At 41.5% G+C, this 72,089-nt stretch overlaps 2 protein-coding genes across 2 annotated transcripts; one reads left to right on the top strand and one right to left on the bottom strand.

Annotated features, from left to right (window-relative positions):
- Positions 1–12,578: 12,578 nt before the first annotated feature.
- CEP162 (centrosomal protein 162) lies at positions 12,579–45,817 on the top strand. The gene is made up of 29 exons (XM_033143349.1): positions 12,579–12,664; positions 13,768–13,856; positions 14,925–15,024; positions 18,073–18,208; positions 19,020–19,133; positions 21,115–21,264; positions 21,863–22,049; positions 22,827–22,894; positions 24,008–24,090; positions 24,759–24,786; positions 25,309–25,431; positions 26,134–26,319; positions 27,672–27,741; positions 28,487–28,775; positions 30,245–30,503; positions 32,380–32,539; positions 33,675–33,873; positions 34,264–34,401; positions 34,861–34,973; positions 36,060–36,165; positions 36,616–36,742; positions 37,922–38,085; positions 38,802–38,906; positions 40,372–40,605; positions 41,388–42,046; positions 43,731–43,872; positions 44,180–44,278; positions 44,977–45,111; positions 45,433–45,817. Exons 3-29 carry the CDS (start codon positions 14,965–14,967, stop codon positions 45,655–45,657), a joined length of 4,359 nt encoding a protein of 1,452 aa, XP_032999240.1. The 5' UTR covers positions 12,579–12,664; positions 13,768–13,856; positions 14,925–14,964; the 3' UTR covers positions 45,658–45,817.
- A 3,534-nt stretch (positions 45,818–49,351) lies between these two features.
- MRAP2 (melanocortin 2 receptor accessory protein 2) lies at positions 49,352–53,154 on the bottom strand. The gene is made up of 3 exons (XM_033143348.1): positions 52,992–53,154; positions 51,293–51,392; positions 49,352–50,093 (listed from the first exon to the last, which is right to left on the bottom strand). The coding sequence occupies exons 1-3, from the start codon at positions 53,119–53,121 to the stop codon at positions 49,730–49,732; spliced, it is 594 nt and encodes a 197-aa protein (XP_032999239.1). The 5' UTR covers positions 53,122–53,154; the 3' UTR covers positions 49,352–49,729.
- Between the last annotated feature and the right edge of the window lie 18,935 nt (positions 53,155–72,089).

The following is a 72,089-nucleotide window of genomic DNA, read 5'->3' as shown; positions in this document are numbered from 1 at the left end:
CTCGGTATACAGGCAGCTTCCTGTGTTATTTTGTTCTACTTGATTCTGTGTTCCCTGAGAGACCCAGTAAAAACTGACTTGAAAAGGATTATTTCTGCATCAAAGTAGATACTTGTCTGCTCCATAACTGCATGGATGAGATACAAAATGCCCACACCCTCTGTGCCATTTTGGGGGGAAGCCTTTGCATGCACACACAAGCTGAAAGCTTGCCTGTTTGTTTTCAGCCCTTTAAAGTGGGTTTCTCTAACTTTTGTGTTTTTCATTTTATGCGTGTTTGTGTGTAGAGATGGACTGATCTGTTAATTTTGGTTTCTCTGTTTGTTGTATGAGTCTTTGTACAGTTTTTATTGAAATGTGGGGGGTTTTTTTCTTGTTTTGTGCCGTAGGTTTTTTGTTTTGGGGTGGGCTTTTTCCCTTCTTTGCTTTTATGTAATGCTTTTTATGTTTTAAAGATTCCTTAGTTGCTTAGAATCTGTTTATGAAATTATATATATATATATATATATATATATATATATATATATATATATATATATATATAATGGATCACCTCTGTAATGAAATAGGAGCTGCTGCCCCCCATATTCCAGTTGTCTTGCTGCACGTGTACTTTTAAATCACAGGTTGTACAAACATTTGATTTAAAAAAGAAAGGTGGAAAAATACCCAACCATTAATTCATCAGATGAGTAAGCATGAAACAGTCGGCATCTGTGGAGGCCAAAGTCCCCAAAAGAAGACAATGAAAGCTACCATAGGACATTTGTCACCAAGAAAGGGTTGCTGTAGACTCAGAAAACAGTCCTTCGTCACTGGTCAAAAGGAGCAAAAGGCAAACAGGTTCTGGTTTATATGCAGCCGTCCTTTGTTTGTTTTCATTAAACACCCTTACTGATCTTAACCATCTGTATTTGTTAAACTTGTTTCGTTCCTCCGTACTTTGGAGTACAAACAATACCATATGTGTGCTCCCTCACTGCTGGCATTTTGGCTCATCACACTGACATGTGTCTGAAAGTTTGCCGTTGTTGTCCCAGAAGTGGATGTGATCCACTGTGAAATTTGAAATATTCAAGGTATCTCTTTGTTTACTTTTTTGCATGAGAAAACATAAAAGGGTGCCTAAATGGGTAATATTAATCTCTACTAAAACTTGAATAGTGACACACATTTAAATATCCCACAACTGGAGATCTTCAAGAAGAATGTGTATTTGTGTAGCTCACCAATGGGATAAATGTATTCTGTTTTTTGTCCATTTTAGAAATACTATCCATTTTAGAAATACTGTGCAGACAATGTGGTGAACACTGCGGAGAGAACATGTATGTGCACTGAAATATGCACATGCAAAATATGAAAAGGCACATTCAATGCTATTTTAATAATGAGTTGTTGATAGACATCAACACACTTTTTTTCCTCAGCGTAGGCAAGGTGGGAGCTCATAAGGGGTCTCTGGTCAATCAGAAACTCACAGCCAAAAACTTTATATGAAACTCACAGCCAAAAAGCTGAGATGTCCCTTGGATGGAATAAGGGTGTGTTTACAATAAAGATGGCTAGGATTCTGGGCACTCAATCCATGTACAGATGCTACTGCACAAAAATGTCTTGCTTTCTCTATGCTTTCGCCAAAAGCCAAACCAAAACCATATTCAAAGACATGTGCAGAGTTCCACCTGAACCAAATTTCTCAGTAATAGAGGGACTGGCCAACATGCTCAGTGGTCCACTGAAAGTTCCTCACCGTGGCAAGGGTGAACTGACCACAGCAGTGCCACCTATAATATGGTTACCAAAAAAATTTCAATGAATGCGGGGACACTTTTTTTTTTATAAGCTGAGTAGCAACAGGGAGTCAGTAGTGGGGATGGTGAGGAAAAATACCCTGAGCCCAAGCACACATGCATATTGTACAAAGGTGCAAAGCCCTTCTTCCGCACCCTGTGAAACATAAATGCGTGTTTTTTAAAAACAAAACAAAACTGAGCAACGGCTGCCTGCCCATGACTCCTGAGCCTCCCCCAATCAGTCAAAACAAAGGGGGAAGGGGGCAGGAGATCTGTACCGCCGGACATCCCTGGTTCCCCTTTGGCAGTGGCGGTGGCAGCGGCAGTCAGCAGCCCGGAGCCAGCCTGGTAGTGCTGTTGGTGCTGGTTGGCTTCAGGAACTGCTCGCTGCCATGGCGCCTGCCATTTTTCCTTGCCAGAAGTCCTCATATGATATGTTGCGCACAAGACACATCATATGGGGACTTCCAGCAAGGAAAAATGGCAGGCGCCATGGCAGCGAGCAGCGAGCAGCTCCTGAAGCCAACCAGCGCCAACTGCACTACCAGGCTGGCTCCAGGCTGCTGAGGCTGCCGCTGCCATGTTTCCCGGGGACAGATTTGCAAATCTGGGGAATGTCCCTGGGAACTGGGGATGTCTGCTAACCCTAACCTACAATGATGATGTACTGCCATTTTCTTCCGCCGCAGTCACTGTTCTTGTGTGGCATGACCAAGGGGGGCTGTGTGCAATTTGGCTTCTTTGCATCCAATTCAATAGGGTCGGATTGTGGCCTTAAACAGATTTTAATCTGTTTTAATTGACATTCCTCCTTTCACTCAGGAAAATGTAGTTTGGGAAAGAGCTAACACTATGCCTAGTGATCCCTTTCACAGGAACACAGGAAATTGTGCCAGTTAAACTGTTTTACAGTCAAAGAATGAAAAGTATTCGAGAGTCTGTTGGAATTCTAAACTCAGGATTATAACGGACAACCCTTTTTCATTTTTGTTATATTTCCCTCCATTTTCTTTTTATTCCCCAGCTAACTTTGTAGGGCATAATAGAATATATTATACCTTTGTTAACTATTGACTATTCAGGTGTGTGTGCTTTATTTTTTTGACTTGTAAATTTAACATAATTTTAAAAACCCACTATTTTATATTTATAGTGCAAGCATGTCCTAAATGTACCAAAAAAATACCTGGTTCTAAGCTAGAGTAGCAGACTAGGCCTGGGTCAATTCCTTTCAGCCTAACCTACAGGGTTGTTCTGAGGATAAATATGAGGGAGAACACGCACACCATCTTGAGTTCCTTGGCAGGGAAGGGACATATAAAAGTAATTTTAAAAAATAAAATGAATGAATGTCGCTAACCCTCACATCTGAGGGCCTTTCTTAGCAGCGCAAAGAAAACTTTGTGTAAATAAGAATCAGGCCTGTAAGTGTTTTAAAACCACATCACACGTTGGGGGCAGAAGCAGAGTTGGCTTTTCATTGTAAATTATGCCTGCTATTGTAATCTATCTATCTGGATCAAACATTCTTTGGAATTGCTTTCCGAAGATCCGGTTGCAGCGACTTTGTCGGCATTAAGTGAAATCAAACATGGCTTGTGAACAGAGGTTTAGTGATGAATAAATCATCCCGGAGAGCTGGAGAGAGAAACAAATCCTCAAACATGCCAGTGTTACGGTCCTTGCCTTTATTTCTCCTGCAGCTTTCCCCGTTAAATTTCATTTGCAGCGTTGGGTTGACATGTGTTTTGCCTTATTCAGCCATTTGGAATACAGGTGTACTGCTGTGTTTTTTGATGGAGTGTTGCTATTCTGGAGTGCTCTGTCCAAAACACAATCCCACACATGCAATCCAAACCACCAAGGATGAGTCAGACATCATGTCATTGCCACGATAATTATTGTACACGTTTTCATGCAAAGCTGCAGAGCATTTTTCATTAGTCAACAGTCTCAGCGCCAAAAGCTACACCCCTAAAGCTTCGAGGCTGTGTTTTCCTTAACCTTGAGGAATTTGCGATTTACAAAGGCATATATTGTGCAACCTATACCTAAGCCAAATCAAATAGCAAAGTGCAGAAAAACCCCTCCAAACCTTATTTTTATTTTTTTTAAAACCCCATCCTGAATTATAATGCATGTTTTATAAAAGTACAAAAATGTGTATGTTTTTGTATATATCTCAATGAAAAACATTTGCTCAAAAAGTTTTAGAAGTCTGATAAATTGATCATCTGTTCCCGGAGGGGTGGGGGAGGGGAATGAGGGATTTATTCACTGTGTTTACATTAACAATTTTGCATTTTACTTGTTTGTTTGGACTTGCTCCTAAAAATTACAGGTGTGGTCCTTGTAAGAATGCAAAATGAGCACCCCTGCCCCTGTTTAAGAGGCAAAATGGATACTGAGCATAATAGTTCAAGAAAAATTCTTGTTTAAAAAAAAAGTTTGGATAAAAAAGAGAATTGGAATGAACTCTGTGTTCAGCATATTTCCATAACATTTGCTGTGTTATGACTGTTTTTTTAAAAAAATCTTTTTCGAAATGCCAGGCAACTAGAAAACCATTTGGTATCATTTATAACAGACATGAAATCAGGAAAACTAGAATCCCAACCATGTACTTTCCTGGGAAATAAATGACTATGTGCTTTCCATTATCTGGAGGGGACAGGGAGTGTTGGTGAGAATCAAGCATAGGAGTGGTGCAGATCCTGGCCTACCTGTCAGTCGGCTGACATTACTCATGAATTCAACAGTGTCACCTAAGTGGCCTACATGGTTGCAGAATATCAGTCTGAACAGGGATAGGCTGGCTTTGGTTGTCTATATTCTGGTTAGACTATTGCAATGTGCTGTGCATGTGGCTGACTTGCCCCCCACATTGAGGGGGTGCATCCATGTGATGTGTCACGTGACACTACCCGGTGTGTGCTGGGCGGGGGGAGAACGCACAGAGGGCAATCTTTGCGCTTACTCGTTGCAGCCCCTGCCTGGCTGCAAGGCTACTGGGCTGCCAGGCGGAGGCTGGGATGAGCAAAGGCGAAGATCGCCCGAGCTCCTGGGCTCTCAGGGCTGCCTGGTGTAGGCTGTGGCTAGTGTGCGTGAAGGGCGCCCGGCGTCGGTGGGGTGTGGCACAGCAACTGGTGGAGGAAGAGGAGTGGGGGGAGCGCACCGCCCCCAGCAGCACGATCCCAGTGGGGTGCCATTGCAGCTGCCCCCGCCCGTGCTGGGCACCACACCCCCAGGACACACACCACGCCCCTGCGGGCAGTGCGCCACACCCCACAGGCGGTGTGCCACACCCCTAGGATGCTAGGATGTACGCCACGCCACCGCAGACGGCGCGCCATGCCCCTGGGACACGCACCAGCCCTGCCCCCGGCTGCTCTCCACCACCACCCGGTGCCAGAGCATGAAGCTCCGCCACTGGGCGCAGTCCCTTGTGCCCCAGATACCTGGCATGCCTGCTACCTTTGAAGACAGTTCAGAAACTACAGCTAGTGAACACAATGGCAGGTAGCCTTGGACAAGAAAGTGTTGCACTGGCTGTCAGTTTGTTACAGGACCTGATTCAAAGTGCCGTTTTTAACCTTTTATGGCTCAGGACCTGTACACCATAAGAGACTGCCTTTTGCCATATGAATCTGCCCAGACCCTAAGATCATCACCTGAGGCTCTTCTCTGTGTGCCACCTCCAAAGAAGGTCTAGAGTGTGATGAAGAGAGAACAAGCCTTTTCTGTAGCACCTCCCTTCTATGGAATTCTATCCCCTGGGATGCCCACCTGGTGCCAACTTTGTCAGGCAAAGATATTTTTGTTTTCCCAGGGGATTTGGGCAGAATGTTTGCCTTGTGAGTATGTATTTAACATGCTTATTTATTTTTAATTGTTTTCTCTACATTGACCAGCTGCAGTTTCCAGGAGTTCCCTCCCAGTTTCACACACGGTTCTCTCCCAGCCCCCTCTGGAAATGCCAGGGGTTCAACCTGTGACTTTCTGCATTCAGATCAAATGTTCTGCCACTGAGCAACAACCCTATGGATATTCTGAGGTAAGAAATACCATTGCACATACTTTTGTAAATCAAGATATCTTTAATTAAAAAAAACAAACTTCAAAAAAAAAAAGAAATACCCAATATGTTCTATATAGATTGAACAATGATATTCTTTAGTAATGAAAATTCTCTTAAACAAAAGGTTAACTCTCAAAACATGAGAATACATGGCAATAATACTGCTCCAGCATAGATTTAATCTAAAATGAATAAATTTACAGTTTGCAATCTGAGGTGATTTACACATAATCTTGATTCTTAAGTTCTGATCCCATAACAAATGTGATTGCTATGGGGTTCTTTTGTTTTGAAGACTTCTTGCTGAAGCACTCTTTTTGGGGTGGGGGGGGGAGGCTGATGAAGATCCCCTCCCTAGGATTCTCAGAAGAAACACCCATTCATGTACTGTTTATTATACTTTAAAAGTAAAAAAGAAAAGAAAAAAAGTGAATGTGAATGTGAAGAATTCTTTTTTTAAAATTCAGGCTGAAGAGTGACCTCAAGATGTGGGAAAGTTGTCTATTGCTTATGTTATTTTTACACCCACTTTTGAGTGCTTTGAGGCTACATTTCCCCTGAGTTATGACAGATATTGCCACCCACCTCAGTTCTTCCTGCCTCTGCCCTAACAGAACCTCTTTGTTGTTTTATCTAATCAAATTCAGAGCTTCTGCTATAGTTGGCTCTCTAGGCTGTTCAAAGTGGTTATATTTCTGATTTCCCAGGCTTCAGAAGGACTAAAAATAACCAAAGAAGAATCCGAAATGGAAGGCTGAAATCTCTGCCAGCATTTTGAAGTGACCTACTTAGAATTCAGAAACAATTGCCTACAACAGACGAGGCCCAAAGCTTAGGTTCTGTATTGACATATTGGATAAGACCATGGTAGGGAGTTGCATTGGACCATAGGAAATGATCTTGTACTGAATCAGATAATTGGCCCATCCAGCTCAGTCTACCCTGACTGGCAGAGCTATCCAGCATTTCAAACAGGATACACTTCCAGCCTTACCTGGAGACAGGGAGAGGAATCAACTCACTTTGCATTTAAAGGCAAAACTAGTTAATTCACAGTTTATGAAACAATATGAGAACCGAAACAAACTTATCTGAATTTTGTATACAGTTCTTCAACCAGCCAATGTTTACCAAAATACATATATTAGGGAGAGATGTGCGTAAAATTAATATATTAGTGAAAATAACATTTAAGAAATGCATTATATTAGGGATAGTGGTTAGAAAAATATGTACTTCAGTCACAGCTGCATACAATTCACAAATTGCTGCAGAAATATGGAGAACTCAAGATTGTAAAAATTAGAAACTGAGAACAGAAATTGACAGATCTGTCCATGCCTACTTGGAGATGTAAAAAACAAAACAAAAACCCAAGCCTTTGATGTTCTGCAGTGTGTGTGAGAGAGAATATGAAGCTATATCATGCTTCTGTAGAGCAGTGCAATTAGCTGGAAACTGTCTTGAAACAGATGGATTGGGTTTTATGGACTGGGATCTGAAGTGTTCTGCACATGCCATAGGGCTTCAGCTCCCTTTGCATTCCTTAAGTTTCACAAAGTAGGTAGGGGTGCCCCATGAGGTATGGGGCAGCTACGGTCAGAAGGAAATCTCACCAGTTACGTTCTTTGGGCTTTAACATTTCAGCAGTGCCCCCTTGCCTTCTGTTGTTTGTCATTGTTGTGACGGCCCCTGCAATCCTCTCTCAGCTTGGTGCCCAGTGAAGGCGAACTGGTCATGCTCCCCTAACTCCACCTCTGATCTCACCCATCCCCATCATATGCCTATGGAAGCATTTTCCACTTGCACATGAGGGTGTCTGGACTCCAGCACATGAGACTATTGTATAATTTACTGCCCGTAGACTGAAACCTTTTTTGAAGCATATTTGGAAGGAATCATTAATAATAATAGTAAATATTGTTTAGCAGATACAACTAAGCTTTGCTCAAAAATAAATATAAACAGGTGGTCTTGCTCATAGCCTTACAATCTGAATATCAGATTTATTTAATTTTTGTCCCTTTTTTAAATGCAGTCACGATTTTCCAGGAATCAGAAATGGTCAAAGCCACACATCATTTGTAATTTTGGAATGATGAGCAAATGATGTTGAAATATTTTTTTTTTCTGAACTCAAGAACCTCACTCCACTCCAGCCATCTCATAGCCACATACTATTACATACGAGTGCTTGTGGCTATTCTCTGGCTGCTTTCCTTATAGTTTCAAAACTCAAGGTTGGAAATATAACCAGAAGCAACCATTACACCAGGCAGAGACTTATTCTGGGTGAAGCAGTCTACTACTTTTATTGCTTGCTTCATATATTGAAGAGGGGAGAATCAATTCACACAAACATGTCCTGGGGAGTGCCATGAGAGCCAGTGTTATGATGTGCAAATAACATCTACTGATTTTACAGGTTATCTTTCATTGTTACAAAAAGGAACGCCTCCCGGGAAGCTAATGGTAATTCTGAGTGCTATATGGCTTGTATGTGTGCGGTAAGCCCTTTTGTTATTTTTGGTTGCAGATGCTGTGTGTTATTTTTATTGCATAGTCATGTAAGGAAGTAGCAGCAGTGGCCACAAACAGAGAACACAGTTTAAGGAAAATTCTCCATTTACTGCTGTTTGTTTGCTTTTCATCTCGTATGAAACTTCTAACCTTTTATTTTTTTAAAAAAAACAACAACCCATGGCTTTGAAAATGGCCTAAGATTTATTATCATAATATCTGATTTCACATATTTTCAAGTTCAGTCCTGAAATACTATCTAATCAGATGCCTCAGCCAAGCTCAGCAGCTTCCCCAAATTTCTCTTTTTAAAAGCTTCATCACCACTTGGGGATATTTCTGTTTTGGAAATAAAACATACAGTGTGTGTGTTCACACACACACACACACTATACATTACTGCTGCAGTGTTATATCATAAAATATATTGTTTAACGAATTCTGAAGAAAATACCCAAGAGTGATCTCACTTTGGGGTACTTTTTTTCCTTTTTCCTTAAAAAAAAGAAAAGAAACTTTATTATTATGATGGTCATTTCTCATACAGAATGGTCATTGATTGACATAAGCACATACAAAATGCAGTAAGAATAATGAATGTAAAAAATTAGACAAATAAAATTAGAATACAGAGGAGAGGGGGAAACTGGGAGACAACTGAGACTTCAATGCCGCATACAATTATCACATGTACAATTATCACATATCACAAACTTAGTTGGTCTCTAAGGTGCTACTGGAAGGAATTTTTTTAATTTTTATTTTGTTTTGACTATGGCAGACCAACACGGCTACCTACCTGTAACCACATACAGTATAAGAAGAAAAGGGTGAGTCAAATCAGTTCTCGATAAAGCCTCTCCACATATTTATCTGGTTTTGTTGCAACATTAGCTACAGATATCTGAATCTATGGCATGTACAGCAAGGTTTGAGATAATTCTTTATTGGGATGAACAAATAGAAAGACCTCTCAGTTTTCTATACTTGGAAGTGCAGCCTGCTGTGAACTGAACAACAAAGCCCAAGTCTTGAATTTTCACTCCTGCTGCTCAATTGTAGCCTTAGGCTTCAAGTAACCTAGCCACAAATTTGTGAGAGGACCACCAGCCCAGTCTCTACTGAACAAAGCAGAGACAGATGGGACCATGTTGAGCAGTGACACTGAAAATCCTTTCCAAAACAACACATTGTTTTACAGTTCTGAAATGTTGCCAACTCTGCTTTTTTCATGCTGTTGCCAATGTAACACCCTTATTTAAGATTACTTGTTTTGGTAAACCACTCTAGCATCTTGGCTTCACCATAGATTATCTTAGACTAGCTGACCTGGCCATGCGTTGCTGTGGCTGCTTTAGTGTAATGGGAAAGGAAGATGCAGTATAAAAGAGAAATTGATGTCTTACCATAGGTCTTTGCGTTGAAGTTGAGGTTGTTTTGTTTTTCTTTTCTTCCTCGTTATTGTTTATGTGTATATAACTAATTATTAGTATTGTTGTATTTTCTGATTTTTTTTAATTGTTTGTATGCCTTGGTTTGATGTTGTTGATGTGGATTGGAAGGTAGTATATTTGTTTGTACAATATCAGGTTAGGCCGTCCGAACCCAGAAATGGTGGACGGAACATTTGCAGCTGGCCTGACTGTGCTGTTGCGTCGCTGTGTACCTGCTGCTTCTATCAGCAGGCTATCTCGGTGTTAGATGGCGGCTTAGCTTTCCTACCGATCTGTCCGCCCTGCCAAAAGGTGGACGGGACGTTTCCAGGCGGTGTGGCTATGGCGCGGCTTCTCTCTATAGCTGCTGCAGGCGGCATCTAAAAGCCACCACGGCCAAAATCCGTCTTTTCGTGCAGGCTGCCTTTTACGGGTGGCGTGCCTGTTAATTGGATGGTGGCAGTGACGTTGGGGGGGAGGAGAAGGGATCGGCAACAGGTGTTGTGTGCTGTGCTATTTAACGTTCACTGGAGGGTGCTTTTTTGCACAAATTCAGATTTACCTGGGAAAGGTGTGATATTTTTTACAATCTAGGTACCTAAGATCCTTCCCATACAGCCAAGGCATGTTGTGTCCAAATCTGACACCAATCGGTCAAGCGGTTACGGAGAAAGGCGAAAACAAACAAACATGCAGCTTGAAGGATTTTATATATATAGATTGTAAAGCAGAGAAGAAACAACCTATGGCCATCCTGCTGTTGTTGGACTCCAACTCCCATCAGCTCCAGTCAGTGCAGCCAATGATTAGGGAGGATGGGAGTGGAGTTCAATAATATCTGGAGGGCCACAGGTTGTTGTGAAGTGTGTGCAGCTGTACGCAAGAGGCCTGGGCTGTGATCCTGAACACTACTGGGGAACAAGTCCTATTGAATATAAGAGGACTTACTTCCATGTATGAATACATAGGATAGTGTGGTTTCTGGCTATCCCCACTTGCTGCTTTGCTGCTTGAGGAAAACATCTCTGTATCTTCCTCTGACTTTTACTTTCTTTCCATTAACAGTTTGCCTACAGTTTCAGAGTGTGATTGCTAGAAAGCAAATCTCTCTTCATTCAGAGCAGTGTAGAGGTGAGTGAACATGCAAACAGGGGGCAGGATCATGATGGCAGGCCCCCCTCTAATCTACACACATTCAGTTTGTTATCTACTGATGTACACGCAACCTCTCTCATGGACTTCAACACCGAAATGCTGCACACATATGCCATCTCACACTGAAGCACTCCACAGAAACTTCCCACGCACACACCTCACACCCCGTACCTTCCCCCCATTGAACACCCCACACCCTGCCCCACAAATAAATCTAATGAAAAGTGTGGGTGCATGAATGGCAAGTTATAAGCAAGCAGTTTGTGAATTGCAGAACATGCATGTTGATTACAAGACACATTTGTTAAGGCATTGTCCTTAGTTTCCCAGCTTTGTGAAAATTGAGCCAACACTAGATAGTATTAACTCTGTACTCTGATGTTAAACTGGCAGGTCTTTTTTATCACAATATTTTATCATAAGATTTACACCAAAGCCTATGCACACTTCCTTAAAAGGAAGCCCCACTTAGTTCAAAGGAAAATTTCTCCCAAATTTAATCCTGGATCTGGCATTTCACAAGCAGGCTGCCACCATATTGTCTATGTTACTATCACCACAACTATTTTTATTTAGCCTTCCAGTACTTCCTTTGCAGCGGTGTGATTTTCACTGAACCCCCTCTGGAAGCCTGAGGGGGATGCATTCCTGGTATGTGTTGTGGGGGGAGCCTTTCACCCTCCAGATGTTGCTAAGCTGCATCTCCCAACATCCTTGGCCACTGGCTATGTTTGCTAGGCACGGTCATCTTCAGTGCTAAACGCTTCGATGATAGCAAAACATAAACAGAATTATCAAGAAAATGTGACACAAGGAGATTCAAAGTCTGCAGAATGCTTTTGCGGTGCTGATGTTATCGACATGGCCAGTAGCAAGCTGTCTTGAGAAGTTGAAAGCGAGCCAAATTCTCAGTTTCCTTTTGCTCACCTATGTCCATCTCCAGCCGCCGCCCCACACCCAGTTATCCCCGTGCATTTTTCTCCATCCTTCCGTTAGGCGGCTCCTGGCTTTCCTAAGCGCTGCATTGGCGATGCTTCCATTCAGCCGCTAACCCGCAGCCCCCGTCCCTCCAAAGCGATGTGCTTCTTTCCTTTGACCTAAGACACAGGGCCGGTTCCTGGCTTCAGGCGACGACTTCCTTTTTCTCTCTCCCCAGAGCTGAAGAGCTGCCCATAGAAATCAATGCAGAAATTCCGAGATGTTACCATGATGGCTGCGACTGAGCATCAGCGCGCCCTGCCTCAAGCAAAAGGTGGCAGCAGAGATCAAGCCTTACTACCTGGGTGTGCAAAACGGTATTTATTTATTTAGGTTTTAAACATATGAAAGTGCAGCGTTTTGCTCTCCCCTCCTTCATCCCCTCCAGCAAGTGGGATCACGCGCTGAGATAAAACGGGTCCGGGTTTGTTTGTTTCTTAATTCGCGCGCGGGCTGCGAGAGGAGAGGAACCGCTTGTACCACGTGACGGCGAGAGGCCGGTCTCTTCCCTTTCCCCCCTCCTCATGTAGATTTCCCTCCCCAATCGGCGCTGCCTCACATGACCATCGCGTAGCCCGTAGCTCTACGGTGGCCCGGCGAGTTCCGCTCGTTTCCTAGGAAACCGCGGCTGACGCCTGGCCCGGATAGGGCCGAGTCTCTAGCCGCGGACCCTCGTCGTCCCATGGAGTGTTCCGCCTCGGCAGGTGAAGTCCCGTGAGGGGATTTAGAAGGGAGCCGTCGCCTTCTCGGGGTCGGGGGTGAGAAAGAAACGGGCCACCTATGACGAGGCCTTTCAGCCTTGCCGGAGCGGGGACGGGACTGGCCCCTGGTCGCTGCTGGGAGCCTGAAGAGGGAATAAGCAGATGCAAAAAGTCTAGAGCTGTCAACAGGTGTAGCAGATCAGGTGCCATGAGCCTTTTTCTCCCTGTGAATCAGGTGTAAAGCCCACCCCTCCCCACGTGCTGCATTTCCTACATTAAGCGCCCTCCCTCGCTTGCCAGCGTTGGAAACAGAATGCTGGGCACTTAAAATTGTCCTCGGCCTCATCAAGCAACGCAAATCCATATCGCTCATAGCTCAAGCGGCTCAGATCCATCTATATGTATATGCAAGTCTGCGTAAGGTTGGGCCATGCAGGTGAAACTGATCTCTCTGATTTTCAGTAGGGCTAATTACGTTTAGCAGGACAGGTGGGTGAGTTCAGGCTGGCAGCTCAGGATATCCATGAAGTGGGAGTCCCATGCATGTTTTCCTGGGAGTAAGCACCATTGCACTCAAAGGGCTGAGTTAAAACAGGTATAGGATTATAATGTAAGCTTCCCTTAGACACTTTGTTAAATTTCTTTGATGATAAATGCAGATAAATTTAGGCACTGCAGATGAAGGAATAGGATTTTTAGTTTTTACAAAAGGCCGTAATATTTTCTTTATTTCTTTCTTAGTTGTGCAATATTATTTCTTGTGCCTTTTCTTTTCTTTTCTTTTTAAAAAGCAGATTAGATTATGTGTCATGAGAGGTGGCATTTGTAATCTTCTTACCGTGTTTTCTGAGACTTTTTCCATGTGCTTACATAACAATGCCTTATTTAATTGAATTCTCTGCAGTCATCCGTGTTGTTTTATATTGTACTGCGATGTAGGTTTCAGAAGAACAATGAGCAAGATGTGGAAAATGTGCTTTGTGATAAACTTCCCAAATTGGGATTTGTTTTTGATATTTTGTGTAACCACTTGTCACATCTAGAGAACTTTAAAATGTCCTACTAGAGACCAATCAAGACACTTCTCATTTACTTTTAATATATAGTACATATTCCTGGATCATGAATTACTTGAAGAAGGTTTAAAGGCCTGTTGTTCACCTGTATTGGCTCAGGAAGGGATTTTCTTTTAGAGGTAAGTTTGCTTGTATTCATAATGACAATTGCTTTATATAAATTTTGAGAAGTGTTTATATTATTTAGTTATCTGAACAAAAATATTTGAGATCTATGACTAGAACATAGCTAAGGAGATATCCAAGTTGCACAACATGGTACATCTAACTATTTCAATCTCAGGATCATTTCTGTTGTGTAGGTTGAATGGAGTGAGTGGCTTATTGGAATTAATTGTTTTGTTTGCTTGTTGTTTATTTATATGGGGCCACCAGCATTCAATGTGTTTTATAGAGTAATGTAACAAAAGAGGGGTTTTGACTTACAAGATAAGATTCAGTTTAATGGAATTACATACCCTCCAACATTTCTCCAGTGAAAATAGTGATGTCCTATTCCATAATGATAATTTTACTATTTATACCACACACATCTTACTGGGTTGCCCCAGCCACTCTGGTCGGCTTCCAACATATATAAAAACATAATAAAACATTAAGCATTTTTTTTATATAAAAAAACCTTCCCCATACAGGACTGCCTTCAGATGGCTCGGGGAGTCAGATAATTCCATATCCTCCACCATTTCTCCAGTGAAAATAGAGACATCCTAAGAAAAAGCGAGACATTCCAGGATCAAATAAAAAACTGGGACGGCTTCTCTAAGTCAGGGACGTCCCTGGAAAATAGGGACACTTGGAGGATCTGTAATTAATTTATGGAAGACATGGCTTTCAGTCTCTCTTGTGAGAAATGACAAAATTCCGACAAGCTTACAATCTTCCACAGATAGAACCTTATGTAAGAAGAGCTTTCATTTTAAGGCTCTGGTATTTACATAAGAGTGTAGAAGTACATGGCTTTCAGAGCATGACTTTAAAGAGTATTAGAGTTTTGTTGGGTCAGACCAAGGACCTATCTACTCCAGCATGAATGGTTTGTTAAAGGTTGTCAAACAGGTATGCTAAGAGCAGACTGGAAGGTTGTACATTAAAAATTCAAATACTTGGCGGCAATAATTTAATTTGTGCTTTATTCTGTTTTGTTTTGTTTTTTGTTCATGCCTTTTCTTTTATTATCTACTTAGTAATTTCAGTGATTTGCAAGTTTAAATACAGTTGCTGATTATGGCTCACCGGTTTTCAAAAGAAGACTTAGATGAACAGTTTGAAGAGTTTTTGAAAGAGGTATTGTTACATTTTATTTTTCCTTTACTGTATTCTTTCAGAGACATACCTGCAGTTTGGCTAAACTTACCGTATTAGCATCTATGATTGACTTAGTAGAGATGAATTCAGATTTGTGGAATTAACTTTTGAAAGACAGAGCTTTCATTTTCTTTTGTGAGAAATGGCAAAATATACACCTCTCTTTAGCTCGTTCCTAATTTTTACAGAGCTTGGTGTAAACAAACAGATCATGTTCTTTATTTGTGCGTTTGACTGTTAAGTATTTCCTGTAAATGAAAGGTTCTTTAGCTAGTCTCTGTGAGATCTGTGACAGTGGGTGATCCATCAGTGAGACTCTTGGTTATCGTTCTTTATTGGATGCCGTATCAGGGATCCTGTTGCTTCCTTTCTAATGAGAGGAGAAGCAACTACAGTGTGCACATCATAACTATTGCAATATATATGTTAGGGTAATGTAAGTTCAGCAGTTAATGCACATAGCAGCCAGCCATTCTGCACATTCACCAGGCCTCATTGAGAATTTGCACATAATCTGTCCAGTGTTTTGCACTCTGGATTCAACAATGGAATGGATTCAACTAACTGGTCCTGCTAGTTCCAGTTACAGGCAGGTAGCCGTGTTGGTCTGCCATAGTAAAAATAAAAATAAAAATAAATCCTTCCAGTTCCTTCCTGCTAGTGAAAGCCTGATAAAGGACTTCCGCTAGTGTAATGGAACTTCCCCCCACCCTTCCCTGCCCAGCCCCCAAATCAGCCCTGCAGAGAACTCCAGAACAGTGCACAGCAGGAGGAGAGGAGAGATTGTTTCATCGGACAAGCAGAAATGCTTCCGCAGTTGGAATGTTTGTAACAGCATGATGTTGAATTCCTCCTTTTATACATAGAGCAGTAGTCAATGCTAGTCCTACTCAGAGTAGACCTATTGAAGTTGATGCATATGACTAACTTAAGTTTATTAATTTTTCGTGGGTCTGCTCTAAGTAGGACTTGGTTGACTACAACAGGCCTTGGACACTGTGCATATCTCAACTGCATTTTGTACATTCTCTGGAATCTTGAGGAATGTGTTTATCTGTATTTTAGTACTGCCTCCCATGCTGCTATTAAGCATAGTCCTATATGGCATGTCCACAAGCACATTGTGTGTGTGTGTGTGTGTGTGTGTGTGTGTAGCCACACACTTCTAACCCACACATTGTGTGGATAGTCAGAGTTGTATCCAACAAAGTGATACGATAGACCCACTGAAATAAACAAAGTTAAGTTAGTCATGTCCATTAATTTCACTGTGTCTACTCTAAGTATTACTTAGTTGGATGCAACTCTCATCTTTTGTAAAATGCTTAATGGTGCATGTCAGTAATGAGGCAACCTGATTTAATTACACTGTATGCTAGTTTTTCAATGCTACTATCATGCTACATTTGGCTTTCCAATAAGAACCATTGTTATTTAGATCTAAATCTCACTGCCGACTCTATGTAACTGCTTTGTATAGTCCATGATTTTGCACGGACATACAGAGGTTTTTTTGTCTGTCAAACCAGAGCTTGGAAGGTGCAGCTAAAAAGGCCTGGATAATTCCTTTCTTTTTCAGTCTTTCTCATTATGGTCATGTTCATGCAATTTATGTATCGAGGACCTGTAATGCCATTTTTTTCCGTAAGTGTTTTGTTTCCCAGCTGTTACTCTACTATTTTTGAAGTTGACAAGATGGCTAGACATAGAAGGTTTCCAGATCTCTGTTGAAACATCTGGGGAGATTTCAGTTTCTTCAGTTACAATGCTCTGAGGAGTATCGGCATCATCCTAGTTCCACTTGCTGAGCAGAGGATGCAGTTAGTCGCAAAAGAAATAGCAAGTGATAACAGAACTTGCATCAAGCACCTGTCAGTAGCTCCCAATGCAGTTGTTTTGTGGCTTCAGTGTTGCATTTGAACTTGTGCTCTGCCTTAAAAAACAGAACTTAACTTTGACTTTGTTATTTATATGCTATGCATTAAAATTATATTAAAAACATAAATCTGTTTTCTCTGGATAGCTCAATAGCTTGGAAAAGTAGAAATAAATGCTGTTATTTTGTCTTTACCACTTACTCAAGGGCTGCTTCGTATGCTATGTTTCAAGACGTGAAATGTCTAGAAAAAGTCTATAACTACTATGTACATTTCTGTGGGTTGGTTCAGATGTAAGACCAAACAATGGTTTGTGTTTAGACTTAAAAAAAAAACACCTTTAAAATGTATCTAATTAAAACCATTTCTAAACTACTTGATACTTGAAAAAATTCTAAGCAGCTCACACACAGTACAGATCAACATAAAAGCAGTGAAACAATCTCATAATAAATAAAAGATAAAACAGAATACCTATAGTTCAGTGTTCAATCTTATGGATCAGGGAAAGCCTGCACAAACAGATACATCTTTACAAGAATTCTGAAGCAAATAATTAATGTTGTGTCACATACAGCAGAAGAAAAGACATTCCAAAGTGTAGGGAAAACCTTGGAAAATGATGATTTTTTGGTCACCACCCTATGATAGTCTGTAGTGTGCAGTGCCACAAGTAAAAATTTCTCCAGATCATCTAAGTGATCTTAGAAGTGTATGCAAGCAATCCTTTGGGTAATTGTTGTGTTCTGCGCATTGTTGTACAGAAAGTACTTGGCATATGTCTGCAGGTTCTGCTACAAGTACATAAGCGTCTTTCTTTCCCTTCCCAGGAATGACAGTGATGGGAAATACTGGGGAGTAGTCAGAGATTAATTTGTCAGCTAAAACAGAAGAAGAGAGGCTAGAAACTGCACAAATATCACACTTTGCCATAGAATATCAATACTCTAGTCCTCCAGTAAACTATCATGGAATTGATCATCAAAATTAGTTAAGACCCATTGAATTGCTGCCATATGCTTAACTCTCCTTGAGATCAGTGGGTCTTTAAAAAGCTTAACATTGAACAGGTCTCAATCTCATGTCCTATTTTATGGAGACCCAAGAAAATAAACCGTAACAGCACAAGTGATTCTTGCTTCTGATTCAGTCTCTTTCAGATGATTCACTTGGAAATGAGCCAAAGAAAAAATCCAGCATTCATGACACTATTGGGCAGGCCACAGATAAAGAACTGAAGAAGAATCCTGTGCCGTGGTGGATATCTGAGGGTGATTCCGATAATGGTAGTGAATTCTGTTTGGATTTTGTGTAATGTTTTTACTATTTGTGACCACAAGATGGCAATCAAGGCCTTTTGTGTGCATAGTTTTTATGGTTAATTTTTTACAAATAGAATTGTTGCAGTTCCTGTGTTAGATAAAGTAATTTTCAGTTTTAAAGATGTTCTTAAAATACAGACTACTCAAGCATGCCATTGTGGAACCTGTGTGTCAAAGTACGTGAGTGATGCAGCGTCAGTATGCAAAACATTTTCTCTGAATCCTGTTTGATTTTACTTATGCAAAGTTCTTATACAAACATCTTGTTTTAAGAAAATGGCTGTTCTGCATATTGGGCGCTTCTTTCCAGGTCACATATTGGTTCCAGAAGCACAAATTAGGTAGGCTCATGTTTAATTGTGAATCAGTTTCTCCCTTATCCCTAGTCAAGTGCAGTAGTGCCTGGGGAGTGAATTCACATTCTTTTGGGCCTCATATTTGGGGAAGGATTTGCAAGGTTACCCGAGGACAAAAGTGTTGCATGGAGAGTGCAGTCAGGAATGTATGCCAGCTGATTGAGATAGTGTACTTTGATTCCTTTGGTCTTCAGCCAAGGTTGCATTGGCCAGTGGTGGCTGTTTCCAGTCATGGACTTCTATACTTGGCATGCTAAGACATTGATGCTGTCTCAAAGGTGCTTGCCCCTGCCATTTATTAAATCCTTTTTTGGACTTAACTTGCTTGTTTGCTTTTTGGTAACCTCTCCAGAAAACAAAATTTGACATGATGTCCTTCTTGGCTTTCTACATATGTTGTTTTTCTCTCATTTCCCAAGTTTCTAAGACAAACAGATTTATCAAACAAGAAAATGAGAAGAAACTCATTGGGGCAAAAGATGAAATGATTGAAGATAGTGAAAACAAATCACCACTTTCAAATAACGAGTCTGGTACTAGATTTAGTTACCTCTTTTGAGAGATCAGCTTTGCAATAGTTGTGCTATATTGCAAGCCAAAATCAATTATTTCCCAGAAATAATGGTTTTCCTTTGTTTGATACCAGTTCTGATCAAACAAATATTGGCTTTAATTATGTGTGCTATCGCCAACAGTATTTGGTAAACGCAACTTTGACTTGGGTAAAAAACCTCATGCTTATTTAGGCAACCTACAAAAGTACGTAAATATGGTATGAATTAATTATGTAATCATGAGCTATGTGTAGAGATGATGCATGGTGCAGTGCTCAGCCAGGGATTAGGATTGTCCACATTCAATCTGAATATTAGACCAGTTATTATAATCACATCCTTTATTCATTTTTACAGTTAAGTTTCATTGTAAAGTGCTTGAGCAAACCAGTTTTGTGCAATATTTCTTGTAAAGCATTAAATAGATAGTTTGGTGTATACTTCAAGGAAGCGTAATTTAGCCAAAGAACTGTGTGGTGTTGTTTTAGAGGAGTTGTCTAATTGTGGTGCAGTTCTAGCTGCAGTGTGAAAATAGCTACATATTGAGTCATTTTTTTCAGCTTGGTAACAAAATTTACCCTTCTTCTTTGGTCCCTAACCCATTACCTGTACACTTGTGACTGTTTGTGTGTAGTTAAAGTAGTTGCTCCTAAACCTTTTTCAAGTGCATCCCGCAGCAAGGCACTGGCTAAGTACAAAACACTGGAAAAATCCCTTAAGGCAAAGAAAAGTGTGTGTTCTAACAAAGAAGAAATCTCTGCTAACAACAACCATGACCATACTAAGGGTAACAAGCCTAAACTGGTTTTTCAGTGTGATTTTAAAAATTATTTAAAAGAACTATTCACACATATAGCCTTTTCATTAAGAAGTGCCACTGAATGTAGTCTGTTCTTTTTTACAGCTATAAATTGTTGTGTTTTTAACTTTTTATTACTTTTATTGCATGTTTTATTTATTATTGATGCAAACTGCTTTGATGTTTTTCTTTTTATAGTACAGCAGAATATAAATATTTTTAATAGATAAATCAATATGCCACTGAATGGGCTTCATTAAGTAAGCAGGGCTCTGTTTCCTGGCCTACGTTTGAATCTAGTTATTCATTTTGCAACTTATGAAATATCCTAGGTTTTTTTTAAAAAAAAAAATCAATGATTTATTAATAGAACTTCCAACCTTGTTATCAGATATAACGTAGGAGCAGTGGTGTAGGAGTTAACGTGAGTGAACGTCTGTTATTTTTATCAACAATCTAGAAAATGAAGTTGCCAGGATATTGCACTTTGTGAAATAGAGTTGTGAAAACAAAGAACCATGGTTGGAATCTAGAGAGTCCTGTGCACTGGCAGAATGTGCTTCCATGTGGGCCTTGGGGACATATTGATTATCTTTTCCAGTTGCAGCCCTCAAGAAGCTTTTAGACAATATGTAAACTGTACGGACCAATGAAGGGATCTTTGACACCTTAGTAATGCAGTGCACATTTATTTCTCCTCCAAAATAAAGATTGCTTTCTCCCACGTGCACCTCCCCAAATCTTGAGATCCTCTTCAGAGACACTGCTACTAGGGAGGGGACTTTTCAGTAGTTGAGCTGCAGCTATGTAACCACCTCCCTGGTGAGACTTGCCTGGCATTTTGTTTTTGCTTATTTCGGTGCCTGATAACACCTTTTTGATTTTTTTTTCAGGCCTGAAAAATGTGTGATTTTTTATAATTGTAAACCACTGTTTACATGTTGTGCATTGTTCAGCCTTACAGTGAAACCGGTTTATCTCTTATCCCTGCTGACGTGTTGTTTTTAAAGCTACAATTTTTTTTATGGTATCTATTTTATGTTTGCAAGGCATCCAAAGATCCGTGTTGTGGGGCAACCTATATAAATTCCAAAAATAAAACTGTGTTCCAGCATGGATTTTTATGTCAGCCTTTTCTTCCCCCTCCTCCTTTTTTTTAAGGAATACGCAGCGCAAGTAGTAGTTTTCTGAAGTCACGAAGACTTTCTCATGCTATCATGGAAGTAGACGAAGATCATGCAGGAAGCATTCAGCTCCAGCAACCTAGTGCGGTTTCGGTTTCTTTAAGCAAAGATAGCCTGGAAACTAACGGTAAAACTGCTTCAGACCTCAAACGTCCGTCCCCCCAAGCCCCCCTCAGCTTTATTTGGCTGAATAAATAACTGTTAAATTATATGTGTGTTATAGTGTGTTTTTAAACAGGTAGATAGATACATTGAATATGAACTGACCCCCTTAAAATAATATGACACTTATTTTTACACTGGCACTAAAACTTAGAGATGCTGCAATCAATTGCTTTTGTATAGTGCTGTTCAGTCCTTTAGTGTAATGAGAATTGCTCTCATTACAAATTACTTAAGTCCCTCAGGCTGTTCCAGCCATAGGAGCTCTGGTGTACACATGCAGCTCTCCTACTCAGAACATCTTCTCTATTGGTTTCCATGAGGACACAGCTACAACCATGAGGACACAACTACACCAGAGTTTTATGAACACTCAATAAATGTATAATGCTCATGAAACTGTGGTATCTTTAGAATAGGCTTGTTTAAGTTTTGGCATTATCTCTGCATTTTCTTGATTTCTCACTTAAGGCAGTGCCTAGACGTTATTAGACAATTTCCCCCTGCAATTACAGTACCTTCTTACGAAAATGGATATTAATTTACTGTACTTTTAAATTTAGATTCAGTTGTGGCTTCAGGGCCTCATGAGATCTTTTTGGGAGCCGGACTGGATACTTTAGAAGAACAAGAGGAAAAGGAGAAGTTCTTTGCTGATCTTGAGAAAGGAGCATCATCTACGATAGACTATTCTCGATTGAATAAGGAGCTGGATTCCAATGATTCTGAAGGATTAAGAGCATTTCTGCGGTAAAGTTAAAATAAAAATCAACAGTTCTAGTAATATTCAGAACTCTAAACATTCTTGTGATATTTTCAGTAATAGTTTCTTAAGCAGGGCATAATAATATCCAGTTTTTCTAATGATGAAACCGCAGTTCTGTGCTTTGGAGTAAACTGTGCAACTTAAATCTTCATGTTATGGCTCACCCTATTCAGGATTCTGATTGAATTTGTGGCTAATTTGTAGGCACCCAGCTGTTGCTGGACTGCAACTACCATCTACCCCGGTCAATGTGGCCAGTAGTTGGGGTTGATGGGAGTTGTAGTACAACATCTGAAGGACCACAGGTTCTTCATCCCTGTTTTAAAATGTGGCTTAATTGTGAGTGTACTCCTCGCCATCTCTTATGACTCCCCATTCCATACTCTGCACACAGCAGACTAGCCAGTGTGGCTTGTCATGTCATGTGGACTCAGATAATGGTTTGTTTGTTTCAAACAAGCAGTAAGTCAAAAATAATAATGCTAATAATAATACTATAGCCTATTTGTGCTGCACATGGAAGCAGGAGGGCTGGGAGGCATATTTGCCATTAAGCCAACGTTTAAAACAGACCAGGGCTTAGTGTCGAGAGTTCTGTACTACTTGCAAAGTTGTCTATTTTGCATAGTTTAGATTTTTTTTAATTTTTAGAAGGATATGCTGTTAACTACCAGAACAGCAGAGCAGTCTGAACTATGAGCATGAAAACAAATTCGTTCTAATACTGCTTTTTCTAGAAGTAATACTGTCCTATTTTGCAGAAATCAATCTGAAGCCAAACAGGTAGATGAAGGAAATGAAGATGAACTGAAGAACCATGAAAAATCTGGTAACTGTACTTCAGTGTTTTCATATCATTTGCTTTATAGACAGCATTTTACGGACAATAATTTGACTTATGGAGTGAATGATCCATGTTGTTTAAAACTGAGTAATTCTAATAAATCCATGCAGGTCAGATCACGATAGCCTAAAGTGGTGTGCCCATATTCAGAGCCAATAAAGCCGTAGTTACCAGAGACAAATGAAAGCATATTGCTGTCCGCCATGGGTAACAGAGTGCTGAAACAGATATATGGGAGGGGGGGGGGACTTTCTCAGCCTCAGGGCCTCATTGTCTTGTGAACAACTTTCTAGGGGCCTCATGCCAGTGGTGGGTGGAGCCAGAGACAAAAGCGAGTGGAGATACATGACTTGTACCCTTGAGCCATAGGATACATTCCTACACACACCTCTCTTAATCCAGATAAGCAAAAGGCATTATCACAGTTCAGGGATACACTCCAGCCATGCAAAAGCACTCAAGGAGAGGATGGAGCAGAACTGGTGTGGGGTTGGGTCTGGGAAGAACAGGGTGTGTCCTGGAGAGGGGTATGGCCTAGGAAAAAAATTCCAAGGTCTAGCCGGAAGGACCTGGAAGGTGCCTCTCAGGCTTGATGTCTTCCAACCCAATATAAAAGTTTTAGTCTTATCAAAGAATATTTTTCTTACGATCTAGCAGTACATGTGGGAAATATTACAGAACTGGTGGATGCTGAAGAACATTTTTCAGTGCTTACTGCAGAATATCAGTTTTTTGCAGAGCAGAGTGTGCACTTTGCAAGGGGCTCCATTCCAAATGAACAAGGGTTTAAGTATTGGGTTTTTTCATGCCATCTAGGTTGTTTCTGCTAGATGAAGGATCGAGAGATTATCCCTACCCCCAGGACATTTGTCTAATACTTGAATTTGTGCAGTTCAGTCTGCTGAAGGAGGGGGTTGAGCTGCTTACTCATGAATAAATTGCTAATAAAAGGGTTCCAGTCTGTTTCTTGTATCCATCTTTTCCTGGCCCTTTGATATGATCCAAGGAAGACCTATATAGAGATGTAGGGGGATAGGATGGCTGGTCCTATTTTCTTACAAAGAATTAACCATATGCCTTGTGTCACACACATTCCAGGTGATTATAGTGAAGATTTTGAAGAAGGTTCAGAATCTAATGAAGAAAATAAAGCTGAGCAAGTTCTTGTGACAGAAGCTAAAGTAAGCATTTTGGAAAAGCAGATTTTAGTGTCGCTTATACCCAACGAAGAACTTACCAGACATCTACAGTGCAATCCTATTCAGACACACTAAAGGTCCATTAGGTTCTTTGGTAGCAGGGTAGCAGATGATGATGATGGTGCATCCAATCCAGACGTAATGGATGCTATTTAGTTGATAGGCTTGCTATTTAGGGTAGGGGTGGACTCTGTAATATTTAATAGCTAGCCATTCAATCCCATTTGTAACTCTCAGGGTGGTTTTACAATCCAGGAATAAAACAAAGGTCAATAATAAATGTGTCAAAGAACAATGTAAACTGAAAACTGCAGCGGGGGGTGGGGCTGGATCAGTAGCAGTACGGATGCAGAAAAAGATTAGGAAATAAAAGGCATGTTGCCAAAAAGACATTAACAGTGCCCAGGCATCACTCTCAGTCACAAAATAGAATTGATAAAAGTTTGTGATTTGCAGGATATGGATGTGATAGGAAGAGAGGTGGAAATCCATGTGTACATATGTGCCTTATTATTTTAATAAAGGCGGGATGAATGTCCCTGCACTGTAGTTGTATAGCAGTGATATGCTCACCATCTAAAGCATTCAAAATAATCAAAATATGTATATTTCACATCATGCATATTCATATATATTCTTTAACTTTTTAGGAAGAAAAGACTGGCATGCTGGCTAAAGGTACCAAAAAAATCACAAGATGTGAAAACGTCTTGAAAAAAACAGCACAGGGCTCGAATGTGTGATTGGCTTTGCTGTACCCAATTTTGGATGAAAAGTAGTCAGAAATTATCCGTACTTTTTAAATGGACCTCAGTGCTAGCTCTGATTGTGCTGGCGACCTTTGCTTTAGAGATGCTTTGCAGATATCTGTAGAAGTAAATGGTATTACTTTTATTCCAAACGGATGCCTACTATTGGCTTCCTTTTGGAATCGGGGGGTTAGCTCTAGAACTGAATATCTCCTTCCATTTGTAAAAGGAACTGAAATCCAGTAGAAGGAAGGAGAAGTCAAATGTTCACCAATCTCCCTCTCCCTCGGCCAGTAAAGCGAGATGAGCGCTGCAACCCCAGAGTCGTCCGCGACTGGACCTAACGGTCAGGGGTCCCTTTACCTTTACCTTTAACCCTCATATTATCTGGTATAGGAGATACAATTGTGTTGGACGACAGTGTTCTCTAACTTACCTGTTTTCTTTTTAGTTGTCCTTCTCGATTCCCAAGACTCAACCCTGGAGATGCAAAAGATCAGTGAGCAGCAGGATGCAGCTGTGACAGAACACGCTCTACCACAAGAAACCGCTGCCAATGAAATGAATGGAACAGGTAAACCCTCTTTATTATTGACTACTTCTTTCCACATCTGTTAGCCATGCTGAAAACAGAAGTAAGGCAAGAGCAGTCTGTCTTGGTCAATTCTAGCTCTCTCTGCTTCACAATTACCCTTTGATCATGTAAACATTTAGAGCCTTATTCAGCCAAAGCTAAGCTCTTTGAAGTCATATTGATTTCAACAGGAAAGAATCAAGCATTTCAAATTGAAGAGACTTAGAAGTGCATAACTATAGCTATGTCTTCATTGCTTAACGTTTTCTCAAGGTAAAAGATTATGTAGGCAATTCCTAAGTTCTGAATTGGATAAGGGAAATAAATAAACATTTAGGAGTGATTTGCTTTGCTTTTTTCTTACTAGTTACTGAGTTTTAATAGCTAAGGATGTAATTTATATTTTTGTCATTGCTGGCAACCAATATTTAATTATTGTGAACTTCAGCCTAACACTGCCATCCTAAACTTGGGTCCTTGGAAGTCGGTCCTACTGAACTCTTGGGGAAGTGTGCATAGGATTGTACCCTAATGCCACAATCCCTTATCCATTACTAGAGAGTAAGGCTCACTGAACTCAGTAGAACATGTTTCTCAGTGGACATGATTGTACTGTTAGTATCTTAGGTAATCGTTGCTATTGCTTTATTGACATTTCAGCTCACTCAGTCTTGGTTGACTTTTTCACCTCTCCCTCCTCAGGTATTTCTGGTGCACAAACTAATAGTGATATTGAAGCTTTGCATCAGGCCTACTTCCATATTGAACAGTCTTTAGGAGATTCTGATGAGCAAAGAATTCATGGTGGTAAAATAGAAGAGAACTTGGCTAAAGATGTTTCACCGAACACAGAAGGCTGTCCCAAAAATACCTCCACTACTGATTCTGGTGAATATTGAAAATTCCAAATACAACTTTATTTTGGCATATGCACATAAAAGATTCCTGATTTATCATTGCTTCCAGCACAAGCTTATGCGAACACTGGCGGCTTGGGGATGGAGTCCTTGAATTCTCTTGGAATCATGTTATTTTACCTTTCCTCTCGAGACACTATTTTCCCATCTCCAGCAGTCAATCCTTCTGTTTAGTAGGCTGCAGTTGCACTAGCACCAAACCACAGTTTAGTTAAAGATTGGCTGCACACTGTTGCAAAGGCAAGCATAATTGTTAATGCAGTCTGTCTTCTAGTGTACACATGGCTTCAAGAGCACTTTCTGAGCCAGACTGAGGGGCAAAGTCCTTATTTTTTTATTTTTTTTAAAAAAGCCCTTTTAATCCCATGATGACTCATCCTGCTGTCTGCTGCATCGGAACCTGCACTTGCTTAGATGTTTATGAGGTCTTCCTCAGCTTTGAGGATAGTGTTTTGGTTTCCAAGGAGATCCTTCATGGCTGATTCTTTTGTTTACAATAGCTTCCTTTCCCTTTATTTATTGATTGATAATATTTATTACCTGCCCTCCAGCATAAGGTCCCAGAGCAGGTTGTAGCAAGATAATAAACAGTTATAAAAACAAGTAAATCCATTACAGTCATAAAAGCACATTAAAATGTTCCAAATGGAACAAATTCAGCAAAAGAAGTGTGCAACATAAAACAATATCTTAATGGTCTCAAAGGCCAAGGTAAAGAGGAGCATCTTCCACATACAGTCTTCATAAGTGGCTGTTAGCCCCATTGACCCTCAGCAGCTTGCTGTGGAAGCTGCCTCCCAGTGAATTATTATTCATCTGTGTCTTTGCTACCTGCTCAGATACTAGCACAGCATGACAGTAAATTTTGAAGCACTGACGATTTAGTTGCACATTTTTAGAGTGGTAGGTCGTTAATCAGATGCCGTTTGAGTGTCTTCATTTAGTAATGTGAAAGTTGACCCAGGACTGGAATCATACAAACTGTTGACTCACTAGAAAAGATCACATATACAGGAGACCTGACCAAAATTGTAAGACAGTTACTAAACACATACGTAAAAGTGAAGATTAATTGGTTTGTAAATAGTCTGGGGAGGTTATGAATTAGATCTCAAAAGGATTGGTGTCGTTACAAAAGGAATGTTGTGCCATAGACAGGAGAGATCAGACTACACATAACAGGAGACTACCTATAGCCAAAGACATAATGGATGTGCACATGCATGTACAGTACATGAACACAGAATCAGTGGATGAGTTTCATTTGTGTAAGTATTTTGTTACCATTTGTTGATCTAGAATGTTGTCGTTTCATCTACTTAGATCTCCCCACCATAGAAGAACTGATGAAACCTATCAGAGCAAATTCAGATTTTACCAGGGATCCTGCAAGGTATTCATTCTAGAAAATACACAGTTTATGCCAATTAATGTCCTTTCTTTCTTGTTCTTTGCCCCCTCCCCCTTCTTCAACCTCTGTCCAAAGGATTTGGGAGTTTGCCTTAGCTTGCAGTTTGTGCTTTGCAGTTGAGACAGATCAGTCCTTAAAACCTAATCCTGAGATTAGTTCCCTACTGCCAGTGCTCACTTAATACAGTTATTGGCTTAACTTTGAAGCTGGCATGCTGTTGTGCACCTGAAATAGCTTTTAATGGTTCAGTCCTGCAGAATGCTAAACTAAGAGAACAGGTACTGCGACTGGGCACAGTTTCCAGCATAAGTGAACAGCCCTTCTCTTTGCACCAGCTGTAGGAGCCAACCCTAGTCTTTTCTAACATAGAAAGCTGTCTTATGTTAAGTCAGGCCATTGGTCCATCTACCTCAGTATTGTCTTGTCTACATTCATTGGCTACGTCTGTCAAGGGTTTCAGGCAGGGACATTCCCAGCCCTATCTGCAAATGCTGTTAAAGAAAACTGGGAATATCAAGCTGTGGCTTTTCCACTCATCCTCATATAAGGTGCTGCTTTTTAGCTCCTGCAACACCCACGGTTTCTTCCATGACTGCTTAAAGCCCGTCCTGCAGATCAGGCCATATGTCTTAATGTATCCCATTAACAGTCACGTAACAATAATGTGTACACTAAAACCTAATGCATATAATCTTTGGATTGTGCTTTCTTCACTCTTTTTCTGTAGTCCTGTGAAAGCAACACACAACAGCACTGATGAATTAATGAGCCATTTAATGCTGAAAGAGCAGCAGAATGATACTGCTCAGGAAAAGCAAAACATTGGCTATTCATTGGAGCAGCATAGTGGACAAGAGGATGCTTTTGTTCAAGCTGTTGCAAAGGAAGATAGTGAACTGATTCCTCATCAAAGGACTGGCAAGGACAAACGGGTTGATAAACTTAAACATGATGTGTTGAGGCAAAATAATCTCCCAAGTTCTTCAGTATTGCATCAAGACAAAACGACTAACCAGGTAAACAGCATCTCAATGTCTTAAAGAGATTTATGCAAGTATAAAGATCAGCTATGCACATAATATCATATTTGTTTGTTTGTTTAATAAGCAGATTGTACATAATATTCACTAGTTAGGCCCTTGGGTGCTACAAGGATTAATTGATTGATTATTTCTTCCTTAATATTTTTATCTCACTTTCCTTCACCAAGCACAACAATAATATAGTTGCAATAAAAGGATGGTGATAAACATAGTGATTATCAGAAACAGATAAAATAAACAAAATCAGATAAAAGCTGCAGCCAACTGAAACCAACAATAGGCAGCAGAAACACAAATAAACTCCCAGGCCAAAGACCAGTCTAGATAAGCCTTTGCCTAAATTAGCCGCCCTAGAAAGAAGTCCAAGACACTGGGCTCAGCCAATAAAGATCTCTGTTGTTGAATCCCTGGTATTTCCCCCCCCCCATTGTTTCCCTCTAACCATTTTACTGTTGCAGTTTCCACCTAGACCTCTTCCTGACTCACCTGTCTTGATGCTCTTGGCTAACCACCTCTGATTATGCAGCTTTGAAGACAGAAGGTGCCTTGACTTCTGTGTCTTAAGCAGTTGAGGGCTAGGCAGCCGAGTACCGAAGAAGTCTTAGTAGACCTTTAAAATATTATCAGCATTTGTGAACAATTCCTGTTAAATCAGACTTCTTTCCATCCCACTCTTACCCATGTTTACTCGGGTAAGCTAGATAAATTTCAGTGGGACTTACTTCCAGGCAAATGGTTTTAAGCATGCAGCCTTCACCTCTCTCAGTAGCGGTGAGGCAGAGCCACTCTTCTGACAGCAGTGTTGCTGCACTTTACCTGGATAGAGAGGGCAATGGAAGGTCAGGGCTGCTTAGGTATACCAGCAGTAATGCTGGATTGGCCAACAGAGCTCTGACCCCAGCCCCATCCAGGTAAGCTGCAGTGATGGCAGTGCCAGGAAGGCTGCTCCACCCTGCCACAGAAGCTGGTACCTCCCCATGGGCACCCAAATTTGTTTCCTGGTTATTCTTATTTTCCAGATTTTGGGAGCTAATAGGAAATTTTACACATGAGCTGAATAGCACAACACATTGAAATGTAATCTGGTATATATCATTGGTGTGGAACCTCTATTCCCTTGAGTCTCATTAGACCTGCTAGGCCTCAGAGGTTTGCTCACCAGGTTGTTTTGGGCACACCATGCCCTACTTTGCCTGGCCTGATGACCAAGGAAAGTTCCAACTGTAGCTAACAGGAAGAAGTGTGCTCCCAATTCTTCCTTTGCATTCTGGCTTGAATTCAAGCAGATTCTTTCCTTTGAAGTTCTGTCACCTCGTGCCTGATGATTAACAGGTGGGCACCCTGTATAAGACTTCTTGTGTTAACCTCATTGTAAACACTTGACTTTATTTTACATTCAAAACCAAGCTGGTTGATTTAATAATATTTAATGTTGTCTCCAGTCTCGTCTGTCCAACACTTGGACTAAAGAAGGTCTAAATTCGGTGATGAACAAACAAGTAACATTCAGAAATACCAAAAATACAGCTGCTGTACATAGAAAGAAATCTCTAAGTGGACCCCATAGCTCTGTTAGGAGTTCTGGATATGGAAGATCCAGTTCTCCATTAAAGCACTTTTCCACAATTAATGAGAAGAAGACATTAAAGGAAAGCATCAAAAAGCCAGTTTTAAAAACAAAATCTCCTCCAAGACAAAAAGGTAATGGATTTTTAGTGTGTCTTTAATGCAGATGTGTTTGGTTTAATGTAGGGAAAATGTCAAGTGTAGGATTCCTCAAGATTAAATGTTACTGCATACTGCTTCTTGCAAGATAATAATACTGTTTAAAAACATGGAACGTTTAGATACATTCAAACATAGGTTTTGACCTAAATGTTTTTGTTGGTAGATTTACCAGTGCTCAACATAGCAACGTGATTTGTGCAAAGCATTTCAACTTCTTTAAAGCAAGATGTAGTGAGTTAAGTGCGCTTCCAGTATGTCCAAATATATTCAGCAAACTGTTTGAGACTGCAGAGTATCTTTGACCTCGAGTTCCAGAGGCAAAGCCACTGTGGCCTGAGACTATTTGTAGGGCAGCAGATAAACAGTTGGGCATGAAGGAGTCCCAAAGGGAAAAGATCACCCTGTGCTTGCTTTTCCCTCAACTTCTCATTACAAAGAGCTCCTGTGCATCTTCTCTAAACTGCTTTTTGAAGATGGGATAGATTATCGAGTTTGATGATTCAAGGAAGCAAGTCAGAATTCAGAACAAAAAATTGAGGACTTATTTGTTAGTGTCCTTAGGTTTGGTGAACATGGTGCTGTGTTTAAGATACTCTGAAAAATATAGAACTTTCTCCTAATTTGTTTACAGTCCAAATCTAGATGAGGCGGAGGAGGAGTTGACAAAGTGAAGGGAGGCTGAGGCTGGGATAACAAGTTGTAAATGCATTCCTTTGCATACTTAGCATGCGGTCAATCTGTATAGGATTTGGCTGCACAACATTAAGTGAAAGAATTTGTGCAAAGGATGTATTTTAGAGAAGGATTTGATGTTATACCCACCATGTCAGTGTCCTGGGAAAGAATTCTAGATATAAAAAGTAGCAGAGGGATTTGTTTAGAACAGGATACCTTTCAGTAGGTAAGGTTGTTAAAGCAGGAAGGAAATATTTTAGATGGTGATATGTTTACAATATAAAAGCACAGAAATAAGGTGAGGGGTGAAGTTGTAAAATGACTTCCCAGGCACAAGTGCCTTGTTTTAACATGCATGTTCCCTACAGGATTGATCCTTGTTTAAAGTGGATTTCTTCCCCCCCCCCCCTTGAGAATTGTAAGAGATGATTATATGTCATTTTAAATAGTGGGTAATGGGATATACAGGTGAAACTCGAAAAATTAGAATATCGTGGGAAAGTCCATTATGTAAGCAATTGTTTTCATTAGCTACTGGAGTTTAATATATGAGATAGACTCGTGACATGCAAAGCGAGATATGTCAAGCCTTTGTTTGTTATAATTGTGATGATTATGGCGTACAGCTAATGAAAACCCCGAAGTTGAAATTGTTAATTTGGGGTTCTCATCAGCTGTACGCCATAATCATCACAATTATAACAAATAAAGGCTTGCCGTATCTTGCTTTGCATGTCATGAGTCTATCTCATATATTAGTTTCACCTTTTAAGTTGAATTACTGAAAGAAATGAACCTTTCCACGATATTCTAATTTTTCGAGTTTCACCTGTATAATGAAGAATAGTGAACTGTGGAAAGTGGTTTGGAATTATGGCAGCAGTATTTGGTTGTTCTGTAATTTTAAAGTAGGAAGACAGCGGCAGTGGGCAACATTTAATGTCACATGAGTGCCCTGCACTTCCTCTGGAAGTTCCCCCAACACAGCAGAGAGGAAGAAAGGAAGGGGAAGTTATTTTATGGAAGCAGAAGTCTATTCTACTACTGGACAGGCATCATGGAATTTCGCCCAATAATATTAGCTTTTCCTCTTGTACATTGCATGATCTGTTCAAAGAAATATTATGTCTCCATATAAATAGCTAGGGCCCACTATTTTTTTTTCTCATCAAAGAAACATTTTCTGGAACTATGACAATACAGGCAGCAAACAATCCAGTTTCTACAAAGAGAAATTACTGTGCTACACCTGCACAGTCATCTGCAAACAGTCTTCAACTGCCAACTAAAGAAAGTGACTCTTGCCTACAGATGCACAATGTAAGTCATTGCTCGTAAATTGATTTTTTTTTAAGGGGGCTTGCAAGGGAATAACAATACTGCAGCAGATATAAACTTTTTGTAGAATCCTAGGAATCCCTGCTGTCCTGGAATGTCCCAGTGTGGTGTAGTGGTTAAGAGTGGTATACTCGTAATCTGGTGAACCGGGTTCGTGTGTCTCCACTCCTCCACATGCAGCTGCTGGGTGACCTTGGGCTAGTCACACTTCTTTGAAGTCTCTCAGCCCCACTCACCTCACAGTGTTTGTTGTGGGGGAGGAAGGGAAAGGAGAATGTGAGCCGCTTTGAGACTCCTTCGGGTAGTGAAAAGCGGGATATCAAATCCAAACTCTTCTTCTTCTTCAGTATCACCCAGGTTGTCTACCCTTACAAATGTGAGAAGAGAATACACATGTAATTTGATGCACTCTTATCTGTTCTATCTGTGGCCTGATTTACACCGCACTTATAATGTAACTCCAAATCATTGCACAAAAAGTGCGTGCAGCATTAGAGATCCTGTTTGGGTTACAAATGTGTGTTGCCTTCTCTTTGAATTCAATAGAGTAAGTGTCCACTGAAGGCAGGACAGCTGTCATTTAAAATTGCATAGGGTTGGATGCAGAGGTCCATAAATGAGACTGTAGGAAGAGGCAACTTCTACCCCTGCTCATTCACTGAATCATAGCCTCTTATGTAAGCACAAGGAGCCCTTTCCCTTTTCCATTTGTGAAAAGACTGAATTGAACCCAAACCATAGTAAATAATATTTATTTCACTTCATATCCAGTGGTTCTCCATCTGTTAATTTAATCACATCCATATCTATGCTACAGCACAGGGTGCTCCCAAACAACCGACTGCATTTTTAATGCATGAAGTTTTTCTACCTCACACTTGAAACGAGCTGATCCTGAAGCTGACATCTTGTTACATGGAAAACTTACTTGGCGTTGTTGTTGTTTTCCTCTCTCAATTTAAAATACTAAATGGTTCTCATAAAATTCAGTCTTTGAAAATTTTGAAACTTGCAATTTGTACTACAGAACTAAAAGAAAATGATCCATAAATCTTGGTTCTGTGATGAGCTGTCAGAATAGTATACTTTTTCCCCACAGCAGGTTGCCTCATATTCTCCATCCCAAAATAGTGGGAGGGAGCTTTATTTACTAAAAAGAGTTCAGGAAGCAGAGGAAAAATTGGCCGCAGCCCATGATTTGATTCAGAATCTAAAAGCTGCATCTTTGCAAAAGGAGAAGGAAATGGAGACTAAGATCCTAGAAATGAAAATGCAACAAGATAAAGACCTTTTTCAGCTAAACCAAGAAAACTACATTCTTCAAACACAGGTACTGTACCTAGTTATATCCTTTCCCTGTTCAATTTTTTTAAAAAAACCCTTTTAATACAGTTCACTAAAAACAGCATTTACTGTATCTTTCGTTTTAGTTCTGATAAAATCAAATTGGGAATCATGGCAAGCCGTGGATAAAATGTTGTCTCTCATAGCTAGCTAAAACACCTTGCAGGAAGTGACCTTTTGCTTTTAGGAGAAGGCTAATTCAGCTGGTAGCCAAGCAAGCTGCTCCCCACCCCATATTGCAAGGAGACAGGCATAGGATACAAATATGATCACTAAAGAGAACAGTCTGTTAAATGTACAGGAATCTGTTAATAAGGACTTTTTCTTCCTAGCGATTTTATAAGGTATACTTTATTCATAGTTCATGTTTTCTCAGCTAAATAATAGAGAAGACCCGAACAAAGGAACTAAGTGGTCAAATGCTTTGGAAAGAATTCCTGATGGTGGAGAAATGCTGAAAGAAATCCAAAAAGAAGTCCAGAATCAGGAGACTCTCCTTCAAGGGTATCAACAGGTAGAGATACTTAATACTGTGGCTTCACTGGGTAAAACTTACAGATTATTTACATAGTCAGTTTTTAAAGCTGTATCCAGGTTGAGAACTATGGTGCATTGTATAAAAATAAAAGGAGGTTGTGAATTGACCAGATTCTTGAAGGTCAAAGGCAATGGCCTTCACACCTAGGTATGAAAAGACATTGGTATCTGAAATTGGTAGATAGAAGACTGATAATGAAGGTAGAGCAGCTGGACAATTGCTGGGACATGCATGAAAATGGTAGTCCACTCATAAGCAAGGAACATTGTGAATTGATTAGTTCAATGAGGTACTTATTTATATGGAAATGAAAGAAAAGGCTACTCTGTAAAGAAATGAAAGAAAAGGCTACTTTGTAAAGAGTAATTTCTAAGAAGTGTCTTTCACATGAATACATAATAATTAAGTGAATTAATCCTTGATATTTTAATGAAGGAAAATGAAAGATTATATAAGCAAGTGAAAGAGCTGCAGCTAAATAACAAGAAAAATGAAGAAAACATGTTTAAAGAGAACCAGCGCTTGATGGCTGAGTTGGTGTCTTTACGGTGAGTTTATTTGAAGATCTAATAAAAAATGTAGATGACTTCAAGCAGGTATTAATGCGAATGTAAAGAGGAAGCTGCCCACATACTTCTGATTAAGCCCCAATGAACACTATAGGTCTCTTTTCCAAGTAAGCATACATAGGATTGAAGTGCATGTCCCATTTTTTGTGTGGAAGGGAGTTAAACTTAATTCTTCCATTGAAGTCAGCTTAATCATGCTTAGGATCACAAATACCATCTTACTTATTTATTTAAAAAAAATTATGTACCATTTGAATGTAGCAGCAGCTATGTATCAAAGCTAGCAAAGAGTTTGGGTGTCTTCTTTTCATTATTAGATCATGAATGAGCATGGTCTTATTCTGTACAGACCTGGCATTTAGCAATAGCACCACCAAGCTATTGGGCACAGTGGAAGAGCATCCAGCAGTATTCTGGGGCTGTTTGGAGGCAGATATAGGCATCAGATGTGAGCATCTTTTGTTCCATTTCCACCACTAGCTGTGCCTATTATTTCCTTCTGTCACCAAGTTGCATGATCCCCTTTGGGCAACTCCCTGAAACACACGCTGCATGCAGTTTACCAACCATTCACATCAGCCCCCAATGCATCATAGCAGTCAACAATACAGTGTCCATCCCACCATCACATAAAGAGAGAATACCCATGCAGCAGGGAAGGAAGGGGGAAGGGGAGGCAGAAGACACAATAAATCGCAAGAGAGAGGGAAAGAGAAAGTCTCAGGCGGCCTATCCCAAAGCTCACCTGGGGTACTTTAACATTCACCCACTCCTACTTCTTACCTATGGGTGCTGACTCCCACTAGATTCACTCTGACAGTACTAGGGAAAATAAACATTCACCAGTATTTCTCACCAGAGAGAGTAAAACAGTCTTCCAACAATCAGCACCAAACTATACCGTGATGTGACATGTGAATCAGGCCAGCATGATTTAACAAGGACTGGATATTTTAAAAATTATTCTGATTTAATTGCAGGAATTGTGTTTAGATAGAACTACTTCAACAAACCATGAACTGTTTAAAATTAATAATTCTCTCTTTTCCCCCAAAATGAAACTAGAGAGCAACAGGATAAAAATAACCTTTTATCATGTGGAGTGCAGAATGATGAATCAGCTGGGAATCAGAGTTTCACTGACCTGATTTTAGAACTTCGGGCTGCCAAGGCAAGTACTTATGCTTTTTCTTTTGACTAGTTTGCTAAAATAGTCACCACTTAAAACATTATACATTTTGCCAACAAGTTGCTATTATTATTATTATTATTATTATTATTATTATTATTATTATTATTTGAAATAATGAAACAAATTGGACATTTAAGATAAATTGATGTGGCCAAGCTGCATGGAGACCTCTAAACAAGACACTATAATTTGCATTACATTGACTCTGCTGGGACAAGGGGAAATAACAAGTCTGCTCCCCTCTGCTGTGCAGGTGAGGCTCTTTTCCCCCATGCTGTGGCCCCAGTACAGCAGATCTATGCCTGGAAATCTCTCACTTTATCCAGGCATCTGTGATGATGATCAGTTCAGTTCAATGGTTAGAAGAGGTGGTATCCTCTTGGCATGTTTTCTGTATCTGTCTTTTGTTTTCCTGGGGTTGGGGTGAAGACTATAGAAAACAATTTGCTTGAAGAGAGAAAGCGTCTAAAGCAAGACAAGCAAGCCCTTGAAGTAGATTTGGTGCAAGTGAAGAAGGAACGAGATTTAGCAAGAGCCCAGATCACTTCCACTTCAGGTAAAGCACTGCTTTTGAACAGGTTAATCCTCAGTTTAATAAGATCTTTTACTTCACTGAATATAAAATCTTTGTTTCCATTAATACTGTGTATTAAGCTTTTGCGATAAGGTGTCTTGCATTAACACACCAGGGAAGAGATAGGCAATCAAAGGAGATGGGTGGGGGCAGTAGGTGGATTATATGTATATTGGCAGTTGCCCTCCATCTTCTACCTGCCCCTCCAGAAACACGTGAGCAGGTGGGTACTGCACAATGCTTGTTTCTGTGAGTTGTCTACCAGGGAGTGGGCCTGTGTGATGAAAATCACACAAATGAAACAATTTATCATCATAAAAGCATAGGAAGCTGCCTAATACAAGGTCCTTTTGCAAAGTGTCAGATCTTCTCCGCCACCTGATCTTGCTCCTTTCTGGAGATGCTAGAGATTGAACCTAGGACTCTTTGCATGCAAAGGACACTGCTCACATATGAATTGGGGACAGGCAACAAGAGCAGTTCCGAGAGAGAAAGTGTGCATCAAGAACTGGGAGCAGTGGAAGAAATTTTCCTAAATTCCTTTTGATGGCAACTTGGGAGGGGGGGATGTTGATTCCAAGCCACTTGTTCTTTGCATATCAGTAGTAGTCTGGTCTTCCTATGTGTATTATTAGAATGGAAAGGAAGGAATAGCAGCTCTGCAAAAAGGTCTCCACCACCGCCACAAATCATCAGACTTTAAAACAATGATTTATAGCTTTTTTTTACCACAAAGAGGAAATCTAAATATGTTACAGCTTTTGTAGAAAGCCTTAAGATATTTAAAATTAATTATGTCTTGCTGGTCTTTGACCGTATTAAAGATTTATTACTACAGTGGTGCCCCGCTAGACGAAAAACTCGCTAGACCAAAGGCATTCGCTAGCGGAAGGCTGCCCCGCAAGACGAAAAAGTCAATGGGCTTGCCTCGCAAGACGGGGGGGAATTTTTTTTCGCGAAAACAGCTATTCTGCCTTGGTGCTTCGCAAGACGAAAAATTCGCTATACAAAGACACAGAACAAATTATTTTCGTCTTGCAAGGCACCACTGTATTACTAAAATTAATTTGCCTCTATTTTTTCCCCAATGCCCAAAATAAGCTTAGTCTTGAGTCGGATATGCCTTGTCACACATTTTTAATTGGAACATTTTCTTCCTAGCTGAAAAATCATATGAGATGAAGATTGTAGAAGAATCGTACAAAGACGAAATTGGTCGCTTGCAGAAAAGACTCCAGTGGTATGCAGAAAATCAGGAACTCTTGGATAGAGATGCAGCTCGCCTTCGAGGAGCTAAAGAAGAAATTGATAAACTGCAGCACGAGGTGATTGCAGGGTCAGACTTCTCTCCAGTACCGTTTGAGGCGGTAGCAAGGCAAAGGCCGCCTGAGACCCGCCAGCAAAATCTTACTTTTTCACAGAGATAAGAGAAAAGGCTAGGTAGGGTACCATGCAGCCTGAACTTCGGGAATTTTACTTTGGGAATTGTTGCTGCAATTCCCTTTTGGCCAGACACTTGGGCTGAATCCCATCTAATGTCCTTCAGGTTTCCAGCTGTCAGGGGCTCAAGCAGTTCTGCTTGCACATTTATGATTATAGATTTATGTCATAAAGTTCCCAAAGGCATGACTTTCAGTCACAGGCTGCCAAGCAAGCTTCCCCATCTCAGCCTATGGTCTCCCTTTCTTTAGTGTCATGGTAGGTCAGGGTTTGTCAGTGTCTAGGCTGTAATTCAGTTTCCACTCCAGCATATGTGGTTAGAACATTCTGCGCATGTCGTTTGGCACTAACTAAACTGGGATAAAATGACCCATTCATTTACCATGCTGGTACTGATTTCCCCTGCTGCTTAAATTACAAGTTTTGTAAATAAGATTGAGGGGATCATTTCCTATGCACCGTGGTTACCAATTTCTGTGTTTATAGTTCTTGTTCGTACACATGCAAGTCTTTAATGGTTTTAAAGAAGAGGTCGTGCTAATGATAAAATGAATGGATTGCTTACATCACTCATCTGTGTGCCTTTCTGTGTACTGTGTAGGTGGATCAGCTTAGAAGTGAAGCTGGGAATCAGTCTGCACAACAAAAGAAACGGCTGAAGGACAGGGCGGCAGATGCCAAACGAATTCAAGACCTTGAGCGGCAGGCACGTAGTACAACCATTCCTCTTAACAGTTAAGGGAAGAAGGATAGTCTCGGCTGGTAATTTAGTGTGGCGAGCCATACTCTGGCCTCTATTCTTATGAATCCAGTTTTGAGATGTATGGTAGCATTGGAGACGTGTTTAGGCACTTGTAGGGCTGATCTTAATAATTAAGATTGTACCAGTTCTAATGGTGCACAACTGGGAAAGGGGTGAGCTGGGTGCAACATCTGTCACCCCACTGATCACCAGGGTTGATTCGGCTGATAAAATTAGGTAAATGGGAGTGTTGTAGGACAGAGATGGGGACACTGTGGCCTTTCAGATGTTTGTGGACTCTGGCTGCCTTTGCTTGGCCTTGGCCAGCATGATTAGTGGTCAAGAATGGAGCTGTTGTCCCAGCAACATCTGGAGGGCTACCGCTTTCCCCATTTATGCTTTAGGAGAGAATGGTGGCAAATCGTCAGCACAACGAAACACTGCTTCCCATATATCAACTATATATTGCAATGTTTCAAATAGCATTGTATCCAAAGGTAGGGAACCAAATTCCAGGTAGGTGAGGAGCATCGAGTATCAGAGAAGAAACTGCAATCCAGACTTCAGCTATGGGATAAATAATATGTAATGAACTTTTTGCTACAGGTGTTTATGAAAAAAATAAAGATTTTTTTAATTATATGGTCTATAGATATTGATGTCAGAGATAATTTTGTGGTTTTAATAGTTGATTCATGTAATTTGGTGATGCCTTTTAAAGCTATTACTTCCTTATATTCTCATTTCCTGTATGTATATGTTTATGGCATATGGGAAAGAATCATACAACTAGTTCCAGATCCTCAAGGGAACTTTGGGTGTTATCATCCTAGGATCATATACAGTAACAGGCAGTGATTCTCCAGGGTCTCTGCCAAGGGTCTTTTTCATCACCTGCTACCTAATTTATTTTAAGTGGTGATGCCCAGGATTGGTGCTGTTATCATCTGCATGCAAATTTCTCTTGAGTGAGCTATGGTCCCTTCTCTGTTCTCAGTCGACACCAGTGTTCATCTTCCTAGCATAGCAAACCATTTTTGCAAGGGAGGAGAATTATGAGTGGCTGGGGAAACCCAGCCAGATGGGCGGGGTATAAATAAATTATTATTATTATTATTATTATTAGGCGCTGGGTCTGTTCAGTTTTAAAAAAAAGTTGTAAAAACCTCTGTGTGTACCCAAGCTCTTAGGCACAACTTGCTGTGTGACTTTCTTTTGGATCTCAGCCATGTCTCATAAATGATAGTGCTTCAAAATTTAAAATTCTGTTTCTAAAACATTTGCAGTGCAAAGTGTGTACACAGGATTGCATCCATGATCTTAATTACTGGCAGTATATTCTCTGTCATTGGGAAAATGCAGCTCATGTGATTCTTTTCAGCTTAGTTAAAACACAGTAACTAATAGTTGTTGTGCTAATTTTTGAAAGGTTAAAGAAATGGAAGGGATACTGAAACGAAGGCACCCAAATTCTTTGCCAGCTTTGATATATGCCGCTGCCACGGCCACTGCTTCTGAAGGGGAAGGCAATCCATCAGCAAAAATGAATACAGTGGATTTTCTTGAGAGAAGAGTTAAGAAGCTGGAAGCTGAACTTGAGGGTAAAGATGATGAAGCGAAGAAAAGTCTCCGTGCCATGGAGCAGCAGTTTCAAAAGATAAAGGTGATTTAGACTCCACTGTGCTTTTAAGCAGCAGTATTGTTTTGGTGTGGTTGCATAGTTTTTTGTTTTTCCTGATGAGAAGCTTGAGCTGCTCCTAGGCACTCCCAAGTGTTGACTGAGTCCTACAGTAAAAAACCAAGGAGTGGGAATTAGATCATAGTTACCTTTTATATATTCTTTTAAAACTCTTCGTATTCTAGCACCAGAAATTTCAACACCTTTAATATTATAGACATGCTCCAATGCAGGCATATTCATGGACAATAAGCCTGCTTGCTTCTGTGCGGATTCAGATGCATATTCATAACAAAAGATGCCTACAGCAAGTTCACTTAGGCTCAGATGAGCATACCAGTGGGGATGTGGGTCTAGGTGCCTATCTGCTTACATATGCAGAATTTGCTGGATTAGGGTCTCCTTTATCTGAGCCCTTTTATCCTTTCCTTAAGCTGCACAGGGCGCTTAAGGGTGAGGGAGTCACAAAACCTGCCTCTTCCCTTTGCACCCATGGAAGCATCTCACGAGCAGAGCCGCATTCACAGTTAGTCTGAATATAGCTCATTGCGATAAATCATAGAATTGTAGAGCTGGAAAAGACCCTTCAGATTATCTGGTCCAAACCCCTGCAATGCAGGAATATACATACCCCCATAGGGAGATCGAACCTGCAACCTTGGCATTATCAACACCATGCTCTAACCAACTGGGCTGTCCTGGCTGTATGTATGATGCAAATCAGTTTTACCTAGGAAGTGTCACTTCATGGGGTCTTGTCTTTGCAGATTCAGTACGAGAAGAGAATTGGGGAGCTTGAGCAGCTGCTGGAATTTAAGCTGCTGAATGAGCCGCAGAAGCTTCCGGACAAGGCCGTCACCCTTGCAGCTCATGAAAGAGAACTTTGTAGTATAAATGAAGCCCACCAGATCACAGTGCAAAACCTTCAGGCTGAAATAAACTCTCTCAGAAACCAGTTAGGTCAGCTAGAGCTGCAGAAGAAAGCAAAAGATGATGCTGACCTCCAGTCGCTAGAATACCAGGTGGAGCAGGCTCACTCTAAAGCAAAGCTGGTAAGACTAAATCAAGAAATGATTGCCAAAAACAGAGAGATACAAGACCTCACAAAAACTGTAGAAAGGCTTCAGAAAGAGAGGAGGATTATGCTCTCATCTGGCAAAGCAGATGCTAAAGAAAAGCCTTCAGGAATCCTGAAAAAGGATATTGTCAAACCTAGTCAACTGAACCCCAGAAATGAAGAGTTCTTCCCCGGCACTCTTGATGAGAAAATATATCAGCCCAACGCGTTTGCTGATTGTCACATTTCAGAAGTTCTGCAAGAAAACAGCCGTCTGAAGGATGATGTAGAAAAGTTGACTCTAGAATTAAGCCAGGAAAGGATAAAAGCTCAAGCAGCCGTGGTAAATTCTGAAAGTCTTGTAAGAAGGTAATTCATTCATCACTGAGCAGTTTTTAAAATCCTGGCTTGGGACAGGAGTGGGGAACCTGGCAGCATCCAGATGTTTTTGACTACAACTCACGTCTTCTATAGCCATTAATGGGGCTGGGGCTGATGGAGTTGGAATCCACCAGCATCTGCATGACTCCAGGTTTCCTACTCCTGCTTGTAGGTACACTGTTCTAATAACCCCCACCACCAACTCTGGGCACAGATAAACCATACCCTGCCATTTCTGTAAATTGTGTAAATTAAGCCAACATGAGAGATTTTTTTGTAGTGTATTGTGCTTCTGACATGGGAAGAGTCAATGAGTTATGCATGACCTTGCTCACTGAACAATGGAAACCTTATCATGCTGGGTAACAGTGACTTCCTTTTTTTAATTGTAATGCAGCTGCAAAAGGCTGCCATTCCATTTGGGCAGTGGTAGCTTGGAGCAGCAGGAGAATGTGCTTTAAGACTGTGGTTGTTAACATCTTTGTGACATGTACATTTTTATTTATGTATTCCATCTTCATGTGAGCTCAGCCCAGCTGTAAATCTAGACATGTAAATGTCACCCCAAATAATTTCACTGATACTACAGTGTACAGGGAGGAGCTTTAAAAATCAAGCCCCCGCATAGCTATTTTCTAGAAAAATCCCCACACACAAACACACACCATACATTTAATGTGATCATGTTTTGAATATAAATGTGCAGTTTGGTTCTAAGGCAGCTGTCCCCATCAGTGACTAAGGCCAAGCTAGGCATGACCTTCTTCATATCTTTAACCTTGTGCTTGTATTTTCAAAATGTAGTAGGCGCAGGAGGCTCTGAGTTGGATTGGGGCCATGACAAGAGGAGCTTTAAACTCCTTTCCCTGACTGCATACCTCAGGGACATCCAGCTCCCAAGAGACTGTGATCTACTCAAAGAATAAAAAAGTGGCAGTGATCTACCCAGTTTTTTAGGGGTGCAGGTCAAAGTTGTTGAGGTTTTTTTTAGGGAGGCAACTCAAAATTGATCTGCCACTTTGGGGGGGGGGGGGCTGCGACATAAATCACGCCACCGGAATGTCTTCTGTTCTTTAAATCATGTACTGATAAAGGAAAGAGGGAGGTGGCGGGGGCGAATGCTCCTCCCCCCCTACAAATGAAAATGAGCCTGCGATCGACTTCTGTCGGATATCCCTGGCAAACCTGATTCTATTTCCCCTGACGCCTGCTATTTGCAATTGGATAAATTCTTCCGTTGGCACCATTTTCTCCCATGGTTAGCACTGGGTGGTGGGAATGGCATTTCCATTTGGGACCATGGTTGGGGGACAAAGGCTTCAAAGCCCCTTTCCTGTGTCACAGTACCTATCCAACTGGGAAGACCACATGCCAAATATTTGTGTTTTTAAAGGGCATGCAGACTTAAGGTTAATTCCAGGTTCATTTGGGGGCAAACCCAACATTTCTTTAGCATTCTTATCCCTTGTCCTCCTTTTGTACATGAGCTAAGAAATATGGTACAGGAAGTATTCTAGGCAGAAAAGGATACTGTTACAGGAACATCACAGGCATAAATGCACATACCAATCTAAAATAACACAGCGTTTTCACGAGAAACAACACATGTTATTTTCTGACGTTTCCAACAAACTTCTACATACTATTTTATTTTATTTTGCAACATTTACAGGGCAAAGGAAAATTTGGAAGAATACACTACAGCACTTAAAGCATCACATCAAAAGGAGCTGGAGAAGATTCTTTGTCAGTATGCTATGGAGCATTCAACTTCCAAAGCAGCCGAGTTAAATAGCAAAATTTCAGCACAGGAGGTAAGGAAGACCAGTCCTCTGTCTCACTGCTTCAAAAAACTGACAGCATTTCCTGTTTCTCAATGTTTCGTACTGTAATCTTGCCTCTGAAATCATTTAAGGTGAAGTTCACAATTCTCCTTCATTACAGTGTCTTTTTGTGTTCTTACGTGCATAGTCAGAGGTAAATTCAAGTGATCTTAATACAGCTTTAGTCAACAAAAGTTCAAGTTCAAGTTGTTAAACCAAAGCTCCACTTACCTGCTTGTAATAGGATTCAAGAGATACTTCCATTGAAAATTTCTAATAATTGAGAATCTTTCCATAGGTCTTTATTAAACATCTTCAGCAACAAGTTCGTGAGTTACAAAGAGATCAAGAAGCACTTGCAGTTTCACAAAAGCGAGAGGAAATTCTTCAAAAAGAGGTAATTCAGAGTATTAGAAATTTGATTCTTTAAAACGACAGTATGAGCAGGAACAACGTGGTGCCCAGACTCTGCCCCTCTTCCCCCTTTCTGTAATTTATGTATTGGCTTTGGTGCTTTGTTCATTGAGACTTTAAGCCATATTTTTCCATTGCATTTTAAATGGGAAACAGATGCAGTATTGTACTGCAGACTGAGATATAAAATCAAAAATTAAAGCTAATTTTTAGATGTGACTGAATGTGCACACATACACATATACAGTCGTACCTTGGTTTTAAAACAGCCTAGTTTTCAAACAATCAAAACCCGGAAGCGGCTGTTCTGGTTTTCGAGCGTTCTTTTGGAAGCCGAACGTCTGACAGGGCTTCTGCAGCTTTCCATTGGCTGCAGGAGCTCTCTCTAGCAAGTGTACTTGGGATTCTAGCCTTGCCGCTAAGCTAATGCAATCCATATGACTTCTATCCTCTTTATTAAAATATCCCTAATATTTCTTATATAAACAAGTGCACTTATTAGATTCCAGTGTGTTGCATCCCATACCGAATCAATGGGGATGGTGTGCTTACTGAATTCCTTTTGGGGAAACTCCTATCCCCAGAAATGTTTTGAGTGGGTGTAGGAGCATCTGTTGCTGTCAATGCGGTTGAGCATACACAGGAAAACAAAACAGGTAATTTCATGTTCTCAAATTTTAGATGGCAAAACTGTTAGAAGAACTTGGAGAGGCTAGAGAGAGCCAGACCCCAGAGATGAAACGATTTGTGTGTCTAGAAAGGAAGATCAAACACTTGGAGGCCAGATATGAACAAAGAGAACAAGAACTTCAGCAGGTAAATAAAACAGGGAATTCTTCTCTTTAAAAAAGTCAATGTTTCAAATGTTTAAAGTTTCAAATGTTTGAGTGCAAATGCCCTTCAAAATGCTTAATGTAACAAGTACTTACATTATGGAGTCTCAAGCCACATCTAAAAAATATGATAGACCTACAATCTGATTTAGTCAGTATTTAGATGTGTTGATTTGTAGAGCCCCTTCCAAAGAATTTTTAAAACAAGTATAAATGAAAGGTTTTCTAAATGCTCTGATAATGAAACAGTCGGGCTTAGAAATTATGCTGCCATCTTTCATCAGTGAAATTGTTTACCACCCAGGTAATACAGCAAACACAGCATATTGCGGAAGTTGAACAAATCCAGGAGACTGAGAAATGGCGGAAGCTGGCACTGTTGAAAAATCAAGAGCTTGAGAAATTTCGCATTGAACTGGATTCAATTTTGGACGTTCTACGGCAGCTGCAGAAACAGGGTGTTATCATTCCACCAGGTGGCCCAAGCATGCTGGAAAATGACTGGAAGACTAGAAAGCTCCTCATTTAATCAGTGAAACAGCTTCAATAGAGAGAAAAGATGAAAGCCTTGCCACAAAAGGTGATTAGTTTTTAACTTCATAGTTGTGCCCAGGTTTCTCTTGTATACATTTATCCTGATCCTTGCTGACTTATTTTTATTCTGTATATTAAATAATACTACTTGCAAATTTGAAGTGCTGAACTTTTTCCCCCCTTCACAAAAAAGAATCTCCGCACTTTATTGAATGCGTTAGAAGATTTGTCTACCAAAGTAAACTATGCTCCTGTTCCTACTGCTTGGATTATAAGACCAGACCAAAAGCAATTGGTGACCAAGCAGCAATATCCATAAGCAGAGTACGATGTCAACTTTCATCAGGTCTTTCTCCTTGGGGGTGCAAGGGTGTCAGCAAACTTCTATTTTCATTCCTCCTCCTAAACCTGTATAAATAAAGGAGCTTCTTTCCACTCTGGAAGCAACTACTTCAGCAAAGCTTTAAAGTATGGATTTCTCTCTCTTGAAAAGGTATGAATAAAGGCTCTTAAAAGGTAAGGTGTATATATAATTATAGATCTCTGTTTTAAAAAAAAGCAGGTAACACAATAAAGGCAAAAAGGTGGTTTTTAGGTATTAGAGGCAACTGTTAAACCATTATCAGGTTAACAGCTTTTTAATTCCTTGGAAGGGACAGAATGAACATTTGCAAATGGCATCCATTCTCATCCTTTTGCATGTCAGTTAATGCTGAAAAAGTGCTAGTTTAGATATCCTAGCATGGAAAGATTTCATTATAGATAAGTGATGCTGTGAAATTGGTGCTAGCGATCTTGAGCAAAAACAGGACCATTGGCCATTAAGGCCACTTTCAGACATCAAAGCCAGCTAAAAATTAGTCAGCTACATGAAAAGCACTGGGCCTCAAGTCAGTGTGAAAGTCGCACCATCTGCCCTAGAGGCTGTTGCCTCTGATCCCATGTCAAGGGGGCTGATTTGTATCTACTCTGCTTTGAGATTCCCCAAAGTGAGAACACTAACAGTATCATTTCCCATAAATGATGTGCCACTCTAGTTGGCCATGGAAATACTACCCACTCTAGTATTGATACCAAAATGCTACAATATAGAGATGCCTAAGCTTTTCGCTATCCATAGATTGGTGGAGCCCTAACATTGCAAGGGATCAAATAGTATGCATCGTTTAAAAAGGCCTTTGTGATATCAACATAGTGCCACATTACTTCACATGATCTCCACCTTCCCTAGAGATTAAATGAGGTCATAGAAAGTGGGGGAAGGGGGCAGAGCAGAGCAAGCTCACAAAGGCGCAACTACTTTAACCTCCAGATGAGGTCCATCTTTAAAAAACAAACAAACCAGTGTGTCCCTACACAGACTAGATACCCGTTCACCCACCTTCCATTTTTATTAAAGAAAGAAATAACACCTAGCAAAGTAATATACAAAATCATCATTTCTGGCTATAAACCTGCCATTACAGACATGGTGTTGTGATCCAGCTTCTTGTTCTTTTAATTACAAAGGTTAAAAGATAAAGTACCCCTGAATGGTTAAGTCCAGTCAAAGGCAACTATGGGGTTGTGGCACTCATCTCACTTTCAGGCCAAGGGAGCTGGCGTTTGTCCACAGACAGCTTTCCGGGTCATGTGGCCAGCATGTAAACCACATCTGGCACAACGGAACACCGTGAAGGAAACCAGACTGCACAGAAACGCCATTTACCTTCCTGCCACAGCGGTCCCTATTTATCTATTTGCACTGGCATGCTTTCAAACTGCTAGGTTGGCAGGAGCTGGGACAGGACAACGGGAGCTCACCTCATTGTGGGGATTTGAACCACTGACCTTCCGATTGGCAAGCCCAAGAGGCTCAGTGGTTTGGACCACAGCGCCACCTGTTCCCTTATGCAACTACTACTCCCTAATACAACTCCTTTACTAGCAGATATACTGTGGTACCTCGGGTTACATATGCTTCAGGTTACATACTCTGCTAACCCAGAAATAACGCTTCAGGTTAATAACTTAGCTTCAGGATAAGAACAGAAATCGTGCTCTGGCAGCGGGAGGCCCCATTAGCTAAAGTGGTGCTTCAGGTTAAGCTTCAGGTCCTCCTTGGACTCATTCAGACTTAACACTAGAAGCAAGGTTTTGAGATGTAGAAAGCTGTTCATTGAGCGAAGGATGTTCAAAACAAAAATGGGCAAATTTGAATTTCAAATTATTTATACCAAACAATAGGAACAATAAGGAGATAATTGTTCCAGCAAAGCAAATTAACATAATATGTTATATAAATCCTCAGAAAAGGCAGTAGCAAACAAACTAAAAACCACAGGAAAAGTCAACAAGATTCCATCCCACCATCAGAGAACCCTTGTAAAACAAAGAAAATATAAAGCAGAAAGGGACTTACATTGCCACGGCTGGAAACATTTCCCAGGCACGCTGTATGCCGATGATGGTATTTGCAAAGTGGTCGGGGCATTTGGTGTCAACAGTGAGGACTCGTAATGGTTAGAATCCTTATGATGCTGTCATCTAGATGCCACCATCTTCCTTCTGATGGAGGCACATTCCTTTTTCATAATGTCTAGATATGGTATCTTCTTTAGAGTCTTCATGAGCAAGCCAAAGTCCCCTCCCCCACATCCCAGAGAGGTGGGGCAGGCATATATATTTGGTCCAATAACAGCAATGGGGCCATTTGGGGGCTTTCTACTGGTTGATGTCAACAAGGATCCCATCAGTGGCCCATCCATCTGCCTACAGGCAAAAGGGGAAGCACTACTGCAGCAGAAAACTGACACTGGCTTCAATCCATGTCTCTGTTTGTAAGTTTGTTTCCCTAGTGCTATGTGCAATGCAATTCAGAAGCTCACTTAAGACTAGATATTGCATGGCACAATGAAAGTATGGCAGTTCACAGAAGGTGGCAGGCTTTATTTTTAATATAAAAATCAACAACCCAGTTTATTTCAAGCAATAGTACTGGAGAAATAATATATATCAAGAAGTTACACTCCTGGATCAAGCATGAAGAAAAGCAAAACAAAACATGCTATTCACACTGACACCAATTAAGAGCATCTCTTTTCTATAGGAATTTTTCTATAGGAAAAACACGACTATGGGAACATAAGGGAGTGAGCATGATGTATACCTACAGGGCTTTTTGTAAATATGCAAGAAGCATGCTAGACAATTGGTCCCAGTAAGTATATGCAGTATACATATGATTGAACACACAAGAATAGTTCTTGCACATTATGAGGATTATAAAGCACACATACAGCATAGATGTATGCACACTCATTCCTGCAACACAGGATATGGCCTAAGGCTTTCGCCACAGAATGCCCAACTACTTCTGAATGATGTAGAACTATGTCTCACTGTAAAGCCATTGACCCCCTAGTGCTAAAGTCTATTGATCACAACAGGACTTAGATAAATTGTGGCAATCCCATTTATTTCAACACTTAGGTACAATTGACTTCCTCTGAATTGAGTTTTTTGAGGGTTGTGTTAATGGTCAGGGGTCCCTTTATGAAGTCTAGTCAAAGACAACTCTGAGCTTGCGGTGCTCATCTCGCTTTACTGGCCAAGGGAGCCGGCGTTTGTCTGCAGACAGCTTCCAGGTCATGTGGCCAGCATGACTAAGCCGCTTCTGGTGAACCAGAGCAGCGCACAGAAACGCCATTTCTTAGCCTGCTTAAATGCAAGGCTTAAGAGTTTTGTGACTTTCAAACGCACTCAGGGGCTTCACATGTACACAATCCAACAACTCTCACATCCCATCATATTCCAGCATGGATAACTTCCTTATTAAACAGCTCTGCTGTACTTCTGGAAATAAAATGAAATAAAACGATAAGCAGTGTAAAAAGCTCTGGCTTCATCAAACACTTAAAAAGACTACATAGAACTATCCCATGCTGGTTACCAGAGAGTATTCAACTGTAGTCCTGTACTCACCAATGAAAGATAGGATAGAAAGTAAAGGAGAAATGTGTTCTGTTTTAATGTAAGAAATACCTTGCTCAATATTCTTCAGTCAGTAATCTGGTGGGAGGCTGGACTCAGTGTTTGCTCTCTAAAATAATAGGCGGCTCTGAAATCAGTAGGTCGTCTTCACCCAGGGAAGAATTCTGGTCAGTGTTCACAAAGTTGGGGATGTTGAATTTTGCATGGCTATTCAGCTGCTCCTCCAGTCTCTCGTTGCTTTCAATTACTTCCTGAAAATGGATGTTACTGTCCATAACTGGCACTCTCTGGCATTGCTTTGCCCTGTCCATGTTCTCATATTCATTGATGTAGCAGTGAAAAAGCAGCCTGGATTCCTCAGCAGCCTGCTGAGAAATGATCCTATCAGAATCGAGAGGCCTTCCAAAGTCTGCCACAAAGTTGTTCATGCAGAGCCTTTTCTCAGAAGAGTCTGCAGTGCTAGGAAGCAAGGACAGAGGAGCGGTGCGTGAGAAATTGAGCACAATTTCGTTTAGGAACACAGTATGAAAGATCAGGTGCCAAAAAAACTCTCTGGAAACAGACGGGGCTGAGACAGGATGGCAAAAAATATGTCCTCCCCATTCCAGAATCTCTTGAGTCAATGGCTTGCCCTTATCCTACAATATACAACTGATTACATGCCTATCTGAACCAACTCTAAGTGCTGCAAATTCTGTAGAGTTCATTGCAAGGACTGTCCTCCCTGCCCCACGACAAACCATACATTTCTGATAAACAGTAAAGCCAAACACCTGTGAAAACACAAACTTAACATAGCAACTGAATGGAAATACTTGTCCTCTCCAGATATTCTTCTTAAAAGAAGAAGCTTGACATGCAGTTCTAATTTTGTGTTTTCAACGGTTAAAAAAAAAATATATCCCAAGGAATTTTGAATGTTTTCCACATAATTGTAATTTTAATTTAAAAAAAAAACCCAGTTATAAACAAAACCTAAGTCATCCAGATTTAAATAAAATCACTAAACTTATTTTCAGGGGAGCGCCCTTACACTCAGAGAATGGATAAAATTGTGTTGGAATCCATCTGCCAGAAAAGGTTTGCAATAGATGGGCTCTGCCTCCTGCAAGCCAGCTAAACCCTACAGCTGGACATTCTGTATTCCCAACAGTTATGAACTGGGATGGGGAACCTGTGGCTCTCAGATGTCGATGGTTTACACTTCCCATTACTCCCAACCATTGGCAATGCCAGCTGAGGCTGATGGGAACTGGAGTCCAGCTCCATCAAGAGGGCTAGTTCTCTATCCCCTCATCTCGAATATTCATTAGGCTATCTGATTTATTTCCAGACATCCTGGTTTGGGGTTGCAGGAGAAAGGAGGCTGATGGGGCTCTGCCCTTTCCATCTTTCTCCTAGCTCCCAAGCCTTGGCTGATTACCTGCCGTAAACCATCATCTTGTCTCCTTTTCTTCATTAAAGTAACTGGCATGCCTTCATTGACAAGATCAAGGGGACATCCATCTTTTCAGAACGGACAAGTTACATAGAATTGTACAGTGGCTAAAACATAAGCTGTGTTGGGTCTACTCTATTTCTGAGCAAATTCCAAAGAGCTATGGCAACAGAGGTGCTGCTGGGTCCTGGGCCTTAGACGTCTGTTTGGTGGTACTTACTCTTGGTGTGGTGCTCCCGCCTTGGTCAGCAAGGTCAGTACAAAGAACATAAAAATGACGAAGACAACAAGGCCAACCCAAAACCCAATCACAATCGAATCTGTAAGAGAAGCAGAGGAGGAGGGAGATTAATCGGCTGACGTGGGTGCAATAGATTTCCATTAATACAAAAATGAAAAATGAACCAGCTGTTGCCCAATCCTTGGCTGATTATGCTTTGTGTACATTTTGTCAAGCCCTGATTTGGTGAGGTTCATCTCTGCACAGAAATGTACCGGTATTTGTGCGTACTACTGCCCCAGGTGTATGTACAATCCACATACAATCCACTGTCTGTGTCAGCTGTTCACAGTGCGGATCACTTTGTGAGCAGCCTGGGGTGCCTAAATGCCCCTCCCTACCTTTCTCTCTAACTTTTGACAGGTGAACAGTGATGTTAGAACTTGCACTGCCAGTCATGTAAAGATCTCTGGATTGGGGCCAGAGTCTTGTCTTGTTAATATACGCTGTCAGTTAAATCAGGCAAAGAATTTTGTTTTACTGCTTTGCAGGGGCAGAGGAAGGGGGTGCAGTGGGGGTGGGATGCCCCGGGTGTCACCACTGAGAGGGGTGACAAAATGCCAGGCGGCACTCACCGCAGGGCCTGCAGTGCACCCGAGCAACACATCTCTCCTGGAAGTGACGTGGTGGCTTGAGTGCCCACAGGCTCCGTGCTGCCCCAAACAGTCCACCCGCTGCCTTCCCCTCAGCTGTAGAGCAGCTGAGTGGAAGGAGAGAGGCAGACTCCTCAGAGGCCCCATGGAGTGTTCTGCCCCACAGGTGGCTGGCCCCATCCATGGGCGCAGGGCATCCCCCTGGGCGTAGGGCACACGTGCCGCCCCAAGCGCCCAATTGGCTTTCTCCATCGCTGCTGCTTCGCAAAGATTCCTCTAGCACACGTATAGCATGGGAAACAACCCGTTATGGTCTGTGCGCATACACACAAACACACACATTGTAGCATTTCCTTCCCAATATTCCAGGGGATTGAATTTAAAACCAGCAAAGAAGGCAAACTCAAATGACAGCAAGAACACAAAAGTAAGATACTAAAAGCTATTTTTTCCTTAGCTATATAATTTTCAAACAATAAAAGGAACGATTACAGCATGGCAGAGTAAAGCAGCTTATAATTAAGGCTGACTGCAGCTTCATTATGCTCTGTTCTGCACACAACTCTGGCAAATTCCATTTGGAAAGATGAGCCTCCTTTCATAAAGGACTATGTAGTGCTCATCACAACAGTCTTGGCTGTGTCTTCCAAAGAGCAGCTCAGATCACAGGAACAAATTGAGGCTATGCGATTATTACCAAGGCCATGAAACATAGGATGAGCAGAGACGATCTAAAAAGAAGCTCGCCGTGCACCCCTGAGGCATGGAGTGATCCTGAAATGACTGGTCCTCATAAAAGAAAAAAAAATCCTTGCTCGGAAGTCAGGGTTGCCCCCTTCCCTATCTGTAAAGCCCGTGCTCTCAAACTGCGGGTACGAATATTTAAGAAAATTACAAGGGATATGTCAATGGTGCTATCAAATTGACTTAAGTGTGGGTATGTATGCCCAATTCCAAAAAATGCATTTTCTTGACATTCAAGTTGAGAATGAAGAGTTTTGGTAATTGAAACAAGCAAGACAGAGAGCTTCCAGATTAAGACTTACATTTATGAGCCTTGAGGCCTTCAAAGGAAACTGGCCCATATTCATAATATTCATATTCCCAAGTATAATCAGAATTCGATAGTAAAGAGTGGTGGGATGTTCTGTTGGAAATAAATCTGGGTCCAGCCATCTCCAACCTGCATCAATACAGAAATGCAAAGACAACAAGCTTTAGCAGAAAAAACCCCAAAACTCTCAGCTTTCCAGCCACGACCCCTCATTCCAATCTATAGCAGTTCTCTTCTCTTACAAATGCCAACCTTCACATTCCCCCTCCGCCGTCTGTTGATGGATGGCTAAAATCAGCAGTGAAGCAGCTGAACACATGGTGATTCCAGGGCTGATGTTAGGTTATATATAGCCTTTCCTCCATGGAGCTCAAGCTGGCATACAGTGGTGCCTCGGGTTAAGAACTTAAGTCGTTCCAGAGGTCCATTCTTAACTGAAACTGTTCTTAACCTGAGGTACCACTTTAGCTAATGGGGCCTCCCGCTGCCGCCGCACGGCCGGAGCATGATTTCTGTTCTCATCCTGAAGCAAAGTTCTTAACCAGAGGTACTATTTCTGGGTTAGCGGAGTCTGTAACCTGAAGCGTCTGTAACCCGAGGTGACACTGAGAGACAGTGACAGACACAAGGTCACCCAGTGAGCTTCATGGCTAAGTGGGAACTTGAACTCTGCCCTCCCAGGCCCTAGTCCAAAACTCTAACCTCTACACCACACTGACTCTCTGGGGCTCATAGATTTTATGCTAAAAGTGAGGTGCTGTAGACACATAAAAGGAACATAATGCTGTGCTGACATCCATTCAGAGACAGCTTGCAATTATTACAAACCCTCATTTTACGTTTGCCTAGTTTACAAATGTATGCTTATATGTGTAGCACAATGCCACAATCAGGCGCCTTCAGTGTAGTTTAAAGGACATTACCGGTAATAGTTGAAGCCTCACAACCATTTCCACTTTAGAGGAAAGAGAACTCTGAAAAATGTGTGCACATATATTAAGACCGTACAGGCTATTTGGTATTCTCACGCCATCCAAGCATACCTGTCACAGAGGGATTTTTGAAAACCCTCCGCAGGCTTAGTGTTTTAAAAATAGCTGGGCTCTTAATTGTGATAGGCAGTTCGTAATAAATTCTGCACAGTTTTGAAAAAAGTGCACACTCTAGTCAGCCTCAGGAGGTAATCTGTTAATTCTAAAACTAACTACTAGCATTTTTTAAAAAAAAGAAAATGTGATAGTCATTTATTTATTTCCATTCTTCAGACTCTAGACAAAAGCATGTGCTCCACATTCAGTTTCTTGCCAGGGCCCTTTCACTTTTAAGTACAGCCACTGTCCAACTGGCTCTCAGTGTCTAATCATCACCTCATATCAAACAACTCTGAGGCATGATGTCGTTTTCCAGTTGTCTGCTCAGTGGGTGCATACAAACACTTATTCATTGCAGTGAAAGCATTAGTCAACATAAACCCATTTTTAGCATTTACCACATTTATCATGCCAACTTCACAAAGCAGACAAAATGTAGGATTGCTAGCATACCCAGTCAATGCACTTCATGGGATGAAACCCAACATTCATTCTGTCCTGTACTCCTGAGTGTCGCAGGGAAACTAGGGCAAGGGTGCGGGAGATAATTTTTTGTAACCATTCACATTTGATCGTTTTCTCCTCCTCCCCGCCCCACCACTTTCCTTCTCATGCTCCCTGCTCATATTTCAGCTTGTCATCTTTCAGAATCAGTGTATGCTACCAACTGAAGTGCTAACATAGTATTCTTTCATAACAAATGAATGACTAGCTAACAGGTGCTCCGACTCCGGAAAGATATTGTGGGGGGTTACGTCGTGCGCAACGTCATGGCAATGCAATGTCGTGACACTGGGCACAGTGCCTGGCGAGACGGCGCCACGTGCAATGTCCAGGCATTGAGCGGCAGCTCAGCTTCCATGGCCGGGGTTCCTCCATCTCCTGCTGCTGCCGCCATGGGTTGGAGGCTGCTTCCCCTGCACAGCAGCAGGCGGGGGGAGCCACGTTCCTGGCTCACACAACCACTTCAAATGCCCCCCTCATAACAAGTGTCTGAATTTGACTCCCCCTTTGAGCTTGAGGTCAAATGTTGCTCCAGTCCCTCCACGCCACCCCTGACACATCAGCCCTGATACCTTGCAGTCACTGCGGTGAAGTGTACATCCTTATGAAGCTTTTAACATCCTTAAGAAAACTTTTAACGAAGGAACAGATCCATGATCTGGCAATGGCATCGATACAGCCATTTGATCCCCTAAGGGCTAGATCAGCACTTTATTCATTTCTTAAATTTGTATACCACCCAATACCCGCAGGTCTCAGGGCGGTTCACAAAATAAAATCACGATATCAAAACACAGAATACATAATCAAAATATGACCTGACCAGGAAAAGGAAGTGGATCCCTCACCCTTTCTGGCTCCTTAACAACGATCTGATATTCAGAAATCAGCAGCTGATGCTTTTATTAGCATGAACATAAGCATAAGAAATAGGTACACCAGCCAGAGAGACTTCAAATGCCTGGATCCCTTTGCAACAAGTGCGGGAGGACTGCCCAATCATTGGATGGTTTTATTTTTAAAGATGGGCCACCAATGATGGCTGTTCTGTGCTTAGAGATGGGTAGGCCTGGGGGGGGGGGCGGGAAAACTGGGGGGGGGGAATAGGCACTTTTTCCAAAGCCCCTTTTTCTGGGGGAAAATGAAAAAAAACCAGTTTGACATAGTTTGAATATTCCACACACTTCTTTTCAATTTTTCTGGGGGGTTTTCCCCAGGCCTTCCCATCTCTATCTGTGCTTCTGAGATATTTATCCATTAACAAGTAAAAGCAAAAGATCCACTTGAAGGGACTTTTATGGAAACTGTATTTATAACCCCAAGGAAAAGCTTTCCTTGCAGGCAGGGGAAAGAGGCATCGTTGTATTGATGTTTTCTCCCTTCAGTTACTTGGTGTAGAGGTACATGATTTTGTCTTTTGCCAGGGGGAGTTTGGAAGGCAACAGACACAGCATCAAACAGCATCTTTTAAAGGCAGAATCCACATTCTCTACCTGCCCCAAGCAAAAGGCATCATTAAAACACCCAGCAGCACCTTCAATTCTCACCATAGTGAGTCTCTGCATGACATCAATTTAAATTCAAGAGCTCCAGGCAAATGTTTAGTCAGAGAACTGACAGGCCAGGAAAGCTGTTGGAAAATTGCATTTGCAAATAATGGTAGTAGGTGAAGTGATGATAACAACAACAGGTTTCTAGTAGAAATTGATGATTCAGCGGATTGTTTTACGTGTTCCCTTACTCCTTATATCTCAAATAAATTTGGCAACAAAGTGTACCTCATAGGTCATCCAAGGAGTCCCCTGATGGCTTCTACAAACTAGAAGACAAATTTCTCTCTTTTAAATAAATAATAATAATAATAATAATACTCTACACTAAATCTGTAACATGAAAGCCCCGGGTGACAAACCTGCCACATTGTTGCAAAATCCTATATACGCCAGCAACCATTTATAAACAACAACAGGCTGTCAGATGGCACAGCTCATACCTGTGGAAGCACATGTTCAGCACTGGCTCCTGAACTTCAGAGTATACCCCAAGATGTTTTTCTACCACACAGGATGGGCCAGAGACATAATGGCGTTTGAGGTGGAACATCTAAAATGGCAGTCTCCTCACCAAGCAGTGTGGCAGTGGCACATTCCAGTGGAAAGTTCCCCTGCTCAAGCCACATTGAAATAAACAGGAATGCTTAATGAGATTATGGCCTTAGCTCAGTATACACTGAGCTCTTCTGCTGCTCCTGCCCATTACAGGGAGCTTTGCACAGATAACTTCCTGGTGGGTTATGCTCAATAGATCATGTCTCTCCCCATTCTATTCTGCTACATTTAATGGCACCCACAAAGTGCCTTTCTCCTGCATGCACACACTTGTGGGTGTATACACACACCCTGAAACCATCAAGATGATGCCTCCTGTCATGGCAATCTGAGAGAGAGAGAGAGAGAGAGAGAGAGAACACACACACATACACATGCACCATGTGCATTCCAGGATGTAAAAGCTTAGCACAACACTCCACAAGGAAACAAGTCAATCTGAGAGATTTTATGCCCATGAAGCCATCTTCCATAGGTTCCTGCAACTGATAAATCAGGCTGATGAAATGAGGCATCACCAAAAAGCAAAGTAAGGAAATTTAGGAAGAACCATGAAGATTACTCATCTACATTAATGAGCTCCAAGACAGCTAATGCAGCAACCCAGAAAGCAAAGTAGCTTTGATAAATGCTCATTAACAACGGTTGCTGCTGTTCTTAGCACAGAACTACAATTAGCTACAGAAGAGATGGCCCCCTATTGATTCCCTCCTCCATCTCCCTCTCCCCTCTTTTCATTCTCGCTATCACTGCTTCCCATAGAGCAAGGAGGTTCTGGTCCAAGGCTCATACTGTCTCCACTGTTGGTGTGCATCTGAGTATCAGTTGCGGGTTATCACAAGTTTCGAGAGTGGTGTTGTGCTCAGGTCCTGCTTGCGGGCTTCCTGTGGGCATCTGGTCAGCCACTGTGAGAACAGATGCAGGACTCGACAGATGCAGGGTCCTTCTTGTGTTCTCCTGGAAACAGTGGTGGTCCTCAGTCCCTGTGCCCAACTTTCCTTTGTTGCATGGGGGAAACAGTATACAAGGACCAGTCAAACAGATTCCCTTTGGCCCCAAGAGCCAAGCATCAGTAAGGATTGACATGACTCTGTCAAGGCTATGTGAAGCTTTCTATCTTATTATAAATGGCCAATAACACCTAAGGCAGAAGAAGAGCCTAACATGAAAGCAGGAATATGCCAGAGGAAGAGAAGAAAATGATAGTGGCAGAAAGGGAAATGCGAGAAGGAACATATTAAGGAAGGAGAATAAAGGAAAAGGAGTGTCTTTGTTGACACATCTATCCATTGCAAGGCAACACTTGTCATTCAAAAGCAAGCTCACATAGAAGTATTTAAGTATAGTGTGTATACTTTATCATTAGAGTCTTGATACTTTAGAAACATGGAACAATACAATGATTAAAAAGCAACAGAAAGTCAATGTCTAATATTAGCACAACTAAGAAAGGAATGCAATATAAGATGAAGTAGTCCTTTCTACCTCCAGTGACCAGTGTGAAGGGCTTTACCAGGCAGAGGGCCTTCTTGGTGGTGGCGCCCGCCCTGTGGAACACCCATCAGAAGTCAAGGAAATAAACAACTATCTGACTTTTAGAAGACATCTGAAGGCAGCCCTGTTTAGGGAAGTTTTTAATGTTTGATGTTTGATTGTGTTTTTAATATTCTGTTGGGAGCCGCCCAGAGTGGCTGGGGAAACCCAGTCAGATGGGCAGGGAATGAATGAATGAATAAATAATATGCACAGAGATATAATTTACTATTTATCCAATATAGGAAAACAGAATGCTGAACTAGATAGGCCTTTTGTCTGATTCAGTAGGGCTCTTCTTGTCTATCAAGGGCAGAAATTGCTTCATTAGAAATACCCTGACCTCATCTCCCTGGCCCCACCTGAATGAACCACAAGAGTGATAACAGCTCCCCCGGGACTTAGTTTGCCTACCCACAATGTAGAGAGTGCCTGGCATTCGCTTCTCCTCAAAATAATACAGTACAGTATGGCTAGGAAGAAAGACACAAAGGGAAATAATTGGGTTGCTTGACTGTAGCAATTACTGTAACACCACAAAGGAGGGTTAGAAGGAGAAAGAAAATAAAAATGACCTTCCGAAAGAGCTACCTCAAATTACAACCAAAGCTCCAGCCGTACAGCTTACATATTTTTATCTTATAAAAAGATTTTATACAAAGACCCATGATCCTCTTGGTACCCAGTCACAAAGGGCTGGAGAAGCTTTGCTTCAGTGATCCAAACTACTCCAGTGTTGATTTGTAGCACGAACAGCTATGCAAACCTGTTACGGGTGTAGAGCTCAAGGTTTAAGCATGATTGTGCAAAACAGGTGGATAATTTCTTGCTAGAAAGACAGGAAGTGGCTCTCGGCACTGGGTGACAACAGTATGCTAGATTTCCAGCAGGTGGGTTGTAGATGTGTGGGGAGTATTGCATTTTTCTGTTACTATTATTGCATTATTCTTTTTTGTGTAAACCACCCTGTGGACTCTTGATGAAAGGCAGTACAGTGGTTACCTTGGGTTACGTACTTAATTCGTTCCAGAGGTCCGTTCTTAACCTGAAGCACCACTTTAGCTCATGGGGCCTCCTTCTGCCGCTGCGCCGCCAGAGCACGATTTCTATCCTTATCCTGAAGCAAAGTTCTTAACCTGAAGTGTTATTTCTGGGTTAGTGGAGTCTGTAACCTGAAGCATATGTAACCTGAAGCTTATGTAACCTGAGGTACCACTGTATATAAATTTAACAAATCATCGTCCTAATCATTTTGGACATATTAGGCTTTATATTCTTATTAAAAGTCTAACTGAAGGGGGGAGGAAGGAGGAAGCTATGTTTCTCTTGGATCTATTTCCCAAAATCATACCCACCCTCTCATCTGCTTCCTTGACATATCCAGTTTCACAAACTGGAAAGCCATTTTGCTCTGAGCTGAAGGACAAGGGAGAGCAAGTGTTGAAGTAACCCCTGCTGCCTGAGGCCATAACAGAGAAGCAACTGAAGGTGTACTTTATTACAGAAACAAAAACAACCACGTTTATTTCCTCCATAAAACGTTCTGCGTGGTTACTAAATGGCTGCTTCACTATTAGCGTTGGCCAAGACCACGTGGAAGAAAACGACTTCTAATAAAGAGAGAGAAATGCTGTTTTCGTTTTGTTTAACACTGGAGGAGAAGCATTTTAGTAATGTCCCAATCATATTTTCCACATCATTAGCAGATGGGGAAACTAAATTGCAACTAAGTTGGCCCCTTCCTCAACGTTAGAGAAACTCAAAGCCATTTAATAAATCAAGCTTGCTTTTAAGCTTCAGCCTAGACCTCCAGCTATTTTTTTTCTCTTTCAGTTTCTTTTTTTTAAATTTGCTTTTTATTAGTTTTCTTATTTGATGAACAAACAGAGACAATAAAATAACCAAAATAGTAAAATGACAACAACAAAGGGGAAAAGGAAAAAAACATACAAAAAGCATACATACAGCTATAAATCCATAAGTTCTTACATATGGACTTATGTCACTATATTCTTTAATCCAGATTCCTTTTCTTCTCTAATAGGCTTCAATCCTCCTCAATGCGGGTCTATTTTGCCTATTTTTTAAACTGTTCCTTTTATCCTTTCTTCATTTCTACTGTTTTCCGCATACTATACTCGTAATCCATGTTGTGTTTTGCAAAAATAAATCAAAGCAAATCCAGGTTTTGACTTGGGGACAGGTTTTTTTTAAAAAAAATCTCTGTAAATTTCCCATTCCTTTTGGAATTTTTGGTTAGACTTCATTTCAGTTTCCCAGATGGTAGACAGTTTAATTCCATCCATTCAAGTTATGGTGGAACAAGTTTGTATTGGCTGGACCATTACATTAGCCCAGTTATAGCAGCTCTTACATGTCCTCCCTTTCACTGACTGGGGCCCCTGCCCACAACACCACCTGCCCCAGAAAACTTCATTATAGAAGCATAAGATTGAGATCTGACATAAAGTCGACTGCTCATCTTCTTTGAGGCTTCTGCCCACCCTTTGCATTGCTATCTCCATCTTTGTTTCTCCCACTGGGTAGCACAAACATTCAGGCAAATGTCTCCCTCTGTCCAACCTATTTGGCAAATACGGGTGGGCCAATACAGTTCCTAAGGGCGTTCCAAAGCTAGGTATGGCAGAGATAAATTAACAACAACAGATCTTGCCGGTAAGCCTTCAAATCTACTCGTCTTTACTAAAAATTTCACTGGAGATGACTTGGTCAAGTTATTTATGCTTGGGGACATAATATGATCTGCTAGCTAGGAACTATCAATAAATCATCTTTGCCTTACAGCAGTCAGCATTACCATATATTTGGAAAGAGGGACACGGGTGGCGCTGTGGTCTAAACCACTGAGCCTCTTGGGCTTGCCGATCGGAAGGTCGGCAGTTCGAATCCCCACAATGGGGTGAGCTCCCGTTGCTGTGTCCCAGCTCCTGCCAACCTAGCAGTTCGAAAGCATGCCAGTGGCGGGAAGGTAAATGGTGTTTCCGTGTGCTCTGGCACTCGCCACGGTCCTCCGTGCGCCAGTAGCAGTTTAGTCATGCTGGCCACATGACCTGGAAAACTTTCTGTGGACAAATGCCGGCTCCCTCGGCCTGAAAGTGAAATGAGCACCGCTACCCCATAGTCGCCTTTGACTGGACTTAACCGTCCAGGGGTCCTTCACCTTTTACCTTATATTTGGAAAGTGTTGAAGGAATGGGTGATGCCAAAGGTTGTAGTCTGAATAGATGGTAAGGCTGCAATATGTAGTCTTTTGCTTCTGTTCCCGTATTCCTACAGACTCTTGAACAACCCTGAAGCTTCAACCCCCTTCTTCCTCCTCTTTCTTTGTCTTGTACTTATTTAGCCCTTACCCCCTCTCATACTGAAAGTCTCAAGAAAATCAGTGGGGTGTAAGCAAACTGAGTGCTGAACTGAGACTGAGGAGACCTGGGTTCAAATTACTACAAAGATTATGTGGTGACAGTCTCAACAGCCTACCTCTGAGTCAGAGCTATAGGGAGAATGTATTAATATAAACCCTTTACTGCCAACCCTGAACGCATTGGTTGAAGTAAGGGATAGGAACACAGTCAACTCTAGTAAATGTTCAGTGAATTTAACACAGAAAGTTGCAGGAACCAGTGGTGACCTTCTGCCATTCATCACTAGTGCAACCATATTTGATCCTGCTATCACCTCTGTCCTTTCCTCTGGCTGACAGGATCAGAAGTCTAGGGAGAGGCTTTCTTTTAATTAGTAAAGTGCCAGAATTTAACAAGGAAAGATTGGAAGCACCAATCGGCCTGGTATGGTGTTCTCTTCTGCAATACAGAATTGCTATAATCCCAACAGCCAGAAACACAGAGAACTGCAACAAATGCTTCTCTTGCAAGCTTTCCCAAAAGCTCTCCATCTCCCCTTCAGCACTGACTCAATTCAGCCAAATTCATGTCTATCAAGGAACATACTGTTCTCACAGACTTGGTCCATCTTTTCTCTCTGCAATCCAATTTTAAATTCAGACCACAATTATCACCCTCACAATGGATCCTGTCATAACAACCCTGCTCTAGGCATATTCTCCCTCCCTCCCTCCCTCCCTCCCCTGTCTGTGAGTGTTTCATTCTGGTTACAGGTGGGTAGCCGTGTTGGTCTGCCATAGTCGAAACAAAATAGAAAATTCTTTCCAGTAGCACCTTAGAGACCAACTGAGTTTGTTCTTGGTATGAGCTTTCGTGCACACGAAAGCTCATAACAAGAACAAACTCAGTTGGTCTCTAAGGTGCTACTGGAAAGAATTTTCTATTTTGTTTCATTCTGGTATCTGGATTAACTCCAGAATAAATTCCCCCAATTCACTTCTATACACCTGCATCAGTGACATATCAGAGTAACCCTACTGTGATCCCAGCCACCTTCTCAAGACCATTTGCTGTGCAGTACTTATTGATTCATATTTCAGCCACCATTTCCCCACAGAACTGGCTGAAAAACAAACAGCAAAGAAGATTGGCATATTTAGCTTTTGGAAGTGTGCTCCTGGAAGAGTCTTCACAATCAGCTACTTTTGTCCCACAGTACAGTTCAGTTAATCTGCAGTATTCTCATAATGTCCAGCTATTCTTTGGGAGATGGGAGTGGTGCAGACAATTAATTAAGGAGGAAGAAACAACCCCAAATATGACATTTTATTTTCTAGTTGTCTCCAATCAAGTTATTTTTTATGGTTACCCAAAGAGGCACTAAACAGCACAGCATGAGATTGTCTTTAAAAAGAAGACCACAGGGTTTGCTTACATTACCAAGTATCATGTGATAACAACTCCTGAATGAAGTTCTACCCAGGTTATTCATAGAATTATAGGATTGTGCAGTTGGAAGGGACCCAGTTATTTGTCTCCCATTTTTCAGCCTAGAATGCACACACACTAAAATGCCTTTACAATTTAACAAAGCCTGGAACTATATAGTTCTAAATAGGAATGCAGGGATCTGTATGGAAGTCTTGTAGTCTCTGCTACCTAATGATGGGGAGAGCAATCCTTTGTAGGATGGGGGAGTAGGAATGATGGGCAGGTGATCATCTGTCACTTCCAGACCCTTGCCAGCTCACGCGACCAGAATAGGAGTAGAGCGCTGCTTTCCATTCTTCTCACCTAACAGATCTTTGCCTTTCAATTTCCTTCCCCCGCGACTGAAACCAACAGGGAAAATAATTAATTGTGACAGCTCCAGGCTGGTAAAGGTAGCAGGCCCAACTTTGGGGGCTGTCACAGATGCAGGGGCGGAGGAATGGGGTGTGGTGGGGGCGTTCTGTCCCAGGTGTCATCACTGAGGGGTGACATTTGGCGTGCCTGCCGCCCGCCCGTGACTCCCAAGCCGTATGGGGAAGGGGCAGAGCTGTGCCGCCTTGCCGGTGGCCTTCTCCCCTTACCCCTTCATTTTGACAGCTTGGGGAAGGCTTGGGAGCCATGGGCAGGCAACCACAGATATTTAGGTGGAATTGCACATCGTACATTGTTTCTGTCCTTCCCCATCCAGCTTCAGCATGTTTTCAGAACCATTTCAATTATGTTTCCATTCTAATGTCTGTTGAAGCAATTCAACAAGGGGGGGGGGATAAATCTCACTCTGTGGTTCTGCCAGAGTAGACAACTCAAAGCTATTATTCACTCACTGATGAAAAACTGTTTAAGTTCTTCGTGAAAACATGACAGTAATTGATCATTTGTCCTCGCCCACATTCGTAATGCATTGTACCGTTCCTCACTGTAACACAGTTTCTACATATAACTGGCAGTGTCTCCAACCAGCTTCAATTTTTTTTCTAACAGATTCACACAAAATAGTTCACATATAACTCTAATTCTGAAATATGCTCATGAGGATGGGCTACAAGAAGAGAAGGAGATGAAACATCTGGGTTGGAGTGAAGAGTACTGCCCATACCCCACATCCCCAGAGAGAATATAATAGACAGACAGAACAGATAGAGAAAAGCAAATACAAGAGGATTTCCATCTCTCTACCTCCCTCCCTTTGGAGCAAAATTGCTGGCCATCAGCTAAACAGAACATGTGTAGCTTCTCACAGAAACAGGGCAGGTCCATATAGTACATTTAAAGCAGTGTTAGAAAGCTAGGCACCAAATTGGCACCTTAAACCTGGGTTACGGTCGCCATAATGTAATGTCTATTCACCAGGGGGTTGGACTGGATGACCCTGGGGTTCCCTTCCAACACTACAATTCTACAACACTACAACCTCAACCACATTGCTTGACCATAGCTTGCTCTAACATCAGTTCACATGTCCCAGTATGGAAGAAGGAGAAACACACACAGTGGAAATGGAAATGGTATTAACTATGGACTAAAGCAGAGGTTTTAAACTGTGGTTGCCAACCTGGAGCTCAGAAATCTCTACTGAGTCATGATAGGACCTGTGCAAGGAGCAAAACATGCCTAGTGCCTGGGGCATTTTGAACACTGATTTAAAGCACATAATTTCCCCTAAAGAATCCTGAGAGCTGTGGTTTCCCCATTCATAGAGCTATATTTCCCAGTACACTACCTTCAACAAACTGCAGTTCCTAAAATTCTTTGGGGGAAGTCAAAGAAATTTTATAACACGCTATAATTGTGTGTTGCTTGCACTTTAAATATATTATATAAATTTATTATATAAATATAAATATATTAAATATATTATGTGAAACTTCCCATAAGTCAGCTGCATCAATCCACAAATAAAAATAAATGGAAAAAATCAGAGCATAAAAAACCCGCCCCAAACACTTTGTGCTTTCAGCTCCTTTTTAAATGCCATTTTGCTTTTACAACTTTTTATGTCTGACAGAACAAAAATGGGGAAACAGGAGCTGCTCTCTCAAGAAAGAGCTGCAAAAGGAAAATGCCATTGAAAAGTGTTGGTGTACACAAAAGGCACGATATCATACAGTATGAGGTTTGAAGCAAGATATAAATCTCAGAAATAACTGAAGCAAGCAGAACAAGTCATGGATCAGGCCACTTCATAAAAATGCAGCACATCTTCTACAGAGCCTCTGGTTATTTTCCCAGTTGTTTTTGCTAAACATTTCATATTCTTGACATTAGTTTCAAGGAACACCTTACCTTCAATAGTTCAATCAGCAATGAAAATGCTAAAAACAGTCTCAGTGGTGACTTTCTGTACTACAAAAAATCCCAAGAGTGAAATAACACACACAAAGATCCAACAATATATTTTGCAGCCAATTCTGGAACTAGCAGTAAACTGAATGAGGAACAACAAACTAAAGCAAAGTCCAGACAAGACAGAGATACTGTACTGCAAGTGGGCCGGATTGCACCCTGCCTACATAATCTAGTAGCACCTCAGGTGCTACTAGAAAGAATTTTCGATTTTGTTTTGACTATGGCAGACCAACACGGCTACCCACCTGTACATAATCTAGCTTTTATTTTGACGGGAGCTATTTGATCCAGCCATATTGTTGGGTGCTCAAATTACACCTGGGACACAACACATTTTCCACCAGCTATGGCTGGCGAACCAGTTACAGCAGGCTTCCTCAAACTCGTCCCTCCAGATGTTTTGGGACTACAACTCCCATCACCCCTGACCAGTGGTCGTGCTAGCTAGGGATCATGGGAGTTGTAGGCCAAAAACATCTGGAGGGACGAGTTTTAGGAAGCCTGAGTTACAGACTGTCCTGGACAGAGATAGCCAGGTGGCAGTTATCCATGCTCTAATAACTTCCTGTCTGCACTACTATAATACAAGATACATGGGGCTGCCCTTGGTGCAGTGTGTGTGTGTGTGTGTGTGTGTGTGTGTGTGTGTGAGTGAAAGTAACATTCCTCACCAATCTTAAAGCAACCGCATTGGCTTCCATTTTGTAACCTAAATGACTAGGAGACCCAGTTATCTGCACAAACCTGCTCATGTATTAAGATCTTCCTCCAAGCTCCATGTCTGTGTTTCCCTTCCTTCCTTCACAGGTAAGTTGGCATCAGTGATGTTCTCTCTAAGGAAGCTCACCTGGTGCCGATTCTGATGTCTTTCTTGTGCCTGATGGAGACCTTTTTATCTGCTTGAGTTTTTAAAAAGCATTTAAAACCTCCCCCCCCCCAAAAAAACTCTTATCTTTTGTTCCCCTTCCCATTTTAGTAAAAAAAAAGCTGCTGTTCTTCCAATTTGTCTTTATTTTTATCATGTTTCACTCTCTCTTTAAGGACTGAAAAGCACAGTCTGCGAAAGGTTCTATAGCTAAATAAATACCCTTTCTACCAGCTGCCTCGACTAGAGAGATTTGAGATCAGCAGCCACAGCGGGTCATCAGCAAAAGACTGGCTGTAAAGCAATCGCGGCGGTGATACCAGAGCGGGGAGGAAGGCAGAGAGAACGACCCCCCACCTCCATTACCCATTCCCAGCTGAGTACTGATTCTCCCAGCCACAGCTGCATTACCCGCTTCCAGGCAAACCGGACTCTTAATCTCACAGTCGTGGGTTCGAGCCCCGCCTTAGCAAAAAGATTCCTGCATTGCAGGGGATGGACTAGATGACGCTTGTGGTCCCTCCTAACTCTACGATACTAGTACGGTCCCGATTCCAGACGGCATCTCCACCCCTGTCACGTCTTTCTACGGAGATACGGAGCCATTGGTCAGCTCCACACGGTCCCTTTACAATAAGCGGACGGAGCGATTCAACGCTTCGCGGCTGAGACACGCGCGCAGCGGTGAAATCGATCCGCCAACAAGGCTTGCTTCGGAGTAAAAACGTGGTTATGGTGCGGTTAAAGAGTAAGGAGAGCAGGGGGTCCCCTCCGAATTAAATAGTCTTCTGAGCCCACCTGCAGCCACCCCATCAAAACATACACTCCCTTGAGTTTGCTAGGAGAGGAAGTCGCGGGAGAAACGCCCGAAGCGCGTCGTGTCCCGTGTCCCGTGTCCCGCCCCCCACTTCATAAATCCCCTTACCCGTCCGGGGCTCCTTCCTCCGCTCCAGACGAGCGGGCAATCCGCTTTCATTCATAAGAAGAAGCACGCCGCAGTGAAGCAAAGGCAGGAAAGCTCCTCCCCCTCAACCAGCCTCTTGAATGAATGAGCTCAAGCTCCTCCCACGTCGAGGGGGGCGGGAAAGGCTCTGGTCACGTGGCATCGAGTTCCGAAAAGGGTAGGAGCCATTGGAGGGGAAGCAGAGCGGCTAGTAGCCTATTGGATTTTACCACTGCAAACTGTGGGTGGCGATTATATTGCAAACTATTTATTTTAATCAAACCTGCCTCTAGAAAGCTAGTGCATCAGGGAGATAAGGTTCAATACCCCTCATTTGTTCTTGTTTATTTTATTCATTTGTTTATGCAGACCACTTTTTGCCTGCCCTTCACCTCAAAGGATCCAGAGTGGTACAAACTGAAATTAATGCATGCAATTGCATAAATAAAAATAGCATCTGCATTCTATCAGCTTCCCTGGCTTCCAGTGTATTTTCAGGCCCAATTCAAAGTGCTGGTGTTAATTTTCAAAGCCCTAATCAGGCCTGAGCTACTAGATGAGCCACTTGCACTCATACTATGATGCCCACGCACTATGATCTGTCTGAGCTTTGCCGTGTGTCCAACTCCTAGATCTTTGAGAGACAGGACCTTTTCTGTGGTAGCTCCATACCTTTGGAACTCCTTCTTTGTAGAACTGCATGTGGTTGCACTTCCAAGTTTTCAGAAGGTTAAAGACATTTCAATTGGCCTTCTTTGAGCAAATCTTATCTCACACACTGCCTGGAGGCTGAAATATCATGTGCTTCTGAAACAATTGTTTTCTCTGTGCCAATGTTTATTAAAAAGCGTAGGTCAACTTATAATGCATCTGATGAAGGAGATGCCAGTCCCCAGAACCCTTTAAGATCCCACAAGATTCCATAGCAACCAGATGCAAGGGATCTGGATGTACCTGTTGTGCGCTGATTGATGTGAATGGGTCTGTCTCCATGGTTTTACCTGGAAGCAATAATTTGAGAAAAGAAACTAAGCCCCTTTAATGGTTGTGGATGCTCCCTGAATGCTCAATTCACATTTAGGTTGGAGTGTCCTGGGCCTGTACTCTGCAGTGCGTGTTGTGTGCAAAAGAGGCAGATTAAAGATCATTGGATAAAAGTTCAGTTATCCTTTGGGATCAACTAAACCACGATGTCCTTATTTCTTTTCAAAACTCGATGCCAAAGTTCCCTTTCAATTCCCAGCAGCAGTTTTTAGAGGGCCTTTAAGTACAGGGGGGCTATTGGGTTTCCTCACTACCATTACCTGGTTGCTTGCTAGGAAGGGAGGCTACTGGTGGGTAAGTGATCTAGCTGAGAGTGTCTGCCATCCTTTGCCTCCTCTTGGCCAGAGGAAAAAGGCAGGCAAGCAAGCTGTTGGCAAGGAGGAGGAGGAGGAGAAGGAACAATGGAGAAAAAGGAAGCCACCCAAACCATAGATCAATCAACCTCAGTAGAGTACAAAACATTCCAAAGGGACCATTTTACAACTAACCTGTGGCAGCAAAAGTTATGAGGTTGTTGTTTTTCATATTATTAAAACTATTCGCATTGCTAAAGATACCAAACTACAAAAGAATACAGAAAGAGCTTTAAGACATTACAAAAGTGTTCTAAAGAGATGATAAAAGGCATATTGAAAAACACACATGCAAAACAAAATAAAATAAAAAATTCCTTCCAGTAGCACCTTAGAGACCAACTACCCGGTAAGTTTGTTCTTGGTATGAGCTTTCGTGTGCACGCACACTTCTTCAAGTACACACATTAAACAAACACAAATGATGTTCTATTATAGAGGGATTCATAGAGAGGCCCATCAATGATGGTTTGGGTTTGGATTTATTTGTTAGCAGCCATAAGATTCTTCACAGAGCTCCGTCCTGAATGTAGCTGCTCAAAATCCAACTAGTCGTCGTCGTTGTCGTGGTTTTTCTAAAATATAAGTATATAATGAATATATAATAATTACAAAGCAATAAATTTCTTAGCTGGCAAACAGTATTACAACACAAGACTCAAACTGCAAGAGAACAGACTATAGGGGTCTCTTCCACCCATTTCCCCCCAAATCTAAGCTTTATACCAAGCCACATGAAGTGATTAGTCACGGCTTGCCAAGATTTCAAAGCCCTTCCATGTATGTGAGAACAAAAGTTTTGGAAGAGCTAACGTGTCTAACACAATTACCCTGTGTAATCATGTAAGACTTAATTTCTCCATTGTTGGAACTCTCTTTTTTCAATTACCGTCAGATGATTAAGCATCACTAGACCAGCAGTATTAAAAGTGAGATTGACGCTCAAAACGCTCCCAAGTGTCTCAAATCCAGTTATAAGAAAAACCATCAGAAATAACCTAAAATTGAACACGTCTAGCTATCATTTCTGATTTGCTGCAATCAATCCTCAGTCATACATCAAACCAATTTGTTCTTTTTCTTTTTTGTATCTCTGGAACCGAAAACTCAGAAACAAATCATCCAAGACAGTGTCATCAGAAAAAAAAAGTCCCTGTTTGTGCTGGATGTTACCTGTGTTAAGAACACTTAATGGGTTATTATTACATGCTGCTTCAGTGAAGTGTTCGGTCAAAAGTGCAAAATGGGGTGGTGAATGTAGACAGCCCTGAGGGGGATCTTTGCTGCCAGGCCCTAAAAAGTCTTGGTGTCAGCTGGTGAGAAAGTGCTGGCTGCTTAAGTGACCATGTCCCGGCCTGCAGTGCTTCCCTGGCTGTTTTGGACTATGGAGCACCTGCTTCTGACACCTGAACCTAGAATCTAGCTACTTGGAGCCCATTCGTTGCTGAGGCCTAAAGATGTACAGTACAAAGGCAGCAAACCCAGCTTCGTGGAAGCTGTGTGTACATTTTGGATTGGTGCATTGTTCACTAAGGGATGTCTTTGAAGACTTCACGTGTGTTTCAGCTGGTACAAAATGCTGCCACTAGACTGGGCTCAACATTTTAAATCAGTTTTGTCAGTTTTGAAGTAAGTCCATTGGCAACCAGTCCACTACTAAACACAATTTGAAGTGCTCTCCCCCCCCCCAGCCCTGAGTGGGTCAAGACCAAATAACTCAAAGCACCGTTGACTCCGCTTCAGTCTCTTGGATTGCCTGTGGGTAGCCTTCTTCAGCCGCTCCGTTGTTGAGATGAGAAAAGCCAAGGCAGATTTTTCTTAGTAGTGGGACCATGTTTCCAGAATGCACTCCATAGAGATGTTTGCTTTGATGTTGACTTCATATTTTCAGCACTCAGTAAAGATATTTGCATTTTTACAGCGATGGGATGGAGAACCTGTGGCCCTTGAGATATTGCTTAACCACAGCTCCCATAGTCCTTTAGCATAATAGGCCATTCTGGCTAGGGCTGACTTGAGTTGCAGTTCAACATTTGGAGAGACACACGTTCCTTCTCTCTGGCTCTGGGTATTTTCATTTTAATGTCTGGTGTATTGTGTGTTCTTTATATTCTGCTAGAAGTGTCTGGAGCGACCCAGTCAGATGAGCAGGGTACTAGAAATTAACAACAACAATAATAATATTCCTGCTGTTTGTTTCTAGTCATACACGATTCTAAATCTACCCGTTATCTTCTGCTGTTTTTAATATTTTATTATGGATTGACTGTTTTTAGGCTATTACTTTCCATTGTTAGCTGCTCTGATAACCCTTCGTGACTGAAGGGAAATATAAACAGGGTAGGTCTGTAGAACACATTTTGCATGCAGAACACCCCCCAACTTCGAACCCTGGCGTCTCCAGGTAGGACTCCAACCTGAAACCCCGATAGCCATTAGAAGCCACTTGAAAAACAGGAGTGGGTTGTCGGAAGCTACAGGAATAGCCTCCTGGCAGCTGCCTCAGTGCTGCTGGTGATGAGAGTGAAGGGAGAGGGAGAGGTGATGGCAACGTCTGAACTCTTTTATCTCACTGGTAAAGAAACTCTGGCATTATCACCAGTGGGCCCACCCAGTCCTGACCTCCCCACCCCTCATCCTCCCAATGCTGCTGCTGGGATGCTGTTAAATATATACATTAAGTAAAGCAAGGTATTGGAGGCTGCGTCTCTGGATTTCTGTTCAGGTACAGCACGTTAAAGCTTGCTAGGCACGTTCATCCTCCCAAGTGATTTTGAGGTAGCCACCCCCATCCCCACATGAATGACAATCGTTCAATGCTGATTCTTCTGAAAAGCCAGTCCTATGCACCTAGAATTTTATTATCAGGCCCATGAAGCAAATAAATGCTACTCCGGCTGTCTGAAGTCTTTGTCCATGCCTAGGCATCTCCTCCATTTCATACTGTGCAGGAATTATTCACGAGCAGAACTCAGCTGCTTGTGCAAGCAGAAAAGTTCCCGAATATTAAAACACACCAGTAACCATTTCAAAAGAGAAATTGTCTTAGTCCATCAAAACCAAATCCAAAAACTGCGACATTTCCCCCCAAAGAGCCCAACAACTCTTTGCACCAGACACAATCCAATTTAATTCTACACAACTCCTTCTCCACTTCATCACAAGACTCTTCTCACCTGCTGCAAACAGGGATTTTTTTATGATCCCTCACCTGTTTGTTTTGCGTAATATCCAGTATGATCTCGAGTTCCAATTTTCTTAAAAGCATGCACGTTGCGTTCTGATGCTTTATTAGTTGATTCTAATAAAGGCAGAATGCTCCTGTTCCCCATTGAAAGAGGAACACTTCTTGCAGAGGGTAACTGTATATGAGTGGAAAACAACAATGGCCTTTCCTTCATAGGTGCTTTTAAGGTTTTTTACATTTTTAGAGAAGAGACACACTTGGAA

The sequence above is a fragment of the Lacerta agilis genome, chromosome 3 (genome assembly GCF_009819535.1).
Source record: "Lacerta agilis isolate rLacAgi1 chromosome 3, rLacAgi1.pri, whole genome shotgun sequence".
NCBI classification, from domain to species: Eukaryota; Metazoa; Chordata; class Lepidosauria; order Squamata; family Lacertidae; genus Lacerta; species Lacerta agilis.
The sequence above is the reverse complement of the archived record's forward strand: the minus strand, read 5'-3'. Positions and strand labels throughout refer to the sequence as shown.

Excerpts from the sequence above, each read along its gene's own strand:
- MRAP2 (XM_033143348.1), bottom strand. The coding sequence starts at position 53,121 with ATGGCTGGACCCAGATTTATTTCCAACAGAACATCCCACCACTCTTTA. Across the intron at positions 51,393-52,991 it reads AGGCCTCAAGGCTCATAAAT|ATTCGATTGTGATTGGGTTT; the intron begins GTAAGTCTTAAT and ends CTTCTCTTACAG. Across the intron at positions 50,094-51,292 it reads GCGGGAGCACCACACCAAGA|CACTGCAGACTCTTCTGAGA; the intron begins GTAAGTACCACC and ends CTTGCTTCCTAG.
- CEP162 (XM_033143349.1), top strand. The coding sequence starts at position 14,965 with ATGGCTCACCGGTTTTCAAAAGAAGACTTAGATGAACAGTTTGAAGAG. Across the intron at positions 32,540-33,674 it reads CACAATGTAAGTCATTGCTC|TGGGAGGGAGCTTTATTTAC; the intron begins GTAAATTGATTT and ends ATCCCAAAATAG. Across the intron at positions 36,166-36,615 it reads TAGAACTTCGGGCTGCCAAG|ACTATAGAAAACAATTTGCT; the intron begins GCAAGTACTTAT and ends GTTGGGGTGAAG.